At 41.9% G+C, this 58,769-nt stretch overlaps 2 protein-coding genes across 8 annotated transcripts; one reads left to right on the top strand and one right to left on the bottom strand.

Annotated features, from left to right (window-relative positions):
• The first annotated feature begins 4,028 nt into the window (after positions 1-4,028).
• Positions 4,029-24,681, top strand: TLR2 (toll like receptor 2). 7 transcript variants are annotated; one of them, XM_054065788.1, is made up of 4 exons: positions 4,029-4,224; positions 9,607-9,714; positions 19,631-19,707; positions 21,320-24,681. In XM_054065788.1, exon 4 carries the CDS (start codon positions 21,324-21,326, stop codon positions 23,700-23,702), a length of 2,379 nt encoding a protein of 792 aa, XP_053921763.1. In that variant the 5' UTR covers positions 4,029-4,224; positions 9,607-9,714; positions 19,631-19,707; positions 21,320-21,323; the 3' UTR covers positions 23,703-24,681. The 7 variants fall into 7 exon arrangements, with proteins under 7 accessions (XP_053921763.1, XP_053921760.1, XP_053921761.1 ...); XM_054065785.1 differs by lacking the exon at positions 9,607-9,714; XM_054065786.1 differs by lacking the exon at positions 9,607-9,714 and having other exon boundaries at positions 19,576-19,707.
• A 3,455-nt stretch (positions 24,682-28,136) lies between these two features.
• On the bottom strand, positions 28,137-43,547 carry RNF175 (ring finger protein 175). The gene is given in 9 exon segments (XM_054066046.1): positions 28,137-28,298; positions 28,701-28,797; positions 28,799-28,845; positions 29,506-29,583; positions 29,586-29,630; positions 31,269-31,377; positions 32,271-32,422; positions 40,143-40,284; positions 43,522-43,547. Coding segments are annotated over 9 exon segments (858 nt in total).
• Positions 43,548-58,769: the final 15,222 nt, after the last annotated feature.

Raw genomic sequence — 58,769 nt, 5'->3', positions numbered from 1 at the left:
TTCCAAGCGGTGGCACTTCTGCTGACAGTTATTTGTGAGTATAAACTTCTGGCAACAGATAAAAGGCTGAATTGTGGCTTGTTTATCTGGCTTCAGAATGCAAGCTGTCGCACAGATGATGTTATGCTTTGTGCAGTGTGGGTGAGTGGGTGTTTCTTCCAGGAGCTTTTCTTGGGAGTGACTCCTGACATTTGGTGTTTATATTTTTAGCCTTCGTGTTGCAATAGCATTTTCACTGCATTTAATTGCCCTTGTTTAAAATGCCAAAGCTGGAACTGGAACAAATATTTCTTTGAGAGTAAAGTTCACACCACTATCCAAAACAGAACAGCATTGTATAAGGTCATGTTAAGAGACTGAATCATTGTAGTGGGAAAGGCAATCAGGAAAGTGCTTCCACCCATCTCAGGCTGAATCCATTGTGCCAGCTGTTTCTGCTTACCGTTCCTGTAGAGCCTTTTCTTCTGACATGGCAGAGTGTGTCTGGGCATCTTCACGTCAGAAAGAAGGGAAGGCATCCCTTAGAGCTGTGCTTGGGCAAGGGGACTTCTTAAGCCTGGAGAGAGAGTGAAGGGGGTCCAGTAGCAGCCTTGTGCAGCTGCTTGAAGGAGAGCCGTAAAGGTGGCAGAACCAAAGCCTGTGTGGTGGCTGTGGGTGTTATGGGATATGACAGCGGCCACAAGTTGCCACAGGGGAGGTTCAGGTTGAACTTGAGTGACTTCCCTCTGAGCGTGGTGCTGCAGGGCGAATGGGTTGCCCCAAGGGGTGGACAGATATCAGGGCTTGGCGGTATTCATGACATGGCTGAACAAATCTGCTCGTGACCTGCTTTAGTGGTGGTGGCAGCTCTGTTCCTTATGGGAGGTTGGACTAGAGACCATAAGGGTCAGTCACTGTCTTGAGGATTCTGTGAGTGTCAGCAAGTTTGTTACTTTTTGCTACTTTGTTTTCCCCTTATGCTTTGGACTGGGACTGAGTGGAAGACAGGAACAACTTGTTGAGGCTTTCACATTTTGCTTTTATTGAAGGCAGAGCAGAAGAATCACTGCAAAGTTGCTGACAGCCTGCATGTAAGGCTACTCAGTAGTCTGAACTCCCAGACCTAAATTCTGCCTGTGCCAATCTCACCATGTTGCTGAGCTATCAGACCAGCTCCTCTGACTTGCTGGCTTCAGCCAGAAATGCCATCCCAAGCCTTGAACTGTTTCACCAGAAATAGTCTGTTTCTGCAAAAGGTTTATTTCAGTGAGGCAACTGTTCCCGCAAAGAAAGCTTTGTTGAAGGCGCCTTGCCAGCTGCACCTTCCCATGCGAGGAGCCGAGCTCGGAAAGAGGCAGTGTGACTGGGTGGGATAGTCAAAAGCTGCTACATTTACCGGCTTGAACAGCTCACGGGGAAAGTGCTTCTAAGCCTTCCTTTGGTTTCCATGTCAGAAAAATGGAATTGTCACTGAACGCTTTTTAAAACCGTGGTGTTTTAGTAGCTTGATCAGGAACTAGCGCCTGGAGCCTTTGGCTGCTTTCCATGACGTGTCGTGCTGGGCTGGAATTAATTGTAATTGCTTGTGATTCTGAAGGAAAGTTCACATGTTCGTATGAACTTTGATGTTCCTGAAATCAGTGCTAATCCACGAGAAGTAGCCATAACCGCTGACATGCTTTCTGTGCATCTGTTGCCTGTGGCAGGAGACTTTAGGAGTAATAGAGTGGGAATGCAAACACAATAAATATGGAGGAAAAAAAGCAAGCAATCATTTTGTTTGCAATGCAATGAAGTTCTTTATTCCCTGGATAGTGCTGCTGCCTGTAATGTTATGTTCATTGAATGTTGGATATGCAAAGGCACAGAAGAGAATAGAGGACTTGCAAAGCTGTGCTTAGTTAGCTTACCCTGTTAATTCTGTTAATTGTTTTTAAGGAGAGCTGTGTTTTCCATGCACTGAAGCGAAGCTTTCCCTCAGCTACAAGTGCAAGGAGATGCTGTTCTCCTATCTGCAACGAACTGTAACAACAACAATATCCCAGAGTTCTGCTTGGCACTGAATCCCTGCCGTAAGTAACGTCTATGTTCCAGACAGAATAAATCACTAAAAAGAGAGGAAAAAAACATGCAATAAACCAAGCAAAGACACTGGGGAGTTCAGGGAGAGCTAAAAAAGTTAGAAGCCTTTGGAAAAGGAGACCTCTGTGAAAAAGGTGGTCAGAGTTCTTGAAGTGCCAGCAAAAGACAAGGGAAAGGAGCTGCAAACAACTTGAGAACTATTGCTAAGAAAGAAAACAATCATTGTCTTTAATCAAACTGGAACATATTAAGAAGTAATTCTCCTGGGAGCTGTGTAGTAGTATTTCATATAACTTTTCATAACAATAACTAAGGAATGTAACAAGCTTATTAAGGTTACCAGGAATAATTGCTGCCATCAGGAGACATCTGTAGTTTAATGAGCAATCCACTGAATGCAAGTGAATTTGAGCTCGGTTAAAAAATCATTCCCTCTGCACTAAAGGGTAAGACAAAATAAGCAATTCCACTAGAAATTTATTTATACAAAGTGATTGTAATTCTACTAGAGTGAAGCTGGTGAGGTTGCTCTAAAGACATCCCATTGTTGTGTGCAAAATAATTTCTGATTTCTAGCTTTGTGCCAGAGATTCCTTATAGCAGGATGGAGAACTTCGTTGATCTCTCTGAAACTGGTAATGTCTTTTTTGAGAAACTTTAGCAAGAGAAGCTCATGGTTAACCCAATAAATGTTTAAGATTGCAAAGGGAAAACCAAATATAACAGTACAGAAGAGGAGTAGCTTACAAAGTCCACTAGTAGGGCAAGTGGGGAGGCACATGAAAAATGATGAGCAGTTTCAAGTATTCAATATTGATTTCTATTCCAGTGTGAACATTAGATAAACTTAGGACATTAAGTGTTTTCCTAAGACAAGGCATTGGAGAAGCAACAGCCACCCCTGCTCCCAGTGGGTTTGTGGCTTCTTAGATGTGCGTTGCAAACTGATGAGACCAAGCTGTCACTGTCCTTGGACAGGACACACAGGACGTCTTGGGTCAGCCTTCCTGGTTTGTCCAGGATTTCCATCCTGAAGCCAGGGAATATTCCTGGCGTGTTTTGCAAATGTTTATAGGTACTATGAGACACAGCATATGGACAAAGCCAGCAACTGCTGCAGGGGTTCTCTAGTCCTGTGGCCTTGCCAGGCTTAACACAGCAAGTCCCTCATGGTGTTAAGCCAGAGAGCTAAGGGGAGAGGAGCATTCAATGCAGCATCTCGGTAGGAGAGGGCAGTGCTGCACTGGGACCCTGTTTCTTGGCAAGTGGGGCTGGTACAGTGTTGAGTTTGCTTCTGCAGGGAGGGATTTGGCTGCCGCCTGTCTGCCACCAATCCAGCCTGAGAGCCAGGTTTGAACTTCTTGGGAACAACAGACTGGCCAGACCAGGCTGCAGGTACGGTGCATGGGGTTCAGAGCACACGGGGGACAAGTTTCTGAAAGCAGCCTCACGTGGGGAGCACAACTGTTGCTTGATCTTGTGACTTCGTCATGAGCACAGTGGCAACTGATGAGTCTGTCCTACAGTTCCTGCAGCCAGATCTGGGCATGCAGGACTGTTACAGCTGCTCAAAGAAGCAATGACCAGCAAACAGCTTGCTGTTTCCCTTGTAGTAAAAAGCCTGAAAATGTGGTTGAGAGATCTGATTGTCAGAGGGCAAATGAGCTCATTAAAGAGAGCTGGTAACTGTCTTAATCCACTGAAGAGGGTAGAAGGGCAAGAAGCAACGGAGGTGCTTGCCGTCTGCACTGGGGCTGGCAGTACTTTCAGCTCCCGGACACAACTTCTCTCTGCCTCAGGAGAAGCTCTGGTGCTGCCTGGGAAGCTGTGGCCTCAGCAGCCCTGCAGGCTCCTGCAGAGTTGGCACCACCCTCTTCCAAGATGAGCTCTTGGCCAGTTTTTACGGTAGTAGGTTGGGCTTTGCTTTCCAGCATTTGCTTCCTTCCCTCACAGCCTGGGGAACACCCATTGTTTATTTTTCTTAGTCATCAAGTCACCCTCATCTTTTGCCCTCTCCACGTGCTTTCTTTGCTTTCAGCAGTTTGTGGAAAAGGCTCACAGCGGCACCTCCTGTCACCATGGGCATATTTTAGTTGTACCTTGGATTTCTCTGCCTCATCTCATCGTTCTGTCTGCATGTCCACTTCTCTGAAATGACTTAAGGTAGGGCTTATTGCACCCTCTTCTGCAGCGCCCTCGGCTGGGCTGAGGGTCACTGTCTCCCGAGCCCTGTTGTGCTGCCATGGCCATCCTCTGTCCCAGTGACAATGCAACACTCACTCTGCCTTTCGGACAGGCAGAAGGCTGCCAGCGGTAGGTGTTCCAGCTGGAGAAGAAGTTTCCTGGCAATGGTTGGGGCAGTTACCCAGTCCTGCACTGGGGGAGGCTCTGCTGGGTGAATCCTAGCGATGCTCCCTTTCTCTATGAGCTGTGGGACAGGGAGGAGCAGGAGGCACTTGGGGAGCAGTGCTCTGCCCCGTTGTGAGTGACAGCAGAGGAGGGAGAGGGTTTATTGCCCCACAAGGTGGTGTTGCGGCTGAGCTCCGGGGAGCTTGCACCCACCTCTGCACCTCATCACTAATGCATGGACACAGGCGCTCCCCTGCTGCTGAAAGATGAGTATTGTTGTTTCTGCCTCTGTCTCTGGAGTGCGTTTTCCTGCAAAAGCTGCCTGTCTTTGCCTGCCTGACAAAAATACCTCCTTTGTTGCTGTGAGTTGCACACCACGTGGCTTGCTTTTTCCGTGACTGCTGCTGTATTTCATTTCTTGCTGTTTGCTTCAACAACAACAGCAGTAGCACAACCCCTCTAACCTTTTCTGACTCCAGGGCTGCCTGAAAGGCAGCATTCCTCATCACTCCCCTGGTTGTGCGTGAGAGCTGTTCCCTGGGCTGTGGGGGTTCTAGCAGCCTTGTTCAGAGGCAGTGGTGCTTTGGTGTTTCCACGTGGCTTCATACACCTCTCTGGAATTTCTGTTGCTCAGAGGCTGCCAGCAACCTGTGCAACCGGGGATCACACTGGCCTGGAATGAGAGACCTCCCGAGTGCTAGATGAGCTTCCAAATCTGGTGTGGACAAGCTTCTCATCTAGCAAAAAGCAGTTATTTAATCATTGTTAGCTAAACTACTAGCAGCCAGGATTGACTAGCATCCAAGCATGTACATATACATCTCTTGGAAGGTGCATTTTGCCTCCATGAGTGACCAAAAAGCCCCTGTTCTCTTCCGTAAATCCAATTCCTGTGCAGTGATTTCAAGAAAGTGACAGAACATACCCCTGACCATCCCTGCTACGCTCTGGGCTGTGGTTGCTGTACCCGTGGGATGACAGGCTCTGCCAGACCTCCTTTCTCCTTCACACTGGCAAAATTCTCAGTTTGCTGGGAGACATTTGTTTGGTTTTAATTTTGACTGAACATACAATTTGAGAAGGCAAGCTAATGCTTTTCCCAATGTTTATTGGCACTGATGTGGGGGAAGCCTGCATGCTGGACTTGCGCCGGCACTCAGAGAGGGTGATGTGGATGGTAGGTTGCCTTTGCTCGGCTATACTGGGGGTCAGTATTGAGACAGCCCTGAACCACGCTAGAAATAATCACCTTCAATGTCCTACAAGAACCTGTTGTGGTTGCTGGTTCTGATTTAGGGAGAGAAATGTTTCACTTCATTCTTTTGACACATCCTTGTTAAATGGAAGGTGTTCTGCAGTGCAGTGTAGGAAATGCTGAAGAGTGCGAACCAGATGCTGAAGCTGCTAAGGGAACCTTGCAGAAACAGCAGAAAACGCTGTAATCTTCCCACCTTTCTCCCCAGACCTGAGAGACAGTGGTGTGGCCATTGCTCTTTTCTCAGTATTGATCATATGAGAAAAGCAGCATCTTGGCTGCATTGCTCCAGCTGCTTACGTGCCCCCTGAGTCATCATTCCTCCAGCCCAGCTCACGATGGCATGCAAACCTCCAGCACAGGGTGTGTAAGGGAGTGGAAAACAACTTCATTGCCACTCTGTTTCCGGAGCAGCATGGAAAGCCCACCTTCCCTATAGGTTGCCCCTTTATCTTTTCCGGCCCATGATTTGTGATGTAAACGTTTTCTGGAGCTCAGTAGTGGTTTTGTATTGATCCGCTCTTTCCAGAGCTGTACCTGCAGGTTGCTCAGTCTCTGCGGAGAGCAAGTAATTGTTAACCAGAGGAAATGCCAGCCCTACTTCTGCTGATGAAAGCCTCTGCTTAGTCACAGCTTGTGTTCCTCCTTTGGTTATTAGTTTTTAATTCGGGTCCTACCACCCCTTCCTGTTGGCTGAGGATATCAGGCACACACTCCGCGTGCCTTTGGGCTCCCACTGTTAGTTCTGCGTTCAGTTCATACGCTCACCAAATGACTTTCAGTACCAAGTTTCAGTTTTTCCCATCTGTATGTTCTCGGCATGTAATGTACTTTGCAGGTATCTTGAGCTTCATCCAGGCTCAGTTGTCCAATTTTCCCACGCCGTTGCTCTGGTGAGCATAGGTGTTGCTGAGCAATTTTCTCCTGGCACTTTGCTACTACTTTCACCACCACTACATCACTGCAAGCACAGCTGATCTCCATCTCTCCTGGCTCACAGGGTTTGCTTATGCTTTTGGTTGCAGCCTTGGACATCGTGGCTCTGTGTGTCTTGGCCTGAGCCATCGGTGGCTTAAAGGGTGAGATGCTCCTGATGGCAGTCAGAAACCTGGGATACAAAAAATTGATGGAGATGCCAGGGGTCCACAGCCTGCTGGGCGGTGAGCTCATGGTGACATAGGCTTTTGGCTATCTGTAAGTATTTCTGCCTTCTGAGCAAGGTTCACAGGCAAGATTGTGAATTTCTCTTGCAATAACTGAACTTCATGACCCAGGTCAATGCCCTGTAGCAATGCGCAACTTTTGGATGCCCTGAACGCAGTGTCATTAAGGAGAGGTATCTTTGTGCCTTTTATAGATCCCCTGCACATTCACTGGTTGGTGGAGAGTTTGTTTTTTTTTTCTAAAAAAGGAACCTTTCTGTTAATTTGAAAGACTTTCAATAGTTTATCAGTTTAAGGACTAAGATTTGTCACACAATTTGTTGAGGACCAAATAATGGCTTATAGAAATACTTCAAAATCCTTAACTGAATTATAAAGTATCTGTTGACTCTTATTTAGTAGTTTCATTAGTGAAATGTGAGCTTGTGAGCATCCTCCAGAACTATTTGTGTAACTGAAGCTCAGTACGATGTAGGTTTGGTTTTGGTGGCGTGCACTGTTTGCTGTATAAGAAACCTGAAGCTTAACCAGTGCAGCATTCTTCTTTCTGAAGAGCTGACTTGAGGGATGAGTGAAAGGCTCCTACATGACCTTCATTCTGTCCTTTTCCTTACTTCCTTTTGTCTGAGTAGTCTTTTGTCCGTATGACCAGCCCCATCTGCAGACCTGTCAAGCCCAAGTTCAGCTGTCTTGGCCAAAACACCGCTGATACGTAGTACAGAGAGAGTTTGTTAAAGAAGTCCTCAAGGGACTGAGTATTGAGTTCTATAAATAAAAATAGGAAACAGATGGCACCGGTTTCAAAAGTTAAGTGGTTTTTAACTAGTCTAGTAACTAATGTTTTCATATACCTACAAAAATATTACAGTTTTATCTTTGTAAAGATCAAAAGAGCAACTTTGAAGCACTTGCCAGGCACACACAGCCATGTAGTTTAATAGATGACAGACCAAATGTATCCTTACAGTAATGGGTCTGACTTGCCGACTTCGAATTCTCCCATGTATTCCTGCAGTGAATAAAGCCTAACGACTGCCCTGGTTTTTTTTTTTTTTTCTAATTACTACTTACTACTACTGTAGACCCAGTGTTGCCTCAAAAATATTGCAGATATTAAGAGAAGTCTGCAAGTCTGGGGGCAGAGAGGCAGCCCAGTAAGGAAGCATAACATGCAAGGAAGAAGTTAGGAAACCTCCAGAGCTGCCCGGGTCTCTGCGGAAGCCGAGTATGTCAGCATCCACCTCTGTTTCGATCAACGCACTTGCTCGTGGGAATTTGTTTTAACTTCTAGAGAGAGATGGGGAGAAGGCAGACCATAGCACGTCTGACTTAGGCTGAGACAAGCTGGCTCTGTACAGCGAGGTGGGTATATATCTGATGTCTAATGTGACCAAACCCGCAGGAACTGCAGCGCTGCCTAGAAGCAAATGGAAATGTTGTGTGCCAGCTGTTGCGAACTCAGAAAACACTCTTCCAGTTGTACAATTTATACTGAAAACTTTTTTCCTGTTGTAGGATTTATTCTGAGGGCAGAAGAGACTCTTTCTTACAAGCTGGGATAAACCTTTTGGAGTCCAGAATTTTCCAGAGTTACAGTTGAGCTAAAACTTATGCAAGATGCCAACCTTTATTAGTTTGTCTGCAAAAAAGCTGACTCTGCTTCCTCAAAACACTGGACACTGATTTAAAGTCTGTCTCTCTCCTGTGCCCCATCTGGCTGCTCTTTAAGCCAAACCCTGTGCTATCGGAGGGGAATGCCACTTCATGTGCCATGACTTTCAGCTCCTTTTACCTTGCTGAAACTTGTCTTTTGGGCTTCTGTTCTGTTTGCTTGGTTTGTTTGTTACATGCACGTTTGTTTGTTTTTAAGGAGCCTAACCTCTCACTTAGCTTGATTGAAAAGCAGATTTTTGACAGTGGAAATGGAAATATATAGCACAGTTAAGAACCCCTGGATCCATAGTGGTACCCTTCCTCTGTGTTCCCCATCAAAATGACCTGGAATCGAGTTCCTAGAAGGCCTATGCAAGAAGCTGGAGGTCAATGTCACCTCCAAAATCTGTGCAAAAAATCTGTGGCAGGGACACTTTCTCCAATTCAGTCTTTTCCATTAGACCTTAATGTGTCTCCTACAATAAAGAGAGATGGAATGAAAGTAATTTTTCTTTTGGTAGATAGATCATCATCAGGTCATATTTAGTGAAATTTCTAATATGATTTAAAAATCATAGACAACACAATTTAACCTCAGTGACAACAGAGGGAGACACTTGGGTGGAATTTGGGATTCAGTTTCCCCTTTAGGCATGTAAGAGTTTAGCATTTAGTTCTCGGCTGTCCCATACTTAGCTGGTAGCTGATATTTGGAGGCCCTGGGGTTTAGATACAACAGTTCCTGTTGGGTCTCTGGGTCTGTTCCTGAGGATGCTCAGGATGCCTCAGGGCAACTGGTGCCAGTCCTCCCTTCCAGTGTCCAGTGGTTAAGGTCTCACTCGTATCTCCTCTGCCTGCTTTTTCTGCCTTTTTTTTTTTTTTTTTTTTTAGCTCTTTCAGCAAAATGTGCAGAAGAGGAGAAAGTGGCGCTGTCTTTTCTTCTGTATCTTGCTTGTAGGAGCATTTACAGAGTTTTAGGGAGCCCCCAGGTTCACAAAGAATCTCCTCTGCCACAGGACAGGAGCAGACATAGGGTATTTACCCTAAATTTCTGTACATATCCTGCTTATTGTGGGAAAAGGAGCAATTGTGACAGTTTGTCTCAGTGGTTTCCCCCTGCCACAGCCTCTTGGACAGAAGATCATGACTTTCCAGAGCCAGGCAAAGCCAGTGCATCTGTGTGCAGGACCAGTCTTGTCCTGCTGCGTGCCAAACGTGCAGGATGGATTAAAGGTACGTGCTTGCAGCAACCCATCCCTCAGCTGCTTCTCCACTGGTGGGGATGGGGAGCTGGGCGATCTCTTTGTCTCCGGCCTATCTCTTCTTCTGGCTTTCCATCCTGGAAGAGGGGGAACAGAGCAAGTGGGGGTGGATGCAAGCCCCACGCCAGAGAGACGGCCCTGCAGCACCTCAGCGTCTTTGCTACCTGATTTCCTCTTTAAAATACAGTAGGGGGGCATCTAATTAGAGAGTAAATACACCGTTAAAGGCACAGCTTTAGCTACATGGTTGTTGTCTTTCATGCCAAAAGTTACAAGCAAAAGCAAGGGTTGGAGGGGCATGAAAACCCTTGGCTGAACTCTGCAGCAGAAAGCAGAAAACTTTAAGAATAAAACAGGACAGAGAAACCACTGAGGTACAGTGGTGAGCTTCCCATCACCCTGTATGCCTTAAGGGCAGCCGGACTGAGGACCTTGCTCAGCCTGTGATTTCTAGAAGCTTGCACAAGCAGTGTCCTCCTGGCACCCCAGCAAGCGCCCTGTTCTGGCTACCCCTCCTGCTGGGGGTGTCCTTCATCCTCGACAGGTCCCCAGGGAGACTTTACTCCCCTTGGGAGCAAGATCTAGCCTGAGTAAGCCTGATTTTTTTGAAGACAAAGGAAGACCTAATAGTGTTTGCCATTTCTTTATTTATTTGCGGGTATTTCCTGGTTTCAGTGTTGTGCGATGTTTACCAAAGACAAGGGGCCAAAGTAAACCACCCAAATGAATAATTGCGAATGAAAAACCCATCTGCTCAGCAAAGCTGGTCCCTTGCCTTCGAGTGCTTTAGTCATTTCAGATTAGGCTCTCGCTTGCCATTCTTCTGCAGATAGGCTTACAAGGAATCGCCCTGAGACAAACCTGCCCCTGCATGCAGCCGCTGGCAGAAAGCTTAGGAAGGTCTGGAAAGACTCTCTAGCAAGAATAGGGATTAATGTGCCTGCTTGTTAACTTCGGCAGCCTGCGTAGTCGTCATTGTGCCAGTTAGGGAAAGCAAATGGGGAGGGATTATTTTATGATCAGTGGCATTCCTTGGGGATGTGGAGGTTTCTTTTGAGGACTTCCTAGCAGAAGTAGAAGGCAGAGCAAAGCACAAAGTGGTTCGTTCATGGCTGGCAGGCTGTTTTGGCAGGAGGAGCCAAAACGGATGGAAACCCTCACTTCTCCCTTAATCCAGTTGCAGACCTGACTTACCCAGAGTGAGTCAGTGTACCAATGTTGTCCTGTTGCTTATTGAGAAGTTATGAGCTCAGAAGTTTTTTTGTCCAGCTTACCAGCTCCTCACTGAATTCCCTGTGAAAGAGAAGGGGCTGCCCAAACTTAAGACAGGATTTCTTCACCTGCAGAAACGGGGAGCAAAGCAAAGAACTCATTCATAGACTGTGTTTCATCATGAGAAGTGTGAGGAATGCTTATTTTACTGAAAAAAAAATAGACCTCTGAACAGTAACGAAGAAGAAGAGTCCAGCACTCCTTCGCTTTAGCCACCCCTTCCCCATTACTCACTGCATTTTTGTTAGTGACTCTTGAAAGTTACTATTCAACTGGAAGACTTTGCAAACATCAGGGAAGACACTATCAGGTGGAAACATGGAGATACCAGACAGATGACTGAGAGTCCTCTCAGTAGAGGGTTGTGCATCTCAGTACGTTTGCTTGGCCTTTTGGTCCCAGAGGTGAGCTGGGAACAACGAGCTCAAGGAAACAACCCCAGAGAAATAAAGTACACTGAAGGACTAATTCTAAAGGAAATTTGTTGAAACTATTAATCATAGAACATACAGGAAATTAATTTAAAATGATGTCATAAAAATAGCATATGAAAGAAGTGCAAACGTAACATAATTTCTATAAATAGAAAAGAATCTTTATACTGACACTTCTGTAAGTTTTAAGCTGAAAACAAATCAGGTGGCCGGTCTGTTGGGTAAGGGCTGTTAAACATTGAATGCTAAGACCCAAAGAAACAAAGATCTTCTTGTGCCTGCAGCTGCAAACCTCATGGTCAGTTCAGCATTGGAGGAATGTCACTTGGTTTGATACAAGGTGAGAGAATGCATCTCATTGAATGCTCCTTCCCACAGCAGAACAGACAGGTAGAAAAATCTTATTATCCTATGATTATCTCGGAACCAACTTATTCTTATCCTGGAGTTACAGCTATCGAGATGAAAGCTGTCTGTTTTAACTGCTTTTTTTTGCCTATGACATTTCCTTTGATTCCTCTTCTTTGATAACTTTCCTGTCCAAAAGCTGCAAACTACAGAACAAATTAATCAAAAGCATGAGTTACCATGCATCCTACACTTACTAGAGTTCTACAAAAGTGTTTTTAGCATTACTACAACATCATGTTGCAGACTTTGTATAAGTTCCCTAATTGTTCTCAAGTGACAAGTGAGGGGCTTTTTGTTTGTGTGTTTTCTGTTACCCTATGCTTGCAATCACCCGTTGCACTGGGTTTGCATCTCTGCTAGAGTGGCTAAGTCTTGCTAAAAGGCGTACCAGTGTCAGCAATGTTTCTGGACCATCACGACTGGAGTAACGGGACATTGCCAAGAAAGGACTATTCCCCCTCAAGTGCACTCCATCGCTGCCCAGCCTGTGCTCCCTTCCGTCAAACGGACACCGTGATCTGGCAGAAACCACTGGGTTGGAAGAAAATATGAAGAAAGAAAAAGAAAAACAAAGAAAAGCATTTCCCAACAATGCTGTAGACTAAATGCACCGCTCTGGGAGGGTGTGCTCAGCTGTGGCGAGGCTTGCTGCAGGCATCTCCAGAGCATCCCAGAGACACCTGCGTTACCAAAGCAGAGCCATGCTCTACGTGGCATATTCAGGTAATGCTTTTTAGATGTCAGAGAGGAATTCAGCTTGACATCTGTAAATGTGAGTATTTCACAGCAGTAGAAAGCACCTTGGCTGGGGGTTGATCCCCTAGTATGGGGCATTTTTTTCTGTAGATACTGAAATAAAGACAAAAAGACATCTTGCAGCACAGGCACAAGAGTTACACAGTCCATTCTGTATCTGTCATTACTAAGCTGGTACCACCACACTCAACAAAACTTACAGAAGAGCGAGAAATGCAGTCTCAGGATAATTCAGGAGGACTGATTAAAATAGCTGAGCATGTACTTGAAAATCAACTTGGAGTGTCTTTTCAATCATGTACAAGTCTGGAAAGTTGGAGAATGGTCAGATATCAAAAATATCTCAGTATTTGAAGATGTTTTTATGGCTCTTTCAGAGTCAACACACACTTTTCAAATACTTACATCACTTTAGGATCAGGATTTTAATTTTTAGTAAAAGTGATTTTTTTCATGGGTGTTTAAAACTCTTCTGTATTGAAGCATCTGAATAGTTGGTATAAAGATTGTACAATTGCAAAAGAACACAATAGAAATAATCCCTGCAAGAAACTCATGAAAAATGTCATTTTTCCAATTAAAAAGTCCTAGGAAATAGCTTGATAGATTTTTTTTTTCCCCTGTATTTTAAAAAATACAAAGCTTTGATCAATGATAAAGCAAGAAAAGTAACTGCACTGAAGAAAGAGCTTCTGAGGTCTTGCATAATTGAAAATAAAGATCTGGAATGGACCATTTTCTCTTTCTGAAATACACTGTCATGTCTGAAATATTTCAAGGCATCAGATACAGAGGAAGGCAGCAGTTGAATGCAAAGACTGAACTACCTGTGCAAAATATATCCTGGCATTGTCTTTCTTGGAACAAATACAAAAATCTTGTTATTTTTATAGCATATGATAATGATCTGATTCATTTCCTGCTCAGATTCTTGCCTAACAGTTGAACAATTCTTTTTTTTTTTTTTATGTATATATAAGAAGCAGTTAAATATGTATCTCTGCATCCCAGTTCAGCATTCTCCATCTCTGTACAGGAAAGAAACTCTATCTGGTTCTGCAATGACTTGGTCCCATTCCCAGGAATGTTGCTCTTCCCTGATAAAAAAAAAAGAAAAAAGCAAAAAAGAATCCCACCACTTTTTCAGTGTATCAGCACTAGATAGACTTAGGTAAGAGACGTGCGCCCATGCATTCTTCTCGATGAGGCAAGACAAGGTTTGCTGGACCTTTCCAGCACTGAAGCCCACTGACACACGTATCCCTCTCTGCAGCCTCTCTTGAAGAAGCTTTTCCTCAGAGTTGAGTGTCAATGGTTTTCACCCTTGCAGGAAATTCCAGTGCTGGGATTTTAAACCCTAACTTCCTTACAACAGCCTGCTAGTGACGACTTGCACCCGCTGGGGTGTGACAGGGTATTTTCTGCGCTGGTGAGCTGAAATGAAGCAGAAGCCAATCTGACAGCAAATGTAAGAGATCCCGTTCCTCTCTTTTCCCAACTCCCTAAGGTGCAGCCTGTGCCTTGTAGGGTACTTGAAGACCCTACCCCTGGCATACGTGCAGCAGCTCTGATGGCCAAGGACACCCTGGAGGGGTGACACCATCTCAGCACAGGCAGGTCTGGTGGCTCCTCGGTGGTGCTTTTTACTCTGACCGGAAACCAGGAAAATCCTTGTTTTGAAGCAGGCGTAGCACCTCATTTTCTTGAAAAACAGGATATATGTTTTATATCTCCAAATAAGTGTCTGGGAAGCCTGTAACAGATGACCTCTGCCATATAGTTGGAGATACAGCAAAGCAAGCTGACCAACGAAACAAGAGTGCAATATATGTAGACCAATGGGAAAAAGTTCTTCAAAATACCGAGTGGTACTTCAGAAACCTACACAGAGGTATTTCCTGAAGGTATCTCAAAAATTGAAGAAGTAGCATTATACATTGATAACGTTGAACCAATTATCACTATGCAAATCACAGAAAATATATTAAAAGAAAATGTGATTTCCAAATTATGTCTGTTTTAGGGGATGGATCCCCAGCAGCAGCAAGCAGCGGGCCTGTTTGTCCGGGTGATAAGAGGTATATTTGGTTTGACCTTCGAGGTTCTAGTGCCATAATGTTCGTGCTACAGGTTTTTGAGTCCTACAGCCTGATTAGGCTCCCTGTGGTGTACCTTTGGAGATCCAGGGTTACAAATACAGGAAGTATAAGGGCTGATACAACCAAGCTAGCCTGTAAGAAAAGATGGGGTCAAGGTTGCTCTGAGCACCTTCTTTATGGGTTTTGGACACCTGCCTCCGTGTATGGTACCCATCTTTGCATCTTCTCTGGGAGCTGGATCCTACCACAGGGATGCAGGAATCCCTGGACAGCACTTGGAAGAAGTTATACTCAACCAGATGTATTTCCAGACAGACCTCTCCCCTACCAAAGGGGAGTCTCATTTATTGTTAGTATAAGTTTTACATTTTGTCTTATTCCCCACAGCATGCCAGGAAGTCCCTTGGCAGGCATGTTTCTACATGGACACCGTTTATCCCACCGAGTGTCCAGTGTTTGAGATACCTGTCAGCATCCTTGACTAGTGTCCAGACCCACACAGCTCTGGGGTGCAAGCATCAATAGTTGGGGGGACCCATTCCATGTGAGTTGTCTCAGAGTTCTCATTTGGGAGTAAAACATTTGTATGATGCTGGTAACTGGATTTTGTGTATTTGTCATAGTGGTTTTCAGAAAAGGGTGCCAAAAATTGCTATAGTATTTACTATATATATATATATATATATAGTAAATATATATACTATAATATATATACTATATATAGTAAATATATATACTATATATATATATATATAGTAAACACTATAGCAATTTTTGGCACCCTTTTCTGAATATATATATATAGTAAATACATAAGCATAGTTTTGTAGCTGTGTATTAAAGGAAAATCCTAATGTTCCTGTCAGAAACAAATTGTTTTCACCCCACCTAAGAAAGTGCAATGCAAGAAAGGAACTGCGTTGTCCAGATTGGTGTTGCATGCAAGCTGCTTTCTGTTGATGCAATTTCCTTAATGGGACCATTTTGGGAGAAATAAGGGCTTTTCGCTTGTTGAGTCATGCTGGTACAACTGTTCTAGAAAATGAAAACTTTCCATATTATTAGAATGAGCTTTGGTATCTTAGCCTGTGAACTTCCCTGTTAGTCGCTCCTCTGTTACAGCAGTAAATCAACATCATGTTATTCCCATTGAACGCTTTCAGAAAGGATATGATTGAAAAAAACCCACAACTCCGTTTCCTCAGCAGAGGCAGTCCCACAGTCTGGCTGTTGAGTGAATAACTTTTCACACAGCATTATCCTGCTTTTGCCACACGGGCAGGGCAAGGATACATCAGAAGGAAAAATGGGGAATCTGTTCCTCTGCATTTAAACTTTCAATGTGAGGATCTAACCAGGGGCCTGAGCTGCTGGTGGAATAGGCCTGGTATGGAACATGACAAAGTTAAAATAGTTTATTTTTCATTATAATATTCCTTTTTGTTTTAGTTTGAAAACAAATACAATAAATACCCAAAGCCCCGCGAGTCAGATTAAAGTATAAGACCAGCAGAGCATGCCAAGGCTCTGTTTCCATGATCACGAAAGGATGCCAAGCTGTCCTGCTTTCAATTACGTGCATATCATACCTCCTGTTCCAAAGATGCAAGCACAGATTTGACCACTTATCCTCACCAGCCATTCTGGGGATGGAGGGTGTAGGAGAAATCGCCCCGGGTTCAGCCTGGCTGGCACTGCTGTGGCCGAGCTGATGCACTGACACGTCCTGTTTACCAGGGATAAGTATCAAGAAGCAGTTCTGTGCTGCTTGCAAAGATTTTATTTTTTTTTTGCTTTGCAAAGGATTTCTTCTCATTCTGCAGGCTGGCCAATGGATTTGTGAGCTTTCTTCTCTTTTCTACTGCTTCTGCCTTTTCTTTGAGACAGGGGTCTGGGCCAGAGTGTTGTCTGCATTCAGCCCCTTCTGTAGTGTTCACTCATATTTTCTCAGCAGAAAAGCAAAAAACAGCTCTGAGTGCGGATACTGACATACAGGAGGAAAGAGGAAGGAAGGGCTCAGGATCCTCTCATGTGTGACTGGGAAGGGGAAGTCCTTTAAAGAGTGTAACACATCACTGGAGATGAAGGAGTTGGTATCCCTGTCTGGCAGAGGGGTGAGGGCTGCTGGGCTCTGGCAACTGGAGTTTGATCCTAAAGCCACCTTCCCCTGGGCTATACAACACAGCTGCAGAAAGAGGAGGTAGTGGGGATACAACAGTGAAACAACCCTTGTAACTCTGATGGCAGATTGACTGAGGACTAGTTAGGCCACTTGGTTCATGGTTTTTGATCAAAAAAAACCAGTAGGGTTCTGTCTTGCATAAATAGATTTCCCAGCTGAGACAAATGTGTGCTTCTTGAGCTGCTGTGAGACAAACAGTAACATTTAAAGCAAGGCAGCTTCAAAAATTATGATGACTGTTCTGTCTTAGCCCTATTAATCTGCTGGCAAAGGCTTGTGTTATATCTCTGCTTGGAACACTGGCAATTACAAGAGCACGTTTGTGACAGATCTGTTCCCTTCTGCCGGGAAAAAGGAATATACTTGCACAGGTGGAGGCATGTGTCTTTTTTAAACACTATAAAAGAAGATGTATCATAATAGATTTGACTTGGAGGAGAGAAATCAGAAGATGGTTGGACTCGATGACCCAGTGGGTCCCTTCCAACCTAGTGATTCTATGATTCTGTGCAACTTTGTGCGATGCTAAGCATGCAGTTACTGTGAAGAAAATGCAGACGAATGGTATTCTTGCCTTAAAAGGCAGTGGTTTTCTCCTACTTTAGACTCTCTAATTTCGAAAAAGGTTGTTCTGAGTCCAGGCTGCAGGACCAGTTTGGAAGCTGGTGCTCTGAGAGGCAGCAGGCTGGTGTCTCCCGTCTGTGTGAGGGCAGCTTGTGGAGGGCATTTCTGGCCACCTTAAGCATCCTTGGACATTCCCAACTCCATATAACTGATGAATCCTGGCGAATTAGCCTGGAATAAATGAGAGGACAGTTGTACTGCTTGTAGACCTTTTTCCCCTACTGATGGAAACAAGCACAAGGCCCATCCTAATTTCCTGACTTTTTAATCAGCTTGCTGAAATGAGCTGCTTTGTTTGTGAACTGTGACATCGGGAGGTGGGCAGGGTTGCTCTGGTCCTCTTTTTCTGAGAGAAAACAGAAACCTGGCCTGGTTTGGAAGTGTGATGAGAATGGACTGAGCCTGGATGTCAAGACAAAGTCAATACTTCTGAAAACATAGCAGATGCCTACCTAGAGTCTCCATAAATGTGTGGTGGGAAAGCTGTAACTTGCAAAAAAACGCTCCTGCTATGCATTCAGTGAAACGCACCCCCCTCCTATGTGGTGGTCTTCTTCAAAGCCCTTCACAAATTCAACTATATTTAACTTTATCAAGGAGTTGCAATTTTGATGACAAGAGCATATAGGAATGAGTCATGTCAAACTCATAATTAACATATTTTATCATTTTGACGACAGAAAGTTTTCCCTTTTGAAGAACAAGAACCATTTCAGCTGAGAGGTGCTAGAGGGAAGAGGTGGCTTTGGGGAAGTTCATGACATCCTTTCACTAAAACATTTCCCTTCTCTGCTGTATCCCACAGCTGCTCTGTCTCTATTTTAAAACGTTGTTATGCTTACCATATATCGTCTGTAACAGGCAGAAAATACCAGGGTATATCAGTCTTTCAATTCCTCTTTTGGAAAACATCGAGTTAATCTAAGTTTAGTTGGGACTAAAGGTCGTTACGAGATGCACGTGGGCTTCTGTCTGTGCTTTGCCACCCTTGAGCACACAGTTGCTGCCATTGGCCCCTGACACAAGGCCAAGCAGCTGGAGGGAATCGGTCTGTCTGTCTCCTCTCAGGAAGGTACCTCTTGCTGCAAGAGGGCAGCAGACTGTGACAATTTCTGTACACGCACACACAAATTGGAAACGGAAATAGGAAGTTTCAGTGAACTAATTCAATGGGTTTCCCTTTCAGAGCTGGTAGGAAGACTCCTGCAGCATGGTTGGCCATTTGACCAGCTGTGTGTTTCCATTCAGTCAGAATTAAGTAAATATCATCAAACTTCCCCTCTCAAAATTCCCTTGAGTGTTCACAGGGGGATACTTTCTTTCAGAGTGTGTGTTCTTGTTTAGACAGAACATCATTCCTTTTCTTAAGCATTTTCTATTTGTTGATAATGTTCGACTGCCGTGTCCTAGGAACGAAGTGATAGTGTTCCTCTGGTACTCTTTGACTAAACAATTTGACTCCCATATTTATGTCGATATAAAATGTGTATTCATATGTTGATAACATTTTACAGAACCTATGCAACAAAACAAAACAATCTCACTGTGCTATGTCCTGTTTCTCAGTATAGTTAATACCCCCCAGTCTATATCAGACAATGAGTATCAAAAGAAGATATACAGGGAGATGGAAGCAGTTCTGCCTAGGAACTATTTCTGTACTTAATGCTGGAGGAAGTGATTGTGAAAGAATGACTTTTGCAAAAAGGTTGCATCAGCCTTTCCAGCAATGGGTGATGACGGGAAAAAGGAGAGAGATTTGCCACTGAATTTCAGCTTGTGAAGAAGAGAGTGCAAATATGATCTATGCTCATTTTTGTACCCCCTGTCAGCTGCAGCAGTAGATGTGATTGGAATGTGAGTTTTAAGGACAGCATCATGAGTGCTGGACAATAGCGTACTCTTTAGAAGCCACGGTTTCCTTAGGGGAGCAGCTACTAAAGAAAAGCTGTGCAAACAGGTATGCTTCAGTGGCTGAGCAGCTAGAGGACATTGGGAAATTGTCGACATAATTTTGTTTGAGGAGCACGAACTGAAATATTTTGTCACTCCAGGACAGTCGTCACATCAGACCTACCAAAGGCTTTCCAGCTTTTATTGTGCTTACAGGTATGATCTGACCACTTGAATCCCAGAGCGCACAGTCAGTACACAAGGAGACTGAAGCACAGCTTGCAGTACACAAGGTAAGTACTCTGCATATTAGGGATTTGGGAATACTGTTTGTCTCCAGAACTGGAGCTGTTCAGTGACCTTTAATAAGTGACTTATTTTCTGGTGTAGCCAATGGTGAAATGTTCTTTGGCACCTGTAGCAGGAAATACAGCTCTTCTGTAAATTAAAATCAGTATTGTTCCAATCACATCCACTGTTTATAGAGTGATGGTAACATCCAGTTCCCGTCTGTTACCAGTGTTGATTTACAGGAAAGGGTGGTAGTCTTGATAGGTTGCATATCAGCATGTTTTGGTAAAGAACATGTACTTACACAGTGTATAAAAAGGTGTGCCAGGAGCCCCCACAGCTCTGCTTTTTTTAAGCCCGAGGCTGATGAGATTCCATGCAGGGGACCCCAAAAATCTCTTCTGGGAAAGGTTGTAATGTCAGAAGCCACAGCCCACTTAAAGGGCTGAGAGAGTGGACATGATCTATTTGAACTTCTGCCTCAAAGACAGCAATACTAGATGGACAGGCTAACACTGTGAAGGCTGTGAGCATTTAGAATCATAGCATAATTTAGGTTAAGATCGTTGAGTCCCACCATTAACCAAATACTGTCAAGTCCATGACTAAACCATGTCCCTAAGTGCCATGTCTACACATCTCTTAAATACCTCCAGGCATGGTGACTCAACCACTTTTCTCAGCAGCTTGTTCCAATGCTTGACAACTGATTCAATGAAGAAATATTTCCTAATATCCAATCTAAACCTTCTGTGGTGCAACTTCAGGTCGTTTCCTCTTGTCCTATCACTTGTTACTTGGCAGAAGAGATCAACATTCACCTCGCTACAATCTCCTTTCAGGTAGTTGTAGAGAGTGATAAGGTCTTCTCTGAGCCTCCTTTTCTCCAGACAAAACAATCTCCTTCCCCTCATCCACTCCTCATAAGACTTTTGCTCTGGACCCTTCACCAGCTTTGTTGTCCTTTGCACACAGTCTAGCACCTCAGTGTCTTTCTTGCAGTGAGAAGCCCAAAACTGAAAACAGTATTTGAGGTGTGACCAGTGCTGAGTACAAGAGGATAATCACTTCCCTTGTCCTGCTGGCCACACCGTTTCTGATATAAGCCAGAATGCTATCGGCCTTCTTGGCCTCCTGGACGTGCTGCTGGCTCATATTCAGCTGGCTGCTAACCAGCACCTCCAGGTTCTTTTCCATCAGGCAGCTTTCCAGCTACTCTTCCGCTTTCTGAGGCTGCGCTTGATCCTCTTATGCAGATCACTGATGATCTAACCATCTTCCACTGTTCAGGGTTGAAACATCCAGCTGCAGCTTTGTTGCTGTAAGGAGATGTAATACCATAGCCAATGTGCATATGAAAAGGCAGGACATTGAGAAAGGTTGTTTATGACTGCTGAGACGTAATATGGCTGTACTTGAGAGATGAGTAGCATGCCATGTTTACAGGGCTGAACGCTTGAAGTAGGAGGGAAAGATTGATGCAATAGGACAACTCTTACAAGAAAAATCATTGAATCTGAAATTCCTAATAAAATGGCACAGATATTAAATTGTTTCCAGTTGCTGTTAAAACTAAAAATCAACACTTCCCTCTATCTTTTCTGTTTCCTACAGCAAAATGTTCAGCCAAACAAAACACAAATCAAGAATTACACACATCTGGCAAGCGTGGGCCATCTACATGGTCTTAGCTGCAAACCTTTCTGAAGAACAAGCACTGAAGCAGACTTGCCCTTCATGTGATGCCACTCAGCTTTGCAACTGCTCTTCCATGGGCTTGGACTCTGTTCCTCCAGGACTCACAGCCAAAATTACAGTGTTAAACCTGTCCCACAACAGGATAAAGCACATCCGATCCCAGGATCTGCAGCAGGCTGTGAACTTGAGAGCCCTGCTACTGCAGTCCAATGAAATCATCTCAATAGACGAAGACTCGTTTATCTCTCTTGGGAAACTAGAGCTCTTGGATTTATCAAATAACAGCCTGACTTACTTGTCCCCTGCGTGGTTTGGGCAACTTTTTTCACTCCAGCACCTCCGCCTCCAAGGGAACTCCTACAGAGACCTGGGGGAAAGCTCCCCCTTTTCTAGACTGAGGAACCTGAGTTCTCTCCACCTGGGCAACCCGGGGTTCTCCACGATAAGACAAGGAAACTTTGAGGGCATTGTGGTTCTTGACAAGTTGTGGATTGATGGTAGCAATCTCAGTCAGTATGAACCTGGAAGTTTGAAACAGATTCAGAGGATAAATCACCTGATCGTAAACCTAAGAAGTACAAGTGTATTCTCAGCAATTGTCAGGGACCTTCTGCACTCTGTCACTTGGTTAGAAGTAAGAAAAATAGCATTCAATGTACCGGCTGAAATGCAGCTATTGAAAGTCATGTCTTCTTCTTTTGCAGAGAAAATTTCCTTTAAACAGGCCTTATTTACAGATGCTACTATGCCTGAGATTGTCAGCATTTTAGGAGACATGCCAAAATTAGTGGAGGTGGAGATGATAGACTGTAGGCTGTTGGGAACTGGACGATGGGGAACACAAATTCAAGCAAACCAATCACAGACAGTTAAAGTTATAACAATAGAGAGATTATCTATAGAACAGTTTTATTTGTTTACAGATCTTCACACTGTGGAAGGTCTTCTCTCCCTTCTTACCAAAGTCACGGTTGAAAACACCAAGGTCTTCCTGGTTCCATGCAGAATTTCACAAAATCTCCTGTCACTGAAGTATCTTGACCTTAGTGCAAATTTGCTTGGAGACCAGAGTCTGGAGCATTCAGCGTGTCAGGGTGCCTGGCCCTCACTACAAACTCTAAATTTAAGTCAGAATTCACTGAGTGATTTAGAAATGACAGGAAAAAGTTTGTCTCATCTAGGAAACCTAATTCTCTTAGACATTAGCCAAAATAATTTTGGTGAGGTTCCAGATGTGTGTGAATGGCCAAAAACCCTGAAACATTTAAACCTCTCCAGCACTCAAATTTCTAAACTAACAGCTTGCATTCCCACAACACTGGAAGTTTTAGATGTTAGCGCTAACAACCTGAGGGAATTTGGACTGCAACTCCCATTTCTCAAAGAGCTGTACCTTGCCAAAAACCAGCTGAAGACCTTGCCTGGTGCTGCACCCATCCCAAACTTAGTGGCCATGTCAATCAGAAGAAACAAGCTCAACAGTTTCTCCAGGGAAGAGTTTGAGTCCTTCAAGAAAATGGAGCTGCTAGATGCCAGCGACAACAACTTCATCTGCTCCTGTGACTTCCTCTCCTTCATCCAGCATGAGGCCAGGATAGACCAGATGCTGGTGGGTTGGCCAGGCAGGTACATCTGTGACTCTCCTCTGGCAGTGAGAGGGGCGCAGGTTGGAGCTGTGCACCTCTCCCTGATGGAGTGCCACAGGACCCTCATGGTGTCGTTGATGTGCGCCTTGGTGTTCTTGGTCATCCTCATCGTCGTGGCCATCGGCTACAAGTACCACGCGGTCTGGTACCTGAGAATGACCTGGGCGTGGCTCCAAGCCAAGCGGAAGCCCAAGCGAGCCCCCGCCAAGGACATCTGCTATGATGCTTTTGTCTCCTACAGTGAGAATGACTCTGACTGGGTTGAAAACATAATGGTGCGGGAGCTGGAGCAGGCCTGCCCTCCCTTTCGGCTCTGCCTCCACAAGCGGGACTTTGTGCCTGGGAAGTGGATCGTGGACAACATCATTGACTCCATAGAGAAGAGCCACAAAACGCTTTTTGTGCTGTCTGAGCACTTTGTGCGCAGCGAGTGGTGCAAATACGAGCTGGACTTTTCACACTTCCGCCTCTTTGACGAGAACAACGATGCAGCAATTCTTGTCCTCTTGGAGCCCATCCGGAGCGAAGCGATTCCCAAGAGGTTCTGCAAGCTGCGGAAGATTATGAACACAAAGACCTACCTGGAGTGGCCTCCTGGTGAAGAGCAGCAGGCAATATTTTGGTTTAATTTGAAAATAGCTCTAAAGTCCTAGACAGAAATATTAAAGATAGAATATGTAGCAAATATATCCTGGATTTGTTTCCCTTGTATGGTCATCCTATCAGCTCTCTGTATCTTGAGAAAAGATCTACTGTAAATTCTGTTACTTGCTGTGAGATTATTTTATTTTTGTAGTTGTGCTTGTGAGTTGTAGTTTCGGTTTGGGGTGTAAATAGAATTAATCTTCTTCATAGTTGCTGCTATGGTGCTGTCGTTTGGATTTGTGGCCAAAAATGTGTTGATAACACAGAGATGTTTTAGCTATTCCTAAACAGTACTTGCACGGCATCAAGGCTTTTTTGTTTCTCTTGCTGTCCTGCCAGTGAGTACACTTGGAGTGCGTGATAATTGGGGATGGGACACAGCTAGGACAGCTGATACCAGCTGACCAAAAGGATTTCCCACACTATATAATGTCATGCTTGGCAATAAAAGTTCAGGGAAAAAAAGCGGAAGGGAGGATATTTGGAGTTACAGTGTTTTTCTTCCCGAGTAACCATTATGTGTGATGGAGCCCTGCTTTCCTGGAAACAGATAAACATCTGCTTGCTGACAGGGAGGAATGAACGAATTCCTCATTTTGCTCTACTTACATGTGACTTTTGCTTTACCTATTGAACTTGCTTTATATCAAACAACAGTTTTTGTCATCTATACTCTTCTGATTCTTCCTCCAGTCCCAGTGAGGGTGCAGTGAGCAAGTTGTGCAGTGCTGAGCTGCCTTCCAGAGTTAAACTGCAACAGTTGTCTACACACATTAATAGCAACGTTAGCAAAAGCTGTCCCATTTAAATATTCAAGGATGAAAAGTTGTTTAGATATACAGCTGTATAGTTTATGTATCCTTATCTTTGCAAAAGCTTTAGGAGAGAGGCAAGGTAGCCAAGGGTTTTTCAGCATGCTTTGTACAAACCACTTCCAATCAAACACAATAAAATCAGTTTATACAGCAAGGATTTTTGTCCAAGCTTTCCTTGTTAGAGGATCTAAGGACTGATTCACAGCAGCATTTCACAAACACTGCAAATTAAATGTAAAATGTAAATCTCCTGCAGATTAATGTAAAAAATGCACTTTCACACTGTGGTACTGGCTGTTGTATCATATATGTTTTACGGCAGACAGTTTTCTTGGTGAAACAAACTTATGGATAATTTCTGTCTAGTTTCATTGTAACATATGTGGGAATACATGCTTCAGAGTAGGTTCCAAACACTCAAAGACTCTTCTGACTTCCTTAAATGGATTTTAAGCTATTCCCAGCTAGAATGTGTGAAACACATATACACACACATATATATAGTCTTTGAATCTAACAGCATTTAGAAAATGAATGAAAAGCGTGTTTTCTACCTTCTGCTCTTTCTGTAAACAAAGTCCAGAAAACTTTAGTAAACAAAAGTCCAAAAAAATAGTGGGTAGAGAGCATCACACCTGAGACACTGTGTTTGCTGTCAACTGGGGCCATGTTTTCTCAAGAAGATTGCTGGGTTGTGGTCTCCAATTGCTGAAAAAGTGGAATAAATGGGAGGCAGTGGCACCAGGCTCTTCCCTTAGAGATGATGTAAAAAGAAAGAGGTATCTTAAATGGTAAGTGCCTTTTCAGATTAGCCCTAGCAGCTTCAATCTGTTAGGCCAGAGGGACAACTAACTTCTAGATCTGTGCCGGCTTAGGCACAGTGTAGGATGTTTCCAGGCAGGCACAGAAGCAGATCCTGAAAGTCTTCACATGGAAACGTCTACAGCATTTTGCTGTATCTGTGATTAGAACATGCCCAAGTTATTGTTCTTATTGTGGTCTTTTGGTCTTGAGCATCTAACAGGTACAGAATCTCTGTCCAGACACCTCAATATTTGTAATTGAGTTGGTACCTTGGAATTCTCATGTTACAGCTAGTTACCTGTTGTGTTACTGCTTTTAGGAGGTTCTTCTCCACAGAGCCAACGTGTCAACGGGAGCAGAAGTCCTCCTGTCATTTGCTAGCCATCAAGAAGGCTGAGGACAAGCATTCTTCCATTACACGAAGAATTAGGCAACTCTGACAGTGTGATGCAAAGGGATATATGAATTTACATGCATTTTTGCATATATGAACACAGGTATAACACACTATGAGAATTCCATCTAAGCAAACAAAGTCACCTTCTTTCTATGTACTAAAGTTTGTTCTTAGTTTCTTCTACTTAAGTTTTTTTTTTTGTCCATCATTTCCTGGTTTTAGCATCTAAACCTTACCTTCTTCTGTAGATCACCTCATGCAATCTCTGCTTAATTCTCATATATTTTAAAGTGTAAATTAAAACAATCTGTAATCCTGATGACAATGCAAAGATTCTTAAAATACTGACCATAGTTTATCTGAGTACAAAAGCTACACCAGCTGGGCTAATTACTTTTTAGGACCAGCTTCTGTAACTCCTAAGCAGAACTACCCGTTCTTGAATACATTTATTTGCTGCAATACATTTCCTCGTAATCTGGCCAGGTTAGTATAGATGTCAAACATTTGGCCATTAAGCAGCAAGACTTAGGCATCCACTTTGATACGTTGTTTTTTCTTTATTTTATTTTTTTTTAAAGGGAACATATAAATGGGTTGTCAGGGAGTATAACTTTGTCCTCCTGTGTTTGAGAAGCTGGTTATCGGAAGCTGGAACTTCTGTGCATGGTGACGGTAAGTCAAAGAGGACTTAATATAGGTCCTCCTCATATAGGACTATCAGACTACTAAGCACGCTAAGCATTGCTGCAGTCAGAGCTTCTTGTAAATGTCTGCAGGAAGATGTATGAATTACTACATAGCAGGTCTGGGAAAAGAAAATACTGTAGTCAGAGTTTCAACTGGAAGCCACTAGCAATATATTTAAAAATGAAACAAGCTTAAAATAACGGCACTTTCTTTTCCTCTTTTTTAAAGGGATATTAATAATATGAAAATAAGTTCTAATTTTCTAGCACAACCTTCCCGTTAAAGGCAGTAATTTCTTTTAATTCTTTCTTTCAGAAAATAAAAAAAATGGTTTAATAGCATGCTGTATAATTTTGCTAATGCAAAAAAGGCACTATCCTGCAAAAGGGTATGTAGCACATCAGAGTTCAACCAACTGCTATCTTCTATAGCCTTTTAAAATTAGGATAATGTAAATTATTGTAGACAGGTAAATATACAACACTTTCCATTCTCACTAATAATCTACGTCCTATTCTAGACTCAATGAGTAATTAATGTCTTGGATATGGATGATGCTATCTGGTTGCCAAACCACCAGATAGCAAAGCCAGTCCAAAAGTTACTTGTACAATAAATGCGCATTCCCACGTAACCTGTTGTTATGGGAGGTGGAGAGAAAATTCAGCAACAGGTAAAACTCGGTGTTCTTCTTAGCCAGAATCAAAGAATACATTTTGGATTAACATTTTGAAATGCTTTCTTTTCAGCTCCTCTAATTTACTTACTTTTTGGGGGGAGGTAAAGTTGAATTTAAATAATCCCCTCACATACGGTTAAAGTAGCCTTCAAAAAAGTAAGCCAAACTTTGCTTCCACTCAAGCAGGTTTTTACAGATACGGCAGCAGATATTCAGCTATTATTTCATTTGCTGAAGGAAAAATGTCATTTACTAGCTACTAAGTGAGGGTGGAGAGGACAAAACCAGCACTTGTCCTGAAGGTGGATTGTATCAATTTTGTTACTTCTTTAAAGAGCAAAATCCACTGCACAGTCTTTCTAAAACTGCGATTTATGTTCTTTAAAATGTTCGTCTCATTATAAAAATGATTTCCGGATGTCTTAAAATCAAGAAGGAAAATATGTACGCACTTTTCTTTTCCTAGCTTGCTTGGGGCCTTAGATAAGGTAAAGACAAACAGAACAATTATCTTCCCTAATTACCATTGTTCCCTAATAATAATTGGTTTTCCATTTATTTAATGTGGCCATCTCATCGTCTACTGTAGATCTAAACAAGAATTATCAAGCAATCAATGTAGGGTTTAGAAAATCCAAATCAAAAGCATACTTATTAGGGAAAGCATATGAGTTTAAGGATATGCGCTTAACATCCTCTTTGAATCAACTTTCTCAGGGCAGTATGGGCAAGTCTGGTTCTTGCCAGCATTGCACCAACCACAGACGCAGAGGTAACAGAACTACGTATCAGGTATATTGTTAAGGAATCTTTCAAATATAAACAAGTCCCAGCGCCTGCATTCGCAAACCTAGTCAAACCATCAACAGATAATTGTAATGACTGGTTATAGATACTGCCTTGGCTTACAACTGATCAGTTTCAAATGACTTTTACATTTTAGAATATTTAGAATTATTTTGATGTTGAAACCAATGTTCTGAACATCCAGACTAGTATTTATATTTTCCAGCTCACAAGAAGCCAGGATATTTTCATGAACTGCAGAAGGGAGTGATTAGTAACAATGTTCCAGCACATATGCAACACCTTTCATTTTGGTTTCTGGAATGCAAAATGCGGAGCTGTTTCTTAGGTACCCCCAAGTATGAGATGTAGGGTCTTCCGTCAGGCTGTAAGTTATATACATGCCATCTTTTGAGAAGGGCTCCACATCTGCCTTAAAAGTACCCAGCAAACACATCCTCAGGCACAGCAAGAGGAAATCCTCTGCAGTACACAGGAGCCTGAACTAGCAGACCTGACCAATGGGTCAGCATGCCTGGTCCACTATACTGCCAGGCACACCCACACAGGCGGCGCACAAAGTACCTGGAAGGAGGATTTAGGCCAAAAACTGTACATTTATGGCCACTCTTGCAGCAGTTTGTGTGTCAAAAAGCCGCGTGGCCTCAGCTTGTGTCACGGGACTGAAACATATTGCATGCTCCTATTATTAATTTTGTGCTATGTTGTTTCTGAATGTGGTTTTGGTTCCTTTTTCTTTCCTTGGTATTTATTGCCGCTGTTATTATTTTTTAATGCAGCATAAAAGAGGAGAAAACAACAGTTCCATAATTACATGGAAAGGATACACATGATTACAGGCCAGCTGGTAGGTATTTTCAATGATCACTCCTTCCTTTATACCCACAAAAATTTTCGGCCCGCACAGTGCGGATGTCATTGGACAAATTTCTTGTTGGTATGTCACTGATGTTGTAAAGCTGTCAAGATCAAGTTTATAGGAAAAAAAGAAGCCAAAGAGCAACAAAATATTTGCTTGGAGTCAAGGTTGCATAAACACATTTTAAGTGCCATCAAAGATAAAACAGCATGAAAATGACTACATTTGTCTTAGTTTAGTAGTGCCAGGATGTTACGAAGTAATAATTAAGATTTTATTGCTGATGCAAGAGTGTTAGCAACTGTCCACTTGATTCTAAGTAACTGGGACAAAAGAGAATTGTGCTGATATCATCACCTTATTTGGAAAGGGAAGAAGAAAGCTATAAAAAGGAAAGGTCAAGAAGATACTTTCACAGACTTTGGGGAAGTGAGAAGCTTGTCTTCCTGTGGCAGTTAGGAAAATTTTGTAATCTCTTGTACAGAGGGACCAGACTGCTGGAAACCCCAAATCAGGTCCTGCCATATGTCACTGGTTACTGTTTCATTAAGACAGTTCCAATGATGATAAGATTGACAAGGGAGTTCAACAGTTTTTCTGTGGCACAAGAACAGTTCTCCTCAAGGAAGAGTGAGGTTAGTTTACTGCAACAGTTTGTATCCAGTAGACCTTATTCTCATGAACCAAGGGGCACAAGAGATTCAAGAGCTCACTTAGAGTTCTTGCAAGTGATATTCAAGGTGATGATCCCAGCACTTGCTTCAGTGGTGGAAGCCATGTAGTCAGAACAAATTTCTGCAATCTACCTTCCCACCACTCTATAATACAGTCTGTAAAAAAAAGCAGCACTATACCAAAATCCATGGAGTCATCAGACTTAATTCCGTCATAAAACCGCACTCAAAAGAGCAGTTGAGTTTCTTCTTGATGAAAATGCCAGAATAAAATATCAACAAGATTTTTACTCCAGTTAGCTCCTGCTTCCTTCAAAGTGCAGGTTTACTTCCATTTTCTTTTGCAGCAGCAGACACGCTTGCACTTAAAACATCAATATGCTGGACGGTAAGCAATAATGAAATTAGGCTACAAACTGCTTTTGGAGCCACAGCTAGTCAGCTCTGTTATAGGAAGGCCAAGCTGACATATTTTCTTATAGAAAGGAACTTTGCTTAGGATCTTATTATACAGAATAATTAGGTGCCTTTCATTGTTTTGCAGAAGCAACAAGATCAAACAAATCTCAATAAGGTGGAAGATGCCAGTCAAAGAAATGTCAAGTTTCTGTAGCTGAAAGAGCTGTCCTCCTCTATGCAAATTCCTTGGAATAAAATCTTTGCTAAATTGCAACAAGTGCTGTTTGACCCCCTACCTAAAAAAGACCCTCAACCCAACAGAGACTGCAGAAATGTTGACCTCTCTTGCCATCTCTCTGAGACTGTATGTGTTATGGGCCTTGTGAGACTAAAACCTCTCTACCTAGTACTCATAAAACTGGAGCTTCTCAACATTAAAAAAGACTTGTCATTTCTGATGCAACGTGGAACAAAGTAAGAACCTTTAAAAGAGCTCTAACAAATTTTGTATTTATATCTTTAAAATGCACTGATGGGGGAATTTATCTGGGTAAATAAAATACCTCAACAGAAAAAAGCTTAGCAGTACTGGTAACGCAAGGCTGTTAAGTTTCTCCAAGAATTTTCCCTCACAGCAACGTACATTTGGGTTCATTAATTATACAACGTATGGGCAATAAATCCAAAAGGAACAGCTGATTTACATACATGCATTATCCCCAATACCTCCAAGAAGTGTTGGACTTACAGCAGATGCATTATGTAGTTGATCTATATGCTCTTGGGGAATCCCTGGAATTTCTAGTCAGACAGCGCCTCAAGCAGAGTCCAGCACAGTATCTCAGTCTGGGCTGCTGGTCAGACAGAAATTCTGGACAAACATAAAGAAAATTCAAATTCTACCTTGGCAAAAATTCTAGCTGGATTAAGTGGTTAGGTCAAGAAGCATCTGGACATACCGTATTGTCTTTGGCAATACTCAAACTAAAAAGACGAGAAATCCCTAGTGACATAGTCTATAGTAGAGTGGGAAATCATAATTATCAGAAAGGATTGTGATGGTTTTTTTTACATGAACATACTTATCTATTTTTATTCTTTGTGTCTCATCTCATTCAGGCACATAAATGAAGGACTGAGGATTAACTCAGCAGTTAAATTAGCAGATTAAATGAGTGAATACAGTGGCAGTATTAAGCTTAAGATGTTTATCCTCCTATCTTCACACAACAAGTTGTAAAATGACTAAATATCGAGCTTCAGATGAACTATGCAATAATAAAAATCAAGAAGAGAACCTACAGCTACACAATATAAAAAGGATTTCATATACTGAGATGGGGAGGTGAACAGTACAGCTTGGAGCCATCTCACTACAAACAAAGTAAAATCTATCAAATAGGAAGTCATAACAGTTGCCAATCCAAATTTTACCTTAAGATACCTACATAAAGAATAAATTAAATTCAAACATAGCAAACATTACAGCTAGATAGCCTACAATTCCAATTGCATAAATAGGTTTATAGATCAGGAGGAACCATTTGTAGACCAGCCTATGGATGAAAGAAAAGAAAGACTGCTCAAGATCTTGTGTGTTTTGCAGAGTGGCACAAAATGCCACATATGGAGCTTCTACTGAAATATTCAAATAAATTCAGTGGAAGTTTCACACTTTTACGTTTCTCCCTTACCTAAAGATGAATAAAAGTATATAATACAAGAAAAAGCACAGGAAAAAAAGAAAAGAAGCCACTTTGTTTTGCTTCAGTCTTCACAAGAAATGGTAATTGTGAACAGATTTCTAACAATTAAAACTAAAAGCTGGGAATTGCGTAGGAGGGAGACATAGGCCAGAGCAGGACAAGAACAGGTAAAAAACAACTGAGATCAGTTAGGTATAGTCAAATCAGTATATTACCAGTGAAACTGATCTAAAATACCTAAAACTTAGCAGAAGCAATCTCTAAACTGTTTATAACTGCCTTTGTGAGCCCACAGTGGAGAAGTGGAGAAGCGGAGAAGGAAGAATACAGACCTCTCTTTAGGGAGGCATAGGAGGCTTTAAGGAATAAATTCAGATTATTTAGAATATATACCAAATTGAGCTCATCAGGCTCAGTAACACTTGGATACCTCCTGATAGTAAAATTCTGTAGAAAGAAAAACTGAGACACAACTGATGGGAGTCCATTTAATTTTAGCTCCTGTTTAATTATTTTTCATTTTCACGCAATGTTTCATAAACACTAGTTTAAAGGGAATTATTCCAGGAACTTATTATTAAAGGAACTTATTTTCATGTAATGTTTGATAAACACCAGTTTAAAGGAACAGACAGAAACACCTGAAAATATCTTATTTGCTTTTCTCCATCCACAGTTTCCCTTTAAGAAACAATACAAAAAAACCTGAAAGCAAAGGCAAAACCAATAAAAAAGGATATCTTGTGGGTATTCTTCCCAAGAGAGGTTTTCAAGCTGCTCTGAAATTGATATAACTGGTAATAACTGAGAGCATTCCCCACGTGGACAGGGATCACCAGCAGTAAAGTCTGATGGTGAAATAAAGAAGAAAGACTCACATCTGCAGCAGCACGACAAACTGCTGGCAACATTGAGACAGTAATTTCAAAGTACTGACATCCTATGGTTCCATTTTGCATTTTTAGGTTTGATTAACAGATTGCTGAACTGTAAAACTCATATAAACAATGTGACTTATACAGCATCTGACACAGGAGGGCCTTTGATCCTAGAATAATGATCTTAGTCTGCCTTGCACCCTGTAAATAATTAGTAATCACAGTAGTAAATGATTATAACACTGAGATATAACTCATCAGACCCCCATACCCCATCCTCAAAACCCTAAACTGTGTATGGATAGAATTAACGCTATTGAAAAAAACATAAAAGTTTGTTTTCTTACTCAAATTATATTATATATGGTGACTGCAAGGCTAAAGCTTTGGGAGCCAGTTTTCTGAAACTGGTCGAGGCTGTTTGGCCTTTAAGCCTTAGAGCTGCTCTTATCAACTTTCAGAAAGGCACATCTGGCTGCATTAATTTCGGATGCTGCTCAGTTACGTGACTGCACTACTGAAGGTTTTTCTTGAAGACCAAGACTCTTTCTACGGCACTACAACAATATGCTGTGGCTTAAACTTTTAAATTTTTTTTTCTAAGCAAAATTATATCAAGCTTAATATATTCATTTTCTTGACTTGCCCACAGTGATGTGATATTCTACTTCTTTTCCAACAAGCAAATGTTTGAATTGTACTGAAGAGTCAAAAGCCCTGTAATGTCAGTTGTCTCCATGATCACATTTATTAACTGTGAATTTAGGAGTGTGGAAGCCTGACGATGACAAAGTTTCACTTCAATATGTTTGTACAGTCAGCTTCTGCATCTTTACAAAAGGTTACTAAAAATAATCTTAAAAAATCTGAAGGGAGACAGTTTTCAAATTTATGTTTGTTTTGGGGCAGGAGGATTTTTTAAAGCAAACAAAAAGCACATTCCATCTAGTGTAAAAAGCTATTTCTATGGAATATTAATGTCTTTCCTTAATCCAAAAAGTAGAATTCTGAAGGAATGTGTGTTACTCCCTGTGAAACCTAACACAGTGTTGCCACCGAAACAGGACTGGATTCTTCCTCTTCTCCTGATGAAAAGGAGAAGCTCTTGAGAAAATCCCCCCCAAACCCAGAAAGCATGCAGCTATTGAGCAAACTGGTATTTCACAATATAAATTTAAAGAAATTAACAGACAGAAACCCTGAAAAAGATAATGACACAACATCATTATATCATATCACTGTTATACATTTCTCCGCTCTGAAGCCCTGGCTTCACAGGACCACGGTCTGCTGCTTGTGACCATAAAATGGCAGAGCTCCTTCCATGCCAAACAGCCCTTTTGGCATGACACAGGTCAGTGGTCCCTATACCTCCCTGATCTCAGAGCCTGAGGTCTTTTGCCCTGTACTGGATCCACCAAAGGCTCCCTGTTGCCTGTCTGCCTTGCTACTGACCAATGTGATCCCTCTCCGGTGTGTACTGTGGGTTGCTTTTTTTATCAGCAGACTGAAAGTAAAGTTTGAATTGAAATGGTAAAGCCAAAACTGAACGGGCACACATCTTCAGAAACTAGCTACTTTCTAATACGAATCCATAACAGAACTTTGTTATTATTTTAGCTGCAAAATGAAATGAAAATTAATTAAAAAATGGTATCCCAGCCTTCTTTCAGGTGATGCTGGAATCAGATCACTTGGTATATATTATTTTCAGTTATTGTTTAAAATTTCCTTATTGATTTTTATGTCTTCCAGATTGTTAATTTTAATACTATGAGCCTACATGAAATGTATCAGTATATTGTCATGTAAATGAGGACAAAGATAGGAATAAAGTCATACAGATGAAAATCCCAATATTGATATATTATTATTACTGGAAGGTCACCATCTGGACAATTCCATAAAATAATACATCTGCATTGCTGCTAAATGGGAGCTTTAACATCTGGATCATATTATTCTGAATTTTCCTCATCTACCCATCATAGCAAGAGGAATTTCCTGACAAATCAGATTGCTGCCCAAAGGTAAAATGTTTTTCTCATTAACGTACTTTAAATGAGTTCAAAAAGACCCAGAAGTGAAGTCAGCATCAGTGTCATAGACAACTTTCCCATTTTCTAATTATACAGATTAAATAGGTCACACAAGCACCAACTGAAAACCGTCCATCTGCCCTCTGTTTCCCTCACAATGTTCCTTTGACTATGAGTGAGTAAGAATGCCTATTACTAGTAAATTCAACAGAACAGCATTATTCCACTATTCTTCCTATCTTATAGCATATGGTGAAAACTGCATACATAAAGAAAATAACTGTGTAATAATTAGATTTATTGTGACAGACTGACCTTCCTAGAACTCGTTAACTTGGCAACACAAGCTAACTGGCTCTCTAAAAGTCAAGTTTCTTTTGATGTAGACATATTCAAATACTCAAAAACATATGCATGAAAAATAATAAATCAACTGCTTGGGTTTTTTTAAGGTTTAAATTAATATGCTTATACTTAGTACATTGGAAATTGGCAGTGATTTCTATGTTAAGTAAACCAAACAACCTTATTTTCAAGGTTTGCCTCAATACTTGGGTATAGAAATCAATGCTCTCAAAAGTATGCTGCTTCATTTTTCAGCTGTATTCCAAAGTAAATTCTCATTACATGACTTCCACATAATACACGATATATAATTAGTGAAATGGGTAACCACCTATGGGATCAGAAGTAAGGCTTTTGTGTTTGAGATTGTTCTGAAATCATGATAACTCTGCCTTTCTATATCAGATATTCTAAAATTTATGTTATGTCAGGGGAGAACAATTTTGTACATATATATCATATTTATTTAATTTTCATCAATGGACAGCTTCCAACAGCAAGAAAATTGCATTATAAGAATCACCTGAGTACCTGATAGTCAGAATTTCCTATGGGAAAATGTAGAGTCAGAACTCTTAATAAGCTTTTTCCTTCTTTCCCCATTTGCTACATTCCTGCCTTTATGCTGAGAAAAATGAATCAGATAGGCTAGGACAGGATAAGAATATTTTTTCAAGGATGGTTATTCTCTGACTAGCGTTATTGCTTGCCACCCCACATACCAGAGCACATAATGCAGTTGCAAATGCGTAATTGCCTTCACCTCTCTGAATTAGAAGAGTGCAAAACTTGTAAGTGAGAGGAGAAATGAGAGCATTATGTGAACACAGGTGCAAACCTATTTTTACTATTTAAATTAGCAGAACACAGGTTCTGTAGTTATGTTTTAAAAATAATAAAATTCTCAAAAGTAACTAACTGAGAAAAGATCATTTTATCTAATCTGCTTCCTCATCATATGAATGTTAACCCCAAACTGTCAGCCACCATCTAGAAGAAAAAAAACAATAGTCAGAGTGCCCTACATTTTATTGCAAGCCAAGACTTACTAGAAAAAACTCTTCCTCATTTTTCTGCCCTCCTCTGTGCTAGGATCACACTCACATTACTTGCATGTAGCCATCTGGTGAAGGGCAATCTCTTCCCTCTTGCCAAAATTATCCACAGTTTTTCACTCATGCCTGTTTGAAATAAGAGCCTTTCCCAGAATGCAGTGGTTTTTTTCAGGAGACATTTTACATTCTCAATAAGGCTGGATAAGGCTCTTTTGGAAGCTACAGCCTGTTGCTGGTTCTCTGACGTCTAGTAAGTTGTTGCAGCTTTTTTTTTTGTTGTTCTTTTTCAGCAACCAAATGAATGCCCTTTCCATGTAGGGCTGATTGTGCGCTCCCCTTGACTTTCTTTTCGTTTTTCATTCAAAAAGAAACCAAACTTCTTCTTTAAACGTGTTTCAAAGCACATTGAAGGGGAAGGTGGGAATCAATCACTGCAATACTTTGCTTTAGTTCTACCAACAGGACTGTGCAGCTCTCTTTGTGCTCTTACCATGTCTGAGAACAGCTTGAGCATCTAAAGTAGGCACATATATGTACAAACACCCACCTTGACCTCAAAGGATCAGACAGAAAGTTTTGTCAGCTGATCCTGCCTTCTAAGCCATGGTATGCGATGGAGGGATGACTGCTTGTTTCATTGATCTCTTTGGATAGTATGTAGAAAGGAGGTTTTGATCAGAGAAAAGGAGCCTTAGGTTTAGCCCTCCCACTGAAAATAATGTGTTCTAGCTCTTTGTCTGATTTCCCCTGATTTTAGAAGCAAAAAAGCTTTTAAAATGCAGGCATGTTGTTAAAAGGAGGGAAAAGTGTGCGGTTTCTTCTCTTCAGTGTTAGGCATTGTTGTGCATAACCTATATATGAACTATGCAGGCATAAACCAAGTGGTCAAAAGCTGGATGGCAAGTAAGAGAAATGCATAAGCAAGCAAAAGTAGAGGGCTGTTTCCTCTTTAGTGAGCATGTGGTTGTTTTTCAAGTTTTGACTTATTTAAACGTTTCCTACCAAACCAAACAAAAATGATATGCAGATGAATGCAAGCATAATAACTGCCACCTGGAAGAACTGTAATGCATAAGTCTAAACCTGCCTGTACTTCAGGAAGCAGTAGATATCTTTTTTGTCTTTGTTTATTTTTATGTTGAATGGACAATTTCCTGTATGCATTAACTAAGTTGTTAAAATCCTAAATGCAACCATCTTTACAGTTTCTGCTCCTAAATCTGAAGGTTTCTTTAGCTGGTGCAACAAAGTACATAGTTATTTTTCATTTCATAAGTTGTTCTGGTGACAAACACTCTTAAGTTACCTAATGTGGAATAAATGCAATAAACCTTCTACCAGCACAGACCCACTGTAAGTTGTGTTTGCTGTTTTAAAGTAACTTCATACATAGATTGATGGTAGGTGCGAGAACATATTACTCTCCAAACTAAACAGAGCGTGAAGCAGAACTGACAAAGCTCAGTGCAAGGTGAACTTTCTGGTGCTACAATTTTTACTGAAAGAGGCTTTACCTCAGTTCCTCTTTTACTGGAGAAGGTGACTGTGCTACTGCCACACAGCTATACCCTGAAAACTGAGGGTCCAACATTTTTCTGGCACAGATGTTTTGTTTATTTTAAAATGCACTGCAAAACCACACATGACAGAGTCTTATTAATGTGTTGTGAAGCTTCTAGTTTTTCTGGAGCCTCCCTAAATTAGACTAAATGCATTTACAAGTGTATTTTTCCGTTTTGGCTACGTCACTTTGTAGGTGTGACTGGCTCCTGTGAACCAATGAATGGGAATGAAGCTTCTCTTGCTGAAGACTACGTTACACAGGCAACAAGACTGTAACAAGTGTAGGCTACTGGCATTTTTGATAGAGAATAAGTCTAACTTAACCTCTGTTTAATAAACTAACTTTAAGTGCTGTTAAGGAGGATAGTGACAAAGCAATGCAGAGTGCACGCTTCTTTGACTCACACAGACTTTCTCAGGCAGACAGGAACCTGCCCAGCTGCTCACCATTGTATATATACTTAGAATTTAAGTGTGTTTCAGCACGATTCGATACAGTCTCATGCAAAATATTTTCAATGGAAAACAAAGACAAGGACAGTCTGAGTGACTTCAGTCACCTCAGTATTCCATTCTTTATTCTAAATATTGGTACTGGCATGATCGACACATTGGAGGGAAGGGATGCTATTCAGAGGGACCCTGACAGGCTTGAGAGGTGGTCCTGTGCAAACCTCATGAAGTTCAAAAAGGCCAAGTGCAAGGTCCTCCACCTGGGTTGGGTAATCCCAAGCACAAATAAAGGCTAGACAGAGAATGTATTGAGACTACCCTTAAAGAGAATGACTTGGGAGTGTCAGTGATGAGAAGCTTAACATGAGCCGGCAATGGGTGCTCACAGCCCAGAAGGCCAACTATATGCTGGGCTGCATCTGAAGAGGTGTGATCAGCAGGTCAAGGGAGGTGATTCTCCCAGTCTGCTCTGCTCTTGTAAGACCACACCTGGAGTATTGTGTTCAGTTTTGGAGTCCTCAGCACAGGAAGGACATGGAACCATTCGAGTGATTCCAAAGGAGGACTACAAAGGTGATCAGAGAGCTGGAGTGCCTCCCCTTATGACAGCAGGCTAGGAGAGTGGGCTTGTTTAGCCTAGAGAAGGCTATAGGGAGGCCTTATAGCAGCCTTCCAGTAATTAAAAGAGGTCTACAGGAAACATGGGGAGGGGCTTTTTATCAGGGAATGCAGGGATAGGATGAGGGGTAGTAGTTTCATGCTGAAAGAGAAGAGATTTAGATTAGATATTAGGAAGAAAAGTTTTCCTGTGAGGGTGGTGAAGTACTGAAACAGGCTGTCCAGAGAAGTCATGGATGCACAGTCCGTGGAGGTGTTCAAGGCAAGGCTGGATGAGACTTTGAGCAACCTGAAGTAGTGGAAGGTGTCCCTGCCCAGGGTAGGGAGGTTGGAACTGGATGATCTTTAAGGTCCCTTCCAACGCAACCCATTCTATGATTCTATGATGATTCTATGTCTGTTGAAATCATTAAGGCAAAAACTGATAGGAAAGAAATATATTAAAAACTCTGAACTGCAATGCTAACATGAACATACAATGATTGAATGATATTGCAGAATTCACCTAGGAGAGAAGTTAAAGAGAACATAATGGTAAAGCTGTATGATATATGATTGTACTATACGTGCTCAGGTACTCTGTCCTCAGATTTAGGAGGGTGTGTTTGTAGAGAGTTAGTGGCTTAAAACTAAAATCCGCAATAAGCTGTGCTACTTATGATTTCTTTAGACACCTCACCTGTACATATGTTGCCATGATGAACATTTCACCACTCTTCCTAACTCCGCAAAGCGCAGCTGAAAAGCCTGTTTCACAAACTCTGTATTGCAATTTTTATGCCACTGTGAAACTTCACTAACTAAAGCTGATATAGATCATGCTGGTTTTACATCCCTTACTCAACAGTTTCTGCAAATTTGTATTAAGGTTTCATTCTTTAGTGTTTAACAGACCTGTCAATCAAGGGGTATGATGCTTCAGACTCTGAGGAGCAACTGCCAAGGGGTAAAGCATTAATCATGACAGTTATTGATGTCAGTGTTATTAAGAAGTTCAGTTACAAAAAAATGGATTTCAATCTATGGCATAGGGCACTCGTCAGCTGATGAAGAGAAAAAAGCTGAGAAACTGTTGGTATGACTAAGATGCTGCCTGTCTGATATATCTGTGTAATTCCTGTTATTTGTTTAACATTTATTTAAAACTTAAATTGCTTTTTAAGGACTGGCACTATCTGAGATGCCTAATTTTTTTTAAACTATTGAATAGGGAGATCAGGGGTGGAAATCATGTCGCACTAGTTTTCTCAGGTTTACAGAGAAGTCTGTGGTAAGGGAAAGAAAGTGAGCTGAAGCACCATAAACCCCAGTTTTAGCACCTTGACCACAAGACAAGCTTTGTCTTTTAATAGAGTCCTTGGATTCTCTCAGTACAACCTCTGTACAGCTAGATAAGGGTAGTGACTTTGTTCTCATACCTAGGTCCAATACTAGCCAGTTGTCTGAGAACTCAAAGCCTTTTCCTTAAAAACTTTAACTAACTACAGACTGACTATAGCACAGAAAAGAAGTTGTTCTCCACCTGACCAAAATCCACGGCTTGCTGCTTTCCACAAAGGCTGTTATCTTGCTAGATGTAAATCCTTAAGAGTATGTCTTGACTCCCAACTGTTACCTAAGAAACCATTACAGCTCCAAAACTTCTGTCTTTTTGACAAGTTACTCACATTGCACGATCAACAGTGTCTTTGCTCCCACTGAACAAGCACAACCTGGGCAACACCCAAGGTAATGAAGAGAACAAGAACCGTCTCCACATGCATTGATTCAAAGCCATAGTGCTTTGCATGCATCTTCTGATGGTGCAACCTGAAAAGAAAATAGGAGTGATATTTTTTTTTTAAAAAGTCTAGATTGATTTCTTGTACCTAGAGGTGACAGTAAGCCTGTGTATGAGAGAGACCTTATGTGGTAATAGGTTATGTTATGCATAAATATAAAAGGTAACAAACTAGATGAGAACACTTGATCTTTGCAACTATTATCCTGGAAAAGGGAATATAAAGTAATGGGCAGAGAGTTGTCTGTTTTCCTTTTCTTTTACTAGTAACTCAATCCTGAATGTAAATACAGCTTCAAATACGTAGTGCCTATGAATTTTAAGCAGACACATCTTAATCGCAGATCGGAGCCCTGCATCACCTTTTAGCCCAAGCTAAATGCAAACTCAGCAGAGAGCTTAACCCCGTTTCAGTTTCCTTCCCTGTGAAGTGAGAATTGTAGCTGGTATTTAAGTTTCTTCTAGAGTTAATGGGAGTTTCCCTGAACCTCTAAGAAAGCAGAGGATTGTCTTAGAGTTATAAATCAATCTCCTTTGTAACTATAGCCCAATGATCTTCCACGTTAGATCAGAGCCTCATGGCCCTTTAGCAAGAATCTTGGTCTTCACCTGAGCATGACTAATTAACCTGGATGTTATTTTTGCCCTGACCTGGAGCTTTCTGGGCCTGCATTTCAGGACTCAATAGCACCTCCTGGTTTCTAGAGATGTGTGCACCCCAGCTGCACCCTGAAATGGAGCTGAAGACAGAGACACATACAGACTGTCTCCCTTCCTCTTCCGTGCTTTAGTCCCTGTGGAGAGAAATACCATGCATATATGCTGAAAGAGACCTGCGGCATATTCTGGTTGACACCTGCCCCAGATGATTCACCAATCAAGACCTTGTGTCATGGTGGCTGATGGGCAGCAGCTACTCTCTTCAGACACAGCCAGTGTTAAACAAGTTGGGATCCAGATTTGAGCAAGGAACCGTGCAAAAGCCCAAAGCCATTCATTCCTGCTATTACTTTCTATTCCACATCAGTCAAACTTTGAATCCAACTGAAACTTTTGACTTTGCAGAAATCTGAATATAGGTTTAAATCACATGGTTCTTTCCTATCCCTTTTTCAGAAGCAAAAGTGCAACAGTAGCCACAGTTTTTTTCCATTTAATAAGAAGTGGCAACATGATGGATGTTTGGGTTCAGGTGCCACAGCACTGAAGTGAGTATCCATATCAGTGTCAAGTGTGTCTGTCTTCCCAGCTTCATGCAAGTACCACATCTTTGCTGACAGCATGCTTGTGGTAAGTATCTTAAATCAGCTTCTCAGTGCGATGCACTCAGCGTCCCTCAGGCTGCAGTCACAGGTGCCCCCTTATGGGCAGCACCCAGTGCCAGGCGTGCGATGGAGCAACCGTACAGCTGGACACAGCATAATTGACGTGCATCCTAAGAAAAGGGAAGGCAGCAACAGGGAGATAACAAACTCCCCCCCTCCCCCATCCCTTCCCAAACAGGCATTAAAATGATGATTAAGGATTGTTTCTTTATATTAGACTTGCAAGGACAGGAAGTATTATATTTATGGCACCTAAAGGAAAACATTGTACTACAACAGCAGTCTCCATAGTGGTTGCTGTAAGGCTGTTCCCTATTTTGTTTTGCTGGGGAACTGATTAAACTGACAGAATAAAAAATTCCAGAAAAAAACTCCTCAAGAAAAGAAAATTCTTTACTAGCTACGCTTCTGTGAACAAAATGCTAAAGGTTCCTGGTATCGCCATAAGTGTACAATTCATTCAACAAAAAGTTTGCAAGCAATATGTAAATTAACATGCTTCCATTGTTCCTCTGTTGATAATAAATCATTTTCCTGAAACACATTCAAAACAAATATTATAACTTCACGTGAACGACATCCAGATGGGTTTCATTTCTCTTAACCCTCAAAACTCCTTCTGTCCTGTGAGCTGCTAGATGGCTTGGCAAGTTCCTTCTGCCCCTCTTGTCTGGAAGTCGCTTGGAAACCTGCAGCTACACCAAGGATGGTGGTCATACAGTTCCAACGGCTGTGATATGATGGGTGTACCTAATGAATTCCCTCAGGCTGACTGACCAACAGAGATGGTGGTGTTCTCTAGAAACCTACAGTTAAAGGGTAACTTCAGCCAAAAGGGACCTTAGCACTTGGAGCAACCTCTAGAGAAAACAGAGTGAAAGACATCAGGTTACTCAAGACTGAGCCCAAATTAGTTATTGATACCTCCACTGATGAATATTCCACCGCGACTCTGGGCCTTCTGGGGCAATGAATTCTGGGTATACTCTTCAGTACACAGGGATAAAATCACTGCCACAAAATTAACAAGCTAAGGTTTAAATGAGATCTTTCCTAGACTTACTCAAAAAGGTCTAGGTCTGATCTTTCAGCTGCTCTATTTTAGACAACTGTACAGGTACACCATGAAGCCTGTGACAGGGCTCACGCAAAAGGGGACTTTGAGAATGTTCAATGAAGTCTAAAGTTAGTCCTTCTGGTTCCAAATTGGGCTCTCTCAAAAAAAGGTCATTATCAAAGCCGATGAAGCTGGTTTACCTTCAAAATCTTCCAGTTCTCTAAGTAAGAATTTAAATATTCTATTAAAATTCTAAAACTTGAGGGGATAATTTTTTTCTGATTTTTATGAATGCTTACTATTTTGTCAGTTGAAATGTTGATGTTTGGTGGTGGATGTTGTTAATGCAACCTGAAGTGTCAAGGTGACACTTTATGTTGGGCTTTGCCATGTACATCTTAGCCCTGTGGGTGATGTGTCCTTGCATTTTGTCCTTAGTATTGAGGGATATGCTACAGTTTTTCCACCTGCCTTAAACAACTCGTGGAACTTTGTACCTATCTAACAGAGAAACAGAGAATGCAAGTCACCGTTCACCCAGGGAAAGACAAAGACTTTTAGAAGAACTTTAAGCACCTAGCAGAAACTTCAAGCCCATCAAGATGCTCTCTCGAGGAGAGGAGACTGCTCTTCTCTGGACACTCTCCAGAGCCTCATACAATTACTTAGACGAAACTTTACTTTAGCTTAAATAAAAATAAGTCCACTTTCTGTAACAGTAACCGCTCCTATCACTGCTCCCCCAGGACCCGCAGCGCCCCTGGCGGCCAGGAGGGCGCCTCTTCCCTCCCTCCCTCTCTCCCTCCCTCCGGCCACGTGGCGGCGGCGCGGGGCGCGCGGAACCCCCGGCGCTGGATGCGGGGGTAGCGGGGATTTGCACGCACCGTCTCGCTCCCCCAGCACGAGTCATGGGTTCGCTGAGAGGTTGTACTGCCAGGCGGGAGCTGAGCGGGAGCGGGCAGGGACAGGGAGCAGGGAGCAGGTAGAGAGTGGATAAGGAGCCGGCAGGGAGCGGTCAACGGGCAGTGCAGCGAGCAGGGAGAAGGCAGGAGGGAGAGCGCGGGTGGGGAGTGGGCAGGCAGGGAGGGCAGTGCTGGGAGCAGGGAGCGGGCAGGCAGCAGGCAGGGAATGGGCAGGGAGGGCAGTGCAGTGAGCGGGGAGGGAGCGGGCAGGGAGCGGTTAGGGAGTGGGTAAGGAGCGGGCAGCGCAGGGAGCGGGCAGGGAGGGCGGTGGGCAGGGAGCACGGCAGCAAGCAGGGGGCAAAGAGTGGGCAAGGCAGCGGGTAGGGCGCAGGCAGGGGACACAGTGGGCAGTGAGGTGGGCAGGGAGGCAGTGCAGGCAGGAGGCAGAGAGCAGGTAGGGAGCGGGCAGGCAGGGAGCAGGGCAGCAGGCAGGCAGCGGGGGCAGGCAGGGAGCAGGGAGGGCAGTGCGGGGAGCAGGGAGCAGGCAGAGAGTGGGTAAGGAGCAGGCAGAGTGGGTAGGAAGCAGGCAGGCAGGAGGCAGAGGGCAGGTGGGGAGCAAGTAGGGAGTGGGCAGGGCAGCCACGGTGACACCTGGCAGGGCGTGTGTGGGCCAGACCTCTGCTGGGGCTGTTGGCATCTCCTGCCTCCGCTATATGTTTTAAACAACAGAGAGTGGACATAGGTGTCTTCATTATTCTCACTGTGGGGTTTGCTTCCCATGTGCGATGAGAGGCCACAGGGAATAGGCCTGTTAGGAAATCCTTCGAGTAGGCTGCTCAAAGCTTCCCAAGGCAGTGGTAAATCAAACTTATTATTGGTTGTTGTCAGATCATAGAATCATAAAACGGTTATGGTTGGAAGGGACCTTAAAGATCATCCAGTTCCGCCCCTCTGGCCATGGGCAGGGACATCTCCCACTGGATCAGGCTGCTCAAACCCTCATCCAACCTGGCCTTGAACACCTCCAGGGATGGGGCAGCCACAGCTTCCCTGGGCAGCCTGGGCCAGTGCCTCACCACCTTCACAGTAAAATATTTCTTCCTAATATCTAGTCTAAATCTCCCCTCTTTCAGCTTAAAACCATTACCCGTCGTCATGTTCAGTATGCCCTGATAAAGAGTCTCTCTCATGTAGTCCCTTTTAAGTACTGGAAGGCTGCTATAAGGTCTCCCTGGAGCTTCCTTTTTTCCAGGCTGAACAAGCCAAACTCACTTGGCCTGTCCTCGTATGGCAGATGTTTTAGCCTTCTGATCATCTTTGTAGCCCTCCTCTGGACCCGTTCCAACAACACCATATCCTTCTTTTGTTGAGGATTCCAGAACTGGGCATAGTACTCCAGATGAGGTCTCATAAGAGCGGAGTAGAGGGGCAGAATCACTTCCTTCGACCTACTGGTTACACTTCTTAATTACTTAATTTTGTTAGTAGTAATAATTTGTTATCTGATGTGTGAGTCACCAAAATGGAGGTGGTCTGCTGTCTCCTGGCGCTTTCCAAGGCTGTTACTGAGGATCCTGAAGTCATGGCCACCTGTGCAAGCCCCAAGTGGCCATGAAATACTTCATTTCTAAGTGGAAAAGTTGCCAAAGGCTTGTGTGTCGTCTTTTGCTTTTTGTACAGTGTAGAAGGAGGTTTTTAGTGTGTCTCTGTCCTATGGGGGGGGAGAAATACCAGTAGTTAGTGGATGTATGCTCATGCATAGCAGGCACCAGTCCTGCTGTGAAGGCAAGCAGGGCTGACTCTCATTGTATGACATCCCCTGAAGTAACCCAAGGATGGCCCCACTCAGCACCTGCACAGAGCACGCTGGGGCCTGGGTTTGCTACCGAGTTCAGGTACGGCATCTTCACAAACTGTTCCTTACTAGCTGGCCGATTCCCCAGCTGCAAGCTCCTGCCAGCAAGACCCGTGCATTCTTGGACACAAAGTTCTCCCTTTGTGCCAGGGCAATGTGCACCCTCTAGTATGTGCATGAATAAATGCTACCGTAATGCTGTAATTAATATCAGCCGCTGTTAGGAAGGAAAGGCCTTATCTAGGAAAGATAGCAGTACCTTTGCTAGATATTTCCTTACAAGTATATACATATTTTTTAAAATATATATTGATATAGTGTGTGGCATGTTGTAGCTTTATGGTATGTTTTAGTAAATAGGGCTGAGCAGTCAAAATGAGACTAGATGACATTGGTGTGTTTCTGCATAAACTGATAGTGCACGTGTTCAGTAGGCACATACTGAAGCTTTATAACATTTATCAAACAATAGTCTCTGAGCACTTGGCAAAAATCTAATCAAAGCCAGAGAGCTGTGTAAGATAGTGTAAACCATCATATAAATTTAAATAACACATGCAATTATCATTTGGGGCCCTACTTTTCCATCACAGTCTCCTGATGACCAGGCAGCCCTGTCAGTTGTTAGTTTTACTTCACCATTCAACAGTACACAACAAACAGAGTTTTATTCTTTGAGCTCCCCCCTAAAGTCTGCTTTACTGGATTCATCTAAGTTTTCATAAACGTGATATACTTAAAAGTATATAATACATATTTGGCCATAAAAGGAAACAATTCTTTTCTGGCTGACTAGGCTGGATTCTGAGACTCCTGGGAAGGAAAAAATAATGGATTTTTTTTTCTGCTTGGAACTTTTGTGGGAATGTCAGAACTGCTGAAGCTCCAGAGCAGCCCTGTCAGACAATTTTGGCAAATACAATACTACAATACAATACTATACTGGAAAGGAAAACTTTAGCAGAAGAATAGTAACTAGTATACTTTTTTATATTTCATCATGCACACAATTTACCAAGAAAATAAAATAACATGAAAATATTCATTGGATACATTTATGATCAAAGAATAAAGCAATACGGTTAAAGCAAGATGAACATCAGCTGGTTTCACTATAAGCTTAAATCACTGAAAATTGTTCCACTATACAGGCAATAAAATTTTGTTTTTCTAACTACCTCATAAAATACAAAAATGAGACTTCTTCTTACAAAAGTTGAAAGGCTATTGCTTTTAATTGTCATTTGCAGTGGTTGAAATTAAAAGTGCAAATTTCTATGCACTGAAATATACATGCACACACTGTGCTCTGTGCATTATCTATTTTATGTCCAGCCTCTGGATATTGTCAGATAATAGAAGAACGTTTTTATTTCATGAAGGAGGTGGTCTTAAAAAGTCGCAAGGCACACCAGACAAGGGAGAAATAGTAAATTAATCTGCCGTAAAGCAGGACATGAAAATGTGTTTCTCCTCATATCTGTGAAAGTTGGTGAAGCAAACTTCTTTACTTCAAGTAATGAGAATTCAAGAACCAATCCCTTTGTTCCCCTAGTGATGTGACGGTTTAGAAATAGATTTTTTTTCTGCAATAACATTACAATTCTTCTTAGTCACTGTTCGTTTTGTAGCTGTTAGGTTTCTCTTTTTCAGATTTCTTTCTCTGAAAAAAAAGACGTCTAATAATGTGCGTTTCGTAAAGTGAAAACAATGTGACCTTTATTATTCCAGGACCCCAGAATCTGGGCACCAATAAAATGTTTTAAAAGACTGGTGGCAGACTCATGGTCAAGGCAACGTATGTAAACCTGTGTTAGACAACAGCACTGTCTGGCATCTGTCCCACTGTAGAAATGGGAAATAATTATCCTAGAGAAGCAGCATTACTTTTTTCTCTGGTGATGTTTGTCTTGTCTAAGGTATCACTGCTTTGGAAAATAGTAGCGAAGAGTGGTAGAGTGCTAGGAAGGCTGATGGACACCACAGCCACTGGGAGTGGGATGCCATCCACTAGCAAACTTAAAACCTGGCAACTGAAGTAGCATGAAGCTACCTTTCAGGGAAGCTCAGAAAGGAGCTGTAGGACAGCTGAGGCGTGGAGAGGAAGATGGATGATGGGGTATTGCACTAAGCAAAGACAATATCATGGCCAGTATATCCCTGCTCTGTGTACAGCAGAGAAATCAGTAATACACATGTGCCCTTGCGGGAACTGCTCTCTGTTGTAGTCTGTCTAGTCAGCTTGCGGTTTGAAGTACTGTGTCTTTCACCTCAGCATCTAAAGCCATGGTCTTGCTAATGCTTGCTGAAATGCAGAGTGTTGCTCCCACTGAAGCTGACAGAGTGAATCACAGGAGTGAAGTGACGTGGCTGCACAAGCCTCTGTGGTGTGGGCAAGGAGCGCACCAGCCCATGGTATACTGGGGAGGCAGCTGCTGAGCAGCACAGTGTGTGTGTTATGCGGCTTCCCTAACTAAAACCTGACAAGTGAAGCCACTGCAAGGCCTCTGGACCACTGCCATACGCCTTACATTCTGGGTCACATGCTGAAATCTCTGCCACGAAGCAGTCGTGTGCGTGCTTTAGTCTTGCTGAAGTCAAAAGGAATTAAACATGTCTTCAGAGTTCAGCATGTGCTCCACTGCTTCTGTGTCTGGGAGGCACACACACGGTCATTGTGCTGTCCTGGAGGTGCAGGGAGGTGCATTTCTGTTTCACAACAGCTTTGAGACAGCAGCAGTTAAGTCAAAGGCTCACAATACTTGCCACTGCATTTTAGCTGTATTCAGAAGGCAGCACATTCCATCTGAATGTCTGTTTGGTTTTGCACCTCTGAGCAGCGACTGCCCCAAAGCTCCCAAATTTTCAAAGAGTTACATGGGGATTTATCCAGCCAAATCCCATTATAATCAATAGGAGCAGGGTGAATAATTACACTGTCGTTCTTTGTAAATAACGGGGAAGGTTGCCAGTTATTGCTGATTATGATGCTGACTTTTTGTAGATATAGATCCTCACATCTATTGGGAACTGCACTTAGACCACCAGGTTATTTCACTTATTAGTATAGTTTCTGTGTTTACTGTGCTTATCACTTCAAAGAACCGAGGTTGATGACTTCTGGTCCACTGTGTTAGCAGTCCGTCTCCTCTCCATCTCCTGTTGTTTCCTTTCACAATCCGAGTAACAAAAAATAGTGGTGTAAATAGAACTCCAACAAAGAGGTCTGTTGAGCCTGTAATGCTCCCCTGAAAGGAGGCTGTCTAGGGGATGAATGGAGCAGCCTCAGCCTAGCAGTAGCAGGGAAATAGATGACTTGGCATTGGACAGTAGCAGTCAGCAGGGTGCATATGCCTAGTGTAGTGGCAAATAATGGTTAAGCTAGTCAGTTGAAGGGCTAAATGAGAGGACATTGTCTAACCCCGTAACCGTAACTAAATTGTAATCTGAAAAGAGTTTATAAACATCTGGCTGCTAGCCCATCTCTAGAGCTTAATAGCTAAATCTGAGGTGCAGGATTTTTTAAGGCTGCAATTGAAATTATTACTTGGAATTATTACTGTTTTAAGCAGATTAATTGCATTTCAGATTTGTAGAGTGTATTAAATTGTGGTTTGAGCATCTCTGCTGAGTTTTCCCATTAAATTAGTTTTCACAAGATCACGATTCACATTTATGATTGACATTATTTCCATTTGGAAATAGACACGTGGAAACTTATTTTGGTTTCATGACATCTTACTGATGATTTTATAGCTCTGCTCAGTATCTCAGATGGAATTCTAGTCTGATAGTACCCCTTAACTTCACTAATTATTATATTCATGTCTTTATTCAGATGCTTATCTGTTTAAGCTCTAATGGAGTGACACATCTGTATCTTTCGATTTCTCACGAATTTAGCAATGCAGGAACACATTTGCCTGTATGGTCCTATTTCATTTTAATATTGCTATTCAGTAGCAATGAAAAGCATATACTGGTTGGACTAATAAGCATGTGACCTCCTCTGCAGACTAGCTTTTCAATCTTTTTATAGCTCCCATTATTAATAGGACAGCATCTATGTGCTCCACATTTGTACTGCAAATACTTAAAATAGTTGGAGTCATTTCCTAATTACTTAAACAATGCACTGTAGCAGTACCAGTTAAAATTCCTGTAGGCTACAGCCTTGCTAATTGTTTCCTTTAGTAAACCTAATTTATAGGGCTGTGCAAATAGTTGCTGGGTTTCAAGTATTTTGGCAGCTGAACGGGAAAAAAAAATGTTATGGACTGAATGGAAACTTCATTTCTTTAGAACTGTCAGCACAGCAACAAGAATTGATTTGAGGTTATAGAAACATTTTTTAACACCTGGCAAACTGTTTCATTTGGTTTTCAGGTACATTTAATAAAAGCGAAGGACTGGATCATAAATATGAGGGAAGTAGTCCCAGCTCTTCTGTTTTATCCACTGGTTGCATGAGTAGGGCAATTTACCTGGGATGTTAACAACTTAAATTCAAGAGTCCAAACCACTTCAAGCTTTTAGTAAGGTTCACCTAACACTCAGGTGAAAGTCTTTACCCTGGAAATTAAGTATTCTGGGATGGAGCTCTGTTTCTTTCTTAGAATGCTTAGATTAAAAAAAAAAAAAACAAACCCAAATGGATCAAGGGAGCAAAATCAGAACTTGTGGGTCGGGTTTCTTGTGCTGTGTCTTCTCTGTTTATGAGTCTGACATGGGACCACAGCACAAGTCTACAGTGGCAAGAGAGAATCTGAGGATGAGAGATTGTTTCTGACTCCTCTACTTTATGTTCTCCCACTGCTGTGCAAAGTGAGTAACCTAGTCATCTGGCCATAGACTTATTCTTTCTCTATCTGATTTATTCCATAACTTTATGCAATTTCCAAAAGCTCTTGATCTGAACTTGGACAAGGAACACAGAAGGGACAAGGGGACAGACTTAAAGCTGGATCTCCCACAGACTAGACAAATGTTTGTCATCTTTTTCCATGGATCTGTTTGAGTGTGTGTGAGTGAGTATAGATAATGCCAGTGACTGTGCAAGTGTGCTACAAAAACTAGAATATTGGTCTCAGAAATATCCACTCCCAACACTGGAAATTAAAAAGAAACAACAGTAGGTGAATTCCCCGGTTTATTTGAGTCATTCAGACCAATAAAACATTTAATTAAAATAGTTCAGCAAACTGTACTTGGTTAATGGAACTTCTCATATTGTGAAAATTGACAAAGACCTTGGGTTTTCCATTTATCTGAAACTGCTATCAATACTATAACTTTTATAACATTTTTTGAAGAGGCTTTTGGTCTGCAAAATCTCTGAGCAATATTGTACACTTGGGTAAACATGCTAAAAACAAAAAGAAACTTGCAAATGGCATTTTTGTTGTTGTTTTCTAATATTTTTACTGGCTCTGGAGTAAAAACAGCTACTAATAAGGTCTTATTTTTCAGTCTTTCTGAAGACTGTCCATTTTTTATAGTTCTCAGGTTTTTTTCCTGTTCTTTAGCATAGTTATATTTTAGAAACTCAATTAAGAACCTCTGCCTTTTCTCCCTTCTGTTTTTTCTGAGTACCAAATAAGATTGGTACTCAGACATATCAGCTATATCTTTGTTGATTTACTCTGAATGCCTCCAGAAGAAAGTAATGTACAAAAAGAAGGCTCTTTGCCAGACCTAAATATATGCAGTCTTTGGTCATTCAGGTTCTCAAGGTCAAGTCTAGCAAATCTAACTCTCCCCAAAGATAAGTATTTTCTTCTCCCCGACTTGCTTTCTTCCCTGCTAACTGCAGCATTTATACCGTACCACTGAGAATAAGCATGAAATGTCAAACTAACAATGCCCTTCTGGGATTAAGCTAGCAGCAGATGATTCCAGGACTATTCAAGCCACTGCCCCAAACTGGGGACTTGTGTGACCTGTTGTATCCCTATCTCTAAAGATAAATTTGAAGAATCAGCCCTCCTCTGCCTTCCCAGGGATCTGCACTCTTATCTGTAGTCATTGCTCACCAACACTTTTATCTGTCAAAACCCTCTCTGCTGCCCTAGCAACAAGCATCCAGGCTCTTTTCCAGCTGACATAAGCTTCCTGCCACCTCCTGATGACAAGTGCTTCCAGCATTTCCAGCTGTCAGACTTCCAGCATCTGCTCCACATGTCACCAGGCTGACTTCGCTGAACCTCAGACAACTTTGCACTCAGCCAGTTGCCTGATGCTATACGGTGAAAATCCTGACCACAGTCACTTGTCCATCTCTTTATGTGCTGTGACATTAGCAATCAGGGTTGCTGGTTTTTGCTTCCAGATAGCTTCTGCTATTGCGCTTATATACAAATACAAGTTTTATTTATTTATTTAGTCACCTATTGCATTAACACTATTTCAGAGCAGTGTCTTCAGTAGGACTCCATTAAATCTATTCAAAATGCTTCTCTTCTAATTGGAGTTTGAGCAATTGTGGCTCTTTTGAATTGTTGGTGTCCTTAACTTACATATAGCACAACATTTAAATATTCTTACTGTTACAGAATCAGACTCTTAAAAGTAGTCAATACTGAATTTACTCTGTTTTTATTACATGGAATTTTACTGCTGCTTTCCCTAAGACCAGCTCTAGGCCATCATTTCACACTTCATAAAGTCCACCTAGAATGTGTGTTGGTACCAAATTCCCTGGCAAATCTTGTCCTCCTATTTTTTTTTAACTCTGTTGCTTCACTGTCCTTTCAGTAGTATGTCAGAAATTGAATACATCAGCCAGTTGAGAATCTCCCACAAAAGTAGATTATGCCATTACAGTATTCACCAGCACCTTCTTCTTATCTCTTTTTCGAGTGCTGCTGTGTGTAAAGTTTTCCACAAGCTCTTCTAGATTCTTTTTCTACTTGAGAGGATCAAAGATAGAATGAGTGTGGGAGACAGGCAAGCAGGAGGAGAGTGCAGTTGGCAAATACAGCAAGCCTGGGCCTTGGGTGCTCAGCCTTATCAAGATTATTGTAAGGCTGAAAAGGTGTGTTTTTCATGTCCAAGATAAAACTGTGCTGAGCTTTGCCCTGCAAGTGGTCATTAGCACTGCACCTGAAGGGATCCAGCCTGTAGGGGCTCACAGACCTGAGGCAGCACACTAGCCCTTGCTCCTTGCTTGCTATGCGGGGCACATCCCAAGGAGACTCTTTCATGTACTGCAGGGACAGTCTGTGCAGAGACAAAGTTGATACTGCAAGATTTTTAGTAGCCCTCACCATCCCAGCCATGTCACGTGGTGCTGGGAAAGCCTCGGCAGCAAATTGAGACAGAGCCTGATGTAACGTACTTGCTTCTCTGCAAATGTCTGGGCTGAAAACCCATTTTAGGATTCACTTTGTATGACCTACCTGCCACCTGAATCATCTGCTCCTCATGCATCAGATGGTGCAGGCGTGGGACTAGATAGATCTTCTGCTCAGCTGCTGAATTCACCACAACTACTCATCATATTTGGTGGTTCATATTCAGAGCCAATTTGGAGTTGAGTAAAAAGCCTGAGCTGACACACTGTCTGCCTTGTGTGATGGATACTTCTGCCTCAAGGAAGGTGGTAGGAGCATACTGTTGGGTGGTCAACAGAATGGAGCCTCTCTGGAAGAACTTACATTTAGATATTATATGCACACATTAAGTGTAGTTATTGCCAGGTGAGCTTCATCCTAAGCTAGGCTGTGGCACTCTACGGGTATGGGAGATGCGCTATATTGTAATAAATTTTCTAGATGTTTCTAATGATCCTTTTGAGTGTCATATGGGAGAAAGTGCAGTCTCTTCCATCCTCCACCTTGAGAAATCTCATTAAATAATAAACTCTTTATTAACTATAGCAATATATACGCATATATATATATAGCTACATTACTGACTTCTGTATTACTCCTTCTTGTTATGTTCTAGTTAGTTGCAGCAGTTGCCAGGCAAGTCTTGTAGTTTCCTGCTCTATTGTGTTGCAGAAAGCAGTGTTTCATACAAATCTTTTCTTGTCCATAGACTTAATGTAGTAGTACAAAGTTGAGAAGTATGCTAATCCTGCCAGCAAGATTTCTAAAGCTCAGTTCTGGATTGAGGGACTGATTTCCACGCATTGTTTTTTTCTGAAGGCAGAGCTACCTTTAGAATTCCAGAGCTCTTCGACTAAGTCATACATTCCAGTCAAATGATGATGGAACAAAAGGATTAAGACAATTTTTACATTTCACATGTGTGGGACAGATTATGATACTACTACTTGTTAATATTTTCAACAGCCTAGATCCCATTTCCAAAATCCCTGGATGCCAAGTACATTAAACTCTCTAAGGATATATAAGTTGCAGCCAAATATTTAAATATATGTGGGTGCCCCAAGCAACATATAACCATCTGAAAGCATCTAACAGGATTTAAAATATGCCTTCTTACTTTGCTTCCAACAAAATTATTTTTTCATCCATTTGTTGTGTAAATTACTTAAAAATCAGAACCTGAGAATGCTTTGGAAATTGAGCTTATGCTTTAGTTTTGTAGACTTTTTTGAAAATCAATGCTCTATTTAAAAAGCCACTTTGTATGTAAAAAACACCATTCATAACATCAGGATGTGTGAGGCTGTAAGATTATTTTCAAAATAATATTCTTCCCTTACTGAGTACAAATTATTAAAACTTCTAATTCTTAAATTACAGTATGTTTTCTTGTTTTGCTTGATTATTTTTCGGGGGAGTGGCTCTAGGTTCTGAAACTCTACCTCTCAAAACTCTTTTGCCTTACCTATTACAATTAAGCTATTGTTTTGCTTAGAAAAGTGGCTTGACTTATTTCAGGTTTGTGCCTCAGAGTAAACCACAATGATTAATAGCTCTGCGTGTGCCTAATGATGTGAGCCCTGCAGCCACTAAAGCACCTGTCTCAGTGTTTAAGCAGCCAGGATTCACTATTGTGCACGGCTGGAGATTCACATAACAAAAAAGGCAATTAAACAATGTTAGGGATTCGAAGCAAGCTAACAATGCAGGGAAATTGCCAGGGAAGGATTAGTTATCTCTCGCCTGATACAAGCAGGTATCAATGGAAAACTCTTAAAATGTCCTTCCATGGTGGCTCCATATGGAAAGTTTAGTGTCTAATGAAGACTGCTAGGGTTAAGCTCTGAAAACAAAGATCTGGAAAGTTGAAAGTGTGCTTAAATTAGCATTTCTGCTACCCTTTCAGATCACTCCTAAATCTTGCTGCTAGTTTTTGCTGTGCCTCTAATGGCACTGGCTTTGTCCAAACAGAAAATTCTTCATGAGTTTCGCATCACCTTTGTGGACTGAAAAGTACTCCAAAAGGGTCAACTGAAGTTTTTTTTGAAAAATTGAGTTTTGAAAAAGCTGCATTGAAAGTATTGCCTTATCATGGGTCTTAGAAGGTATATATATATGCCCTTTCTTGGGTTTGTTCTGTAAGACACTGGCATGTATGTTTTTTCTTGGGTCTGTTCTGTAAGACACTGAGCATACCTCCTATCTTGTGCTGGTCTTTCTGGTGGGACAGCTTATCTGTGTATGCAGTACTTAGTTTTGAAGTTTGCACCATCAGCTGCTTCACGGTGCAGCTTTCTGCTTTGGTTGGTTATTTTAATCGGTCGTGAGAGCGATGGGCTGGCTGGCTGATTGCTGAGGTGTTCCTCCTGGCTGGGTGACAGGTTTGCTGGCTGACCTCAGCCAACTGGCTTTAACTCTGGTGGGGGATAGCGGCTAATATTTTCCAAGGCATCTAGGTGATTTAGGAGCCCACAGCTCACCCTGAAGGGGCCTGATGCATTTGGAAAACATTACCCTGTTAAACTCACCCCAAAGGGATATAGCATGGGTTAATTTATGTTTGTAAGACAGCCTGGGGTCTTGGATCCTGTGATGTGAGTATCTTAAACTCTCTTCTTCGTACAGAGGCAAACAAGATCCATTCTTATGGTTGTTTCATCAGACAGTCAATCTGTACTGAATCTACATCTGGTGATAAGAAAGCAACTTCTGGATAAATCATACGGGCATATCTCTGAAGCCTAGAAATAAGAACTTCTGGCTCTAATAACAAAAGCCTGGGCTGCCTGACCTAAGAAAGTCCGCCCACTGCTCTGGTAGCAATCAATCCATTGCCCTTCCTTGGCACTGCCAACTGTGGGCACATCATGAGGGCTTACAGGGCTGGTGGGTTTGGAAGGGCTCAGAAGCAGCAGAAAAGGGGCTGTGCTGCAGGCTGTGTGAAGGTCACTCATGCCTCACTAAGAACCTGGGGGATAATGAGGCTGTTTGTTCTTCAGTCATGGTGCCTCGGTGCCTCTGCTCTTGGCTGATGCCCTCGAGGCGCACTGTGTCCCCAGGGGGAGACTACAGGGTTATAACAATGGGGCTGAGATGTGCAGGTAACACTGCCATGCAAGGGCAAGGTGTGCTTTATCTGTGCGTTCCTCATGCTCGCTATATTCTTTAAGTATCCGTGTATTCTCCTTCTGCAGAATAGCAATAGTGGCCATGCTTGAGGTGTCTGCATGTGACTGCATGTGTCATGCATGTGTCTGCAGTGCTCCTTGTGGCATCTAGCCACCATCCTGTCCTCACAGAAAATCATTAATTAAATTTAAATGCCTCTCACTGAATTTCCTGCATGGATCTTTGTGTGTCTTAAGCCTGGTCGTTAGGATTTTTGTGGCTTGTGTGTAGTTATACTGCATGAGTTCTTTAATAAACCATACTTAGGGTGAAAGTATCTGTATGAGAGAGGCAAGAGAGAGAGGCTGTGTGGCTTCTCTGTGGGTGTCTGAAGTGAATGAGAATTGAGGAAGAAAGGAAAGGATTAAGAAGTAATTAAAGGATAGAGAGAATGATAAAAAAGGAGTAAAGGAAAAGACAGTGAGGAATATTGCTGGTGAATATTAAATTTTAATTTGGGCAGTCATTTTTTCTACACATTGAGGGGGAAGAAGTTGGAGGGAGTCTTGTTTGCTGTTATGCTTTGAAATTATAATCTAAGTGCTGCCTTGATTATACATCATTCTGATTGCTGTGGTCTAGTGATTAGAGCATAAAACTTGGAGACAAAAAATATGCTGCTTTTCATGACTGTAAGGCACTTGATGGGTGGTTTTGAGTGAGTTATTTTACTCCATTGTGCCTCATTTTCCTGATCTGCGAAACAGGGATATTAATGCCTATTTTTGTGAAGGCAGTCTGAGAAACTTAAATGGAAACTTCTGTATAAATGTCAACTATCATTATTATTGTTCTTAAACTAATCCATTATAGGCAGCTGCTTTTATAGTTTTTATGAAAGCAAATACAATGGGAGCTACATAATTGGCTGACTAACAATGTTGTTTTAATTAGAAAAAGACAAAAAGTGTCTAAAAAATGCAACAGTGGGTTGCCTTTTTTCATCGAGTACAGAAGAAAAGGTCTGCTAAAACCGAACCATACCAGGTAATAGTTACTCTGCAGTATATGTGACAGACTGAGCAGAAGTAACAGGCTCAGGTAATTTTTTTGTTACATGTTTTATTCACTATTTGCCAGGCACAGGCAAAGAGTTTCAGTTATTATTAAGCAAGTGAGAGTAAGGGTAAAAATGTAAAAAATTTAAGTGTTTACTTTTTTTGCCAGCATCTGGGAGATGAAGTTTCCTCAAACTGTGAATTTAAAATCCTAATTTTTAGGTGAACATTTTGCAATGTCTGGCTTATACACCTTTGGAAAGAGATAGTGTAACAAACACAGACACTCCCTGTCCTTGGTGAGGTGAATATGACCCATCTTTTAACACAGTGCTTTTACAACAAGGTAATGGAGCTAAAAAGGGTAAACGTGAGGCCTATTACTCTTCACATCTGCCTAAATACTGCTATCTGAAAAGTAATCCTGCCTCTGCCAATTCACCCAAAGGGTGGATAGTCCCAGTGATTCATCCCAGGGCTGCAGGCAGAAGGCTTTATCGGTAGAGGTAGGGCAGGATGCTCTTAATCCAGGACGCTGATTTTACTAGTAAAATTGAATGTTTGCCAGTCTAGTTTATTTTTCTTCTCCTGAATTCTTCCTGACAGGAACAGGATTTTTATGGTGTAACAGTACTTATTTTATGATGCAGAAAGGGGAATGTTTTTTTTTTTTAAGACCAAGCAATGATGGTCATGGGTAATGTGCCTTCATACACCTAAGTGATTTGGCAAAAATCTGTTATGTAGTCTTGGCCTTAACGTGACCCCAGAGTGAGTAACTTGTGACCTGTCTGTCCTCATCAGTGTCAGTACTGGTGCCTTCTAGGACAGCCCAATTAAGATAATTTTATGGTTGCTATAGGAGGACTTCGCATCTGTGAGATAGACTGAGTGTAGCAATCCTAGCTGTTTCTTTTCAGTCCGCATAGACCATATTGCAATGACTACCTCTTCCAAGTGTTTTCCTTTACCTCTCTCCTCTGCAGGCTCATCTTCCGCCTGCTCCTCTTTATCTATATGTTTGTTCCCTCTAAACCCAAGGTTGTTCAGGGACAGCTATTACAGTATATGCTGAATGAGATGAGTAGAGCGATGGGACATCTGGATGCTGATGGCTCTGTAAGATGATGGACAGAGTACCAGTATTAAAATAATTACACTATAGCATAAAAAGTCTCAAATCTATTTCCTAAGAAGCCAAATCCATTCAGAAGAAAGGTTTTAATCATATTTCGGCCATGTATTGGCCTTTAAATAAAGATACTATTCCACAGAATAATTAAGAGCCTGTTTGGAATGGGGCTTTTTGTTTTGTGGTTTGTGGTTTTTTGGTTTTTTTTAAAAACAGTATTATAAAATATAAAAATTTTTATACTTTTGAAGACACTTGTGAGGACTGCTCTTTTCTTGCTTGGTTAGAGTCCTACCATTGCTTGTACCAGGTGTAGTGAGTGCATTAAGACTCTGGGAGAGGGCAAACAAATCATTTTTATAAAACAAAAGTAACATGATAGATCTTCAGATTTTATCTTTTTGCTCTGATGGTGAAAAAACCCATACTAAATATATGAAATTAACAGATTTTTTTTACTTTAAAGAAAAATCTAATGTAGTTGTATTCTGTCTGTGAATGGTTAACACAAAAAATTGTCCTTGGGAATATTGGACTGTTCATCCTCTTGGTGACACTACGAAGAATTCTTTATATGTGATAGCACTGGCAAGCAAGACTATTTTTCAGGCTAAGTGCAATAAAATTCTAGCAGGTAATTCTCTTTGTCAGAAAACATTTGTAAGGCTTTCCTCCACTTACACTATTAGGTAGGTTATATATTCTTTCTTACTAAGGATAGTGAGTGTACACACACAAAAAAA

This window comes from Cuculus canorus, chromosome 4, assembly GCF_017976375.1.
Source record: "Cuculus canorus isolate bCucCan1 chromosome 4, bCucCan1.pri, whole genome shotgun sequence".
Classification (NCBI taxonomy): domain Eukaryota; kingdom Metazoa; phylum Chordata; class Aves; order Cuculiformes; family Cuculidae; genus Cuculus; species Cuculus canorus.
Note: the sequence above shows the minus strand (reverse complement) of the source record. Positions and strands in the feature narration are given on the sequence as shown.

Coding starts and splice junctions, on each gene's coding strand:
- TLR2 (XM_054065785.1), top strand. CDS start 21,324: ATGTTCAGCCAAACAAAACACAAATCAAGAATTACACACATCTGGCAA.